General features: G+C 44.7%; 2 protein-coding genes and 3 long non-coding RNA genes across 5 annotated transcripts in view; all 5 read left to right on the top strand.

The window, feature by feature from the left end:
* The window catches only part of LOC309568186, a 59942-nt gene extending 57234 nt beyond the window's left edge, over positions 1–2708 (top strand). Inside the window, exon 3 of the long non-coding RNA XR_014226010.1 lies at positions 2632–2708. This is a non-coding gene — a long non-coding RNA (uncharacterized lncRNA). The remainder of the gene's footprint in view (positions 1–2631) is intronic.
* A 10007-nt stretch (positions 2709–12715) lies between these two features.
* On the top strand, positions 12716–19530 carry LOC309568263. The gene is made up of 3 exons (XR_014226018.1): positions 12716–12867; positions 13836–13939; positions 19447–19530. It is a non-coding gene; the product is annotated as an uncharacterized lncRNA (long non-coding RNA).
* Positions 19531–39294: 19764 nt separating this feature from the next.
* On the top strand, positions 39295–43760 carry LOC309568336 (uncharacterized protein; the record flags this gene model as incomplete). Its single annotated transcript, XM_082273999.1, has 3 exons — positions 39295–39467; positions 40681–40818; positions 43193–43760. The coding sequence occupies 3 exons, from the start codon at positions 39295–39297 to the stop codon at positions 43758–43760; spliced, it is 879 nt and encodes a 292-aa protein (XP_082130125.1).
* A 27783-nt stretch (positions 43761–71543) lies between these two features.
* Positions 71544–72089, top strand: part of LOC309567663 (protein BTG3-like) — a 32032-nt gene continuing 31486 nt past the window's right edge. Inside the window, exon 1 of the mRNA XM_082273086.1 lies at positions 71544–71616. The gene's annotated coding sequence lies outside the window, so the exon portion shown is untranslated. The remainder of the gene's footprint in view (positions 71617–72089) is intronic.
* The window catches only part of LOC309568597, a 1271-nt gene continuing 1042 nt past the window's right edge, over positions 71861–72089 (top strand). The window contains exons 1-2 of the long non-coding RNA XR_014226033.1: positions 71861–71906; positions 71954–72089. The exon at positions 71954–72089 is cut by the window's right edge and continues 6 nt beyond it. This is a non-coding gene — a long non-coding RNA (uncharacterized lncRNA). The remainder of the gene's footprint in view (positions 71907–71953) is intronic.

Genomic DNA, 72089 nt, shown 5'->3' on the forward strand with positions numbered 1-72089 from the left:
TTACAAAAGATGTAGGCGTTGCCCTTAGCAACTAATTAGATAGTGTTTACAAACAGCTGAAATCCTATTGGTTGCTATGGCTACGCTCAGTCTTTTTTCCCTGTAGGCGTTGCCCTTAGCAACCAATCAGATATTGTTTACTAAAAGCTGAAATCTGATTGGTTGCTATGTCTACGCTCAGGCTTTTTTCTCTGCACTGTTTACAAAACATGGAGGCGCTGCCCTTAGCAACTAATTAGATATTGTTTACAAACAGCTGAAATCCTATTGGTTGCTCTGGCTACGCTCATGCTTTTTTCTCTGTACTGTTTATAAAAGATGGAGGCGTTGCCCTTAGCAACCAATCAGATATTGTTCACTAACAGAAGAGCTGAAATCTGATTGGTTGCTATGGCTACACTCAGTCTTTTTTCCTTGTGGTTGTTTACAAAACATGGTGGCGTTGTCCATAGCAACCAGTCAGATATTGTTTACTAACATAAAGAGCTGAAATCTGATTGGTTACTATGGCTACACTCAGTCTTTTTTATTCCCTGTGCTATTTACGAAACATGGAGGCTTTGCCGTTAGCAACCAATTAGATATTGTTTACTAACAGCTGAAATCTGATTGGTTGCTATGGCTATGCTCAGTCTTTTTCCCTGTAGTTTTTACGAGACATGGAGGCGTTGCCCTTAGCAACCAATCAGATATTGTTCGCTAACAGAAGAGCTGAAATCTGATTGGTTCCTCTCAGTCTTTTTTTCCTGTGCTGTTTACGAAACATGGAGGCGTTGCCCTTAGCAACCAATTAGATATTGTTTACTAACAGCTGAAATCTGATTGGTTGCTATGGCTATGCTCAGTCTTTTTTCCCTGTAGTGTTTACAAAACATGCAGGCGTTGCCCTTAGCAACCAATCAGATATTGTTTACTAACATAAGAGTTGAAATCTGATTGGTTGCTATGGCTACGCTCACGCTTTTTTCCCTGTAGTGTTTATAAAATGTGAACCTTATGTAATTGGTTCTGTAATTGGCGCAAAGCATCAGAAGCATCCCCATCCACTACGCTTAGACGTGCGGTTTGGCCGCGCAGTGGATGGGGATTCTTCTGATGCTTCGCGCCGCGTCAAAAACTGTCTGATATGTTGCAATTAGTGGGCAGCTGAGCCTGCTGCGCCATTTACACAAACGGGTAAACACCGCAAATGCCTGCAACGCATGCAGTTATGGCGCATTTGTTCAGAAAAAAACGAGGTAAAACAAGTGGTGAGGTCACATCACCCCCCTCACTGCTTACCAATCGCCTCTGAAAAGTGATCCATACGTGGATCTCTCTTCAGAGGAGCGGCGGGTTTAAACACACATCTAAATCTAGCCTAAGAGCCAGAGCCTCTGCCAGGTTTTTATCTCTCTCTGTGTCCTCACTAGGGAGATTCACGGTTGTCACTGGGACAGGAAGTGATGGGAAATAGTCATAGGAACAGGATGTGAGGGGAAATCTTCCAATGGGGACACCTGTCCTGGTGACAACTTTACCCAAACTTAGGAGGGATCTCTTTTTACTTCCTGCTGTGTCACTGGGGCAGAATGTGATGGAAAATTCAAATGTTTGAGTTGTCACAAGAACAGGACGTGAGGGGAAATCTTCCAACGGGGACACCTGTTCGTGGGACAACTTTACCCCCGTTTTGGAGAGATTTCCCTTTACTTCCTGCTGTGTCTCAGAGACGGGAAATGAGGAGAAATCTCCCAAACAGGACAAAAAAAAGATAAAAGAAAAACGATTTGGGGTGGAATCCCCCTTTCTAATAATCCTGCAACTGTTGTCACCAAGACAGGAAGTGTTAGAAAATACAAGTACTTCCATTGGGGACACCTGTTCCGGTGACAACTGTACCCAAACTTAGGAGGGATCTCCTCTTACTTCCTGCTGTGTCACTGGGACAGAATGTGATGGAAAATTCAAATGTATGAGTTTTCACAAGAACAGGACGTGAGGGGAAATCTTCCAATGGGGACACCTGTTCTGGTTACAACTTTACCCCCGTTTTGGAGAGATTTCCCTTTACTTCCTGCTCTGTCTCAGCGACAGGAAATGAGGAGAAATCTCCCAAACAGGACACAAAAAAGATTAAAGAAAAATGTTTTTTTTGGGTGGAATCCCCCTTCTAATAATCCTGCAACTGTTGTCACTGAGACAGGAAGTGTTGGAAAATACAAATACTTCCATTGGGGACACCTGTTCTGGTGACAACTGTACCCAAAACTTAGCAGGATCTCCTCTCAGTTCCTGCTGTGCTAATTGGACAGAAAGGTGATGGAAAATTCAAATGTTTGAGTTGTCACAAGAACAGGACGTGAGGGGAAATCTTCCAACGGGGACACCTGTTCTGGTGACAACTTTACACCCCGTTTCGGAGAGATTTCCCTTTAATTCCCGCTGTGTCTCAGAGACAGGAAATGAGGTTAAATCTCCCAAACAGGACACAAAAAAAGATAAAAGAAAAACATTTTTGGGTGGAATCCCCCTTTCTAATAATCCTGCAACTGTTGTCACCGAGACAGGAAGTGTTGGGAAATCTAAATACTTCCATTGGGGACACCGGTTCTGTTGCATGACTAACGTCCGTCTTTCTTTCCACCGCAGCCTATGCGCAGCTAAGCAAGATAAAGACCTATCTACAAACATTCGATAAGGAAGTCAGACGGATCGATGTGCTGCGTAAGTTTCATCTCTCCAATCTTCTCATTATGTGGAATTCTGGGTAATGGAAGATTTATTAAGATCAGGAAAAGGATGATTTTTGTATTGGCTTCTTGTTGGCCAATCACATCTGTGCCTTGTGTTGCACTAAAACAAGCTAGTTTTGGCGTGGGTATGCGCCTTTTCCTGCGACTGTACGCACAGAGCGCCGTGCATTACGTACAACGGTGCGGATTCAGCCCATGGGCTTCTTCAGACCGCCACCTAGTGATGATGTGCAGTAGTGCACATCAGAATGCAGCTGTGTTACAACGCACCACAATGCACAATTATTGTGCATAAAGGTGCTGAGTAATGCAACACGCCCAGTGCGCTGCGCAGCTTTCTGCTGCGAATGTCCTCTCAAGGCATAAAGTTACAGATTCTTGTAGGTTCATAATATTAAAGTAGAATTATAGGCAAAACTTTTTATTTTTATTTTGGATAGAGTAAAAGCCATTCCCAACACAAAAACACAGTCCGGATGCATTTCTGCATGCACTTTTTTTTTGTGTTCTGGTGCATTTTTTTATGCATTTTCTATACGTTCCAGTGTGTTTTTCCCCTCTTTTCTTCCCCAGTGTCCTGTGTTTTTTTTTTTTTTTTTTTTTCCCTATAATGCATTCAGGTGCATTTTTTATGCATTTTCAATGCATTCCAGTGTGTTTTCCCCTCTTTTTTCCCCAAAGCTTCCTGTGGGTTTTTTTTTTTTTTTTGCTGTAATGCATTTTGGTGCATTTTTTATGCATTTTCAATGCGTTGCAGTGTGTTTTTCCCCTCTTTTTTGAAATCACTCCTGGTCTTCCCACACACTCCATCTCATGGGCAGAGACTTAAATTACTCCTGGTCTTCCCACACACTCCATCTCATGGGCAGAGACTTAAATTACTCCTGGTCCTCTCACACACTCCATCTAGTGGGGAGAGACTGAATTTACTCCTGGTCTTCTCACACACTCCATCTAGTGGGGAGAGACTGAATTTACTCCTGGTCTTCTCACACACTCCATCTCATTGGCAAAAGACTGAAATTACTCCTGGTCTTCTCACACACTCCATCTGGTGGGCAGAGACTGAAATTACTCCTGGTCCTCTCACACACTCCATCTAGTGGGGAGAGACTGAAATTACTCCTGGTCTTCTCACACACTCCATCTCATTGGCAAAAGACTGAAATTACTCCTGGTCTTCTCACACACTCCATCTGGTGGGCAGAGACTGATATTACTCTTGGTCTTCTCACACACTCCATCTGGTGGGCAGAGACTGATATTACTCTTGGTCTTCTCACACACTCCATCTGGTGGGCAGAGACTGAAATTACTCCTAGTTTCTCACACACTACATCTAGTGGTCAGAGCTCAGAATATTCCTTGCCTTTTCACATGCTGCATATTATTCAGAAACATTTACTGAATGTATTCCAAATTTTTCAGCAAAGTGAGCATTTTTAATTAGGCAAATTTTTTTTTTTTTTTTTTTTTACAATTCTGCGGGAAGTCACAAGGAGCAACAAATATACAGGCAAAGTGTCACCCCTTCCTGTAGTTTTCCTTCCTGGAAAATCTATACAAGGAAATATTGGGGAAAACACAATCCCCTCAGTTGACAGTGATAAAAAATAAACCTGACAAAGTTTTTGCCTTTAAACGTATTTTAAAGCCTAACTCCTGCCCCACAAATCAACCCCCCCCCCCCCTTAAAACCCCTATTGGCAGTTTTTATTGCTATTTGTATCTTAATAGTTATAATTTCAGAAGTCTTAAGGCTGGTCACGTGATGTACAGTACCATACACTATTAATGAAGTGTGCGGTTGTGATGTCCTCCAAGTGGGCGTGGCCATGACACCCTGTACCCACAGTGTGTGCTCAATCTTCTGGGTTGAGTGAGGGTTGATTTACTAAAACTGGAGAGTGCAAAATCTGGTGCAGCTGTGCATGGGAGCCAATCAGCTTCTAACTTCAGCTTGTTCTGTTAAGCTTTTGACAATATGCCCCCGTTCACATCGGAACAATTTGAGATGCGATTTGACATGTCAAATCGCTTCCAAAATTGGAGCCTATTGCCAGGAACGGCACCGTCCAAATCTGTGCAACGCTGAGTTTGCGGCCGATTCCCAAAGGTAGTTCCTGCACTACTTTTGGCGCCTTCAGGGGCGATTTCAATAGACATCTATGCAGGAACCCCCCCCCCCCCCCCGAAGTTGGACTGAAATGCCAGTCTGAATTTGTGTGAGTTCAATCCCGCATTAAAGCTGGATACACAAAATACAACTTTTGTTGTTAGATTTCCATTAGATTTACCTTCAACTATGTAGTGCAAGGACCTGCCTGATTGCATACAAATTGAAAGTGTTTAGGTTTGACCTCATATTATATGGTTTTGGTAAGTCTGAAGGAAAACATCTAAAGAAAATTGTATAGTGTGTATGGCCCATTAGTGTGAACCTAGGCTAAAACCTGGAAGCTGATTGGTTTCTATGCACAGCTGTACCAGGTTTTGCATTCTCCAGTTTTAGTAAATCAACCCCATTTTGTCTCAGAACCTGGAAGACTGAGGGCATCTTGTGGCAAAATACGGTACTACAGAGGACAGTTCTAATAGGAGGTAAGTAGTATTGCAGCCAAAGCTATTTTTTATTTTCACACTGTTAGGGTAGGGGGGTTGAAGTTGGGTTTTAAGCTGTGAACTGTATGCAGAAGACACGGTTTACTTGCCTTGTGCTTCAAAGTTTTGTTCAGATACATTAGTTATTGTCAATAACCTGGCATGCTGGGAACACTATCTTGCCTAATGTCTGAATAAAGACCATCTATTCCCAATCCCACCAACCAGTGGCGTACCAATAGGGGGGGGCGGGGGGGGGGCGGTCCGCCCCGGGTGCCACACATTAGGGGGGTGTCAGTGTGTCAGGGAAGATCAGGGTGACACCCGGGGCCGGCCGCCAGACTGCTTCCACCGCGGAGGAGGAGGAACTGTTTAAAGCAGAGAGGATGTGAGAGACTCACTGTCACTCCCGAGCCCTGAATACACAGCGATCAGCGCTAGTTTACTATGCTGGTTAATGAGAAGGCGATTGGTTGCTAGGACCGCCTATCAACCAATCACCTGCTCATTAACCAGCATAGTAACTTCTGCAGTTCCCGCCGAGGCGCCGATCTGTAAAGGGGTCCAGGGGTACAGGGGCTGTGTAATGTAAAGGGGTCCAGGGGTAAGGGGGCAGTGTAATGTAAAGGGGTCCAGGGGTACAGGGGCTGTGTAATGTACAGGGGCTGTGTAATGTAAAGGGGTCCAGAGGTAAGGGGGCTGTGTAATGTAAAGGGGTCCAGGGGTAAGGGGGCTGTGTAATGTAAAGGGGTCCAGGGGCTGTGTAATGTAAGGGGGCTGTGTAATGTAAAGGGGTCCAGGGGTACAGGGGCTGTGTAATGTAAAGGGGTCCAGGGGTACGGGGGCTGTGTAATGTAAAGGGGTCCAGGGGTAAGGGTTCTGTGTAATGTAAAAGGGGGGTCTCCATACATTTTACACATGAAACGTCAATGTTCGTTGCCTGGGGGGGGGGGGGGGGAGTGCCAGATATAGGATCCGCCCCGGGTGCCAAATGCTCTAGGTACGCCCCTGCCACCAACTGCGTTTCTCTGCGAGTGGGAAGGACAGTCCATCAGCATTTGATTCAGTGACAGAAAATTAAAGGGTAACTCCACTTTCATGGAAAAAATAAAAGCAAATAAAGAAAAAAATAATATAGCGTATACAATTGCGACACAAATCATATTGTAATTGAATGTTGTTAAAAATAACCTTTCCTTTTCAATCTGTAGCTGTTGTACTTTTCTGAAACTGCAATGCAATATGGCCGCCTGGAGCTGTTCTGTACACAGAATGTATACTGACCACACCCCAGAAACATCATTTCCTGCTTGTGTGATTGGCTCACCAATTTTCCCAGAAGTCTGCACTAAAATACAAGTCAGATTTCTGGCATCCCCTGCAACAAAAATTTCATTTTTGGTGAGATACTCCCAATAGGAACACGTCTAAAGGGATGAAGGCCCAGCAGTTTCCCTTATTAGAGCCCTGCAGCTGCCACAGCTGATAGATAATTATGAAACCACTCCCATTAGACCCACTCAGCACAGAGGAACAAACAATGATTTCTTCAGAATAACAAAAGGTAGGAATCTGCAACAAAGTTTGTTATAATCCTTGTAATGTACAGAGATCACCCAGAGGGGAGTGTTTTTTTCTCAACAAAAGTGGAGTTACGCTTTAAACTTTATCAGAGCTGGTTACAAGCCAACAAAGGATGCTTAAAAAAAAAAAAAAAAAAGAAGTATTAAAAAAAAATGTCAACAAATGTTTTGCAGTGGATCTCCAGTCATGGCGCGATCTGTTCGAAAAGAAGATGGCGGAATATGTGAGAGGCGTTCAGGCCATTGCATCACGTAAGAACAATGCGCTTATAGGGATCTTTTTTAAATGGCATTGCAGCTCATCGTATGATATTTGCACACAATATCAATGTGCTCTTTTAGGGCCAGTTCACAAAACATGCAGTCATGCAAAAAACAGTATCAACCTCACATGCATAGATGTGAGCCCAGCCTCAGGCTAGTTACTCACAGACAATGTAGCTATGATCCCTATGGCCATTATCGATCCCTATGGCCATTATCGATCCCTATGGCCATTATCGATCCCTATGGCCATTATCGATCCCTATGGAGATACATGGTGACACCTTTAGATCTGAACAGCAGGATATTTCACACAAGTGTATTGTGCCAACCATGAGAGCGGGGGGCATTGAGATTTGGCATTTCCGCTGGGGAGAGGGATCATTAGGGCATGTGAGGTGGTGTGCGGCTGATATCAATTCCAACGGGAGAAGATTTGAACACTACAGGTCCTTCTCAAAAAATGAGCATATTGTGATAAAGTTCATTATTTTCTGTAATGTACTGATAAACATTAGACTTTCATATATTTTAGATTCATTACACACAACTGAAGTAGTGAAGCCTTTTATTGTTTTAATATTGATGATTTTGGCATACAGCTCATGAAAACCCAAAATTCCTATCTCAAAAAATTAGCATATTTCATCCGACCAATAAAAGAAAAGTGTTTTTAATACAAAAAAAGTCAACCTTCAAATAATAATGTTCAGTTATGCACTCAATACTTGGCCGGGAATCCTTTTGCAGAAATGACTGCTTCAATGCGGCGTGGCATGGAGGCAATCAGCCTGTGGCACTGCTGAGGTGTTATGGAAGCCCAGGATGCTTCGATAGCGGCCTTGAGCTCATCCAGAGTGTTGGGTCTTGCGTCTCTCAGCTTCCTCTTCACAACATCCCACAGATTCTCTATGGGGTTCAGGTCAGGAGAGTTGGCAGGCCAATTGAGCACAGTAATACCATGGTCAGTAAACCATTTACCAGTGGTTTTGGCACTGTGGGCAGGTGCCAGGTCGTGCTGAAAAATGAAATCTTCATCTCCATAAAGCTTTTCAGCAGATGGAAGCATGAAGTGCTCCAAAATCTCCTGATAGCTAGCTGCATTGACCCTGCCCTTGATAAAACACAGTGGACCAACACCAGCAGCTGACATGGCACCCCAGACCATCACTGACTGTGGGTACTTGACACTGGACTTCAGGCATTTTGGCATTTCCCTCTCCCCAGTCTTCCTCCAGACTCTGGCACCTTGATTTCCGAATGACATGCAAAATTTGCTTTCATCCGAAAAAAGTACTTTGGACCACTGAGCAACAGTCCAGTGCTGCTTCTCTGTAGCCCAGGTCAGGCGCTTCTGCCGCTGTTTCTGGTTCAAAAGTGGCTTGACCTGGGGAATGCGGCACCTGTAGCCCATTTCCTGCACACGCCTGTACACGGTGGCTCTAGATGTTTCTACTCCAGACTCAGTCCACTGCTTCCGCAGGTCCCCCAAGGTCTGGAATCGGTCCTTCTCCACAATCTTCCTCAGGGTCCGGTCACCTCTTCTCGTTGTGCAGCGTTTTCTGCCACACTTTTTCCTTCCCACTGAGGTGCCTTGATACAGCACTCTGGGAACAGCCTATTCGTTCAGAAATGTCTTTCTGTGTCTTACCCTCTTGCTTGAGGGTGTCAATGATGGCCTTCTGGACAGCAGTCAGGTCGGCAGTCTTACCCATGATTGCGGTTTTGAGTAATGAACCAGGCTGGGAGTTTTTAAAAGCCTCAGGAATCTTTTGCAGGTGTTTAGAGTTAATTAGTTGATTCAGATGATTAGGTTAATCGCTCGTTTAGAGAACCTTTTCATGATATGCTAATTTTTTAGATAGGAATTTTGGTTTTTCATGAGCTGTATGCCAAAATCATCAATATTAAAACAATAAAAGGCTTGCACTACTTCAGTTGTGTGTAATGAATCTAAAATATATGAAAGTCTAATGTTTATCAGTACATTACAGAAAATAATGAACTTTATCACAAGATGCTAATTTTTTGAGAGGGACCTGTAGTTTTCACTAATGGACTGGTGGACTTTTTTTTTTTTTTTCACTTTATGGACCTTTTACTTTGAGAAGTTTGGCTGTTATAGATGAAAACTTATAATAGAGTTTAAGTCACAGTGCCACTTTGGAGTGAAAATTTATTTTACACTTTAAACATTCATAAATGTAGCTATGCGGTTCACTTGACAACAATGTTGGGATGTTTCATTTAACCACTTACCGGCCGCCCGCTGCATATATACTGTGGCAGGCTGTGCAAATCGGCATACCTGTACTGCGATCTGCGGGAGCGCTCCTGGGGGCGAGGGCGCACCACCGGCATGCTTCCACCCCCACTAGGCAGCAGGGATGCTGATCCATGGGGCCGGCGGCCGCAATTGCCGCCGGGCACCCGCGATCGCTTCCCGCTGAGAGAGAAGGACGGTCAGCTGTTGCAAACACATCTGGCCGTTGTTCTCTCTGAAATGATCACAGAGCGCCTGTGATCCTTCTATATAGGATCACAGGTCTCTGTGATAATTTCGCAAGCCCATCCCTCTCACAGTTAGCAAACACCACCTAGGCTCACAATTAACCCTTTGATCACCCCTAGGTTAACCCGTTCCCTGCCAGTGTCATTAGTACAGTAACAGTGCATATTTTTAGCACTGATTACTGTAGTAATGTCACTGGTACCCCCAAAAGTGTAAAAAATGTCAGTTAGGGGTCCGATCTGTCTGCAACAATGTCGCCGTCCCAATGAAAATCGCAGATCGCCGCCATTACTAGTAAAAAAAAAGACATAAATATTTCCCCTAGTTTGTAGACGCGATAACTTTTGCGCATACCAATCAAAATACGCTTATTGCAATTTTTTTTTTCTACCAAAAATATGTAGCACAATAATATGGAGTACAAATTGGCCTAAAATGATGAAAAAAATTGTTTTTTTAAATTTTGGGGAATGTTATATAGCAGAAAGTGAAAAATATTGTTTTGTTTTGTTTTTTTCAGAATTGCCGCTCATTTTTTGTTTATAGCGCAAAAAATAAAAATTGCAGAGGTGATCAAATACCACCAAAAGAAAGCTCTGTTTGTGGGGGAAAAAAAGGACATCAATTTTATTTGGGTACAGCGCCACACGATTTTCTGCTAAAGAAACGCAGTGCCGAATCACAAAATATAGCCTGGTCATTAAAGGGACAAATCCTTCCGGTCCAGAACTGGCTAACTGTGCTGTGCATTGATAGTGATGGGCCAGCAGAGGAATAAAAGATATAGTAAATATGGTCCAAACACCACAAAATGGGCATTCATGGCTATACATAGATTACAAACAAGCAATTGCTAGAATAATTTGGTATCATAGAGCATTCATGACCATAACTAGGAAAGAAATGGGCATTCATACAATATGCAGGTATCAAATAGACAATGTGGCAATGTGGGGGGCATAAAATGGGCAGTCATTACAATACATGGGCAATCATCATAAAACATGGGCAACACACAAGCAATCATTACAATACATTGGCAATAAACAGCCAACAGGTAAAGGGTGAAGATCCACTTTCCCATTTATTTATTTTTTTCTTTTCTTTTAGGTCATCAGCTTGCAGCCTGTCTGCCCCCTTGTGGTGAGTGAAAGAAGAACATTCAAACATCCCGGTGGACTATACCTGCACAACACCGCAGATTGCCCCTTATGATGCCAAATGCAGATCAGCTTCAACTGAAAGGGCTTATGCTGCTTTACACACAAATTTATAAAAAAAAAAAAAAAAAAAAGAATTGACTGATTTGGGTTCTAAAGTCCCCGTACTGTAATACATTTCATGCTGACTTAACGTGGTATGAAACCCAAAAATGTAATATATTGTAGCTTACCAATCATTAGATGTGGTGGCTGCTTTCGTTTTGTTTTTTAGGCTTTTTTCCCTTCCATTTTCACCTGGTGATCTGGCAAGTAACACCTCCTGTATTAGAGTGCCCCCACTCTGGATGAAGGATCACAGGGGGAACCTTTGGACAGCAGCATTGTCGGTCGGGGGGGGGGGGGGGGGTGGGAGGGGTGTTAGATGCCCTAACAGATTTACGTACACTAACAAATTAAAGCCAAACTCCGGCTTACACTTTATAAATCAGTAACAGCACACAATTTTATTATTGTAGATAAAGGGTTTACATAAATAAACTGCCTATTGTAAGCACCCCTGTAAATGGTTTGTCTCAACCTTCTAAAGGCTACATCTGCAGGACAGTTTGTTTTGTTGAAAAACAACAGACTTACTGGCTAGATCACTAGGTGCAAATAAAGAAAAGAAAGCCTAAAGAAGAAAACTAAGCAGCCATCACATCTAAGAATTGGCAAGCTGCAATATAATAATTGTTTGCTTTTGGGTTTAATACCTATTTAAGGTCATTATAAGCAGCTGAATGTGTCCCTGATTAAATTTTTCAGTTTAATATGTTTGACCAATTAGAAACCTGATCTGAAGTGAGAATTATCGCTATCTGAAAAAAAAAAACACATTTGAGACTGCCTAAACCAATAGACATCAACAGACACCAATAGACACCGACAGACACCAATAGACACCAACAGACACCAATAGATGCCAACGGAAGCCAACAGAAACCACTAGACACCAATAGACACCAACAGGCATCAACAGGCACCAACAGGCATCGACAGGCACCAATAGACACCAACAGACACCAAAAGACACCAACAGGCATCAACAGGCACCAACAGGCATCGACAGACACCAATAGGCACCAATAGGCACCAATAGACACCAACAGACACCAACAGGCACCAATAGACACCAATAGGCACCAACAGACACCAACAGGCACCAATAGACACCAATAGGCACCAACAGACACCAGCAGAAACCAACAAACACTGATAGACACCAACATACACCAGCAGAAACCAATAGATACTAAATAGACGCCAAAAGAAACCAATAGACACCAACAGACACCAATAGACACCAACAGACACCAATAGACAGCATCAGAAACCAATAAACACCAACAAACATCGATAGACACTAACAGACACCAACAGGCACCAATATACACCACTAGACACCAACAGAAACCAACAGACTCCAAGAGACACCAATATACGCCAACAGAAACCAATATACACCAACAGAAACCAACAGAAACCCATAGACACCAATAGATACCAATAGATACCAATATACACCAATGGAAATCAATAGACACCAACAGAAACCAATATACACCAACAGACACCAATAAACCCCAACAGAAACCGATAGACACCAACAGACACCAATAGACTCCAACAGAAACAGATATACACCAACAGAAACTAATAGACACCAACAGAAACCAATAGACACCAATAGACCCCAACAGAAACCGATAGACACCAATAGACACCAATATACACCAACAGACACCTACAGAAACCAATAGACACCTACAGAAACCAATAGACACCAATAGATACCTGGTCAGACAGTCAAGCTGCAAATTGCATGACTTCTAGTAGTTGCGGCAAATCATACAGAAAGAAAATCAATTTCTACCTTTTGCTTTTCCATGTAGGCCTTCAAAAACAAGCCCGGACATATACCTGCAAACGATGCGTAGAAGAGGACTGCGACATACCTGTGGCTTGTGAACGTAGGTGCCACTGGATCATTACCCATTTTTATAGAACTGAGAAGGGAACAGTAGCCATTATTATAAGATGTCCTAAGGAATACATAATTCCACCCTAGCCCAAGCAAGCCCCATTAAGACCTCATTCACACTTAGCGATTCGGAATTGCGGGCGGAATCGCTGTGAATCTGCCCTCAATTCCAAATCACCTGGCAATCGCTGCGAAACGCATGACGCGTGTGTGGGTATCATTCATTCCAAACGGCACCCCAAGCATTGTGCGATTTTTCCAAGATTGTCGTGCAACAGAATCATGCGGCAACGGCGGCAATAAGCACCTTTAAAAATCGTGTGAAGCTTATCCCCCACAAAGGAGCAGGAGCTTCTTTTGAGCGACAAACGCGCACAGAGGCAGCCCATTGAAGTGAACGGGCTGCTTTGTGTGCAAACCCACACTCAATAGATTAGCGGTGCTGCTCCAGTATATCCCAAATCTGGTGACTCACGCTGGGGGTGCAGGCTGGGGAAGAGCCTGTCCTGGTTTGCTGTATGCAACACAGAAAAGGGAAATAACCTCAAACGAGACACACCATCAGAGCGCCATATTCGCAGTAGTGAGAACAACTTCAGACCAGCTCCATCCAGACCATACTTCCAAACGCGTTTCGTCCCACCCATTGGGCTTAATCATGACTAAGCCCTGTGTGTGGCGTGAACTGCATCAGTGATGGAGAAGAGCTGAGGCTACTGTAACCATTGGGATCTGATGGTGTGCGGCATTTAAGGTTATTGCCCTTCTCTGTACAACACGCGGAATCGAGTGAAAATCACCCACACAAAATATTGAGTTCCCGCTACGCGAAGTGTGAATGGGGCCAAAAGGACGTAACCAGTACTATTGTATACCTCAGACAAACCAAAGTCTACTCTAGTACTCACCACCCACAATGAATGACATCACCATACGGTATTTCATTCTTCTTCTCAGTTGAAGACCTCCATGTAGAGGAGGACGGAAGGACAGAGATGTCTTGCAATGTGACTTTTCCTCTGCCGGAAACCTACACTGTTCTATGGAAGTTTGCAAGAAAAGTAAGTTATGGTTTTAAAGCAAGTCTGAGATGTAATAAAAGTTCTAAACTGCTACTTACATTCCATAGTAGGCACCTTTGGGAGTCTGTATGTCATTGAATATTTCCCATAGAAAAATACCACAATTGTTGGGGTGAACTGATATGCAAATAGCAGCCAGCTTCTGCATTCACCAGCTCTGGCCAATCCTTTATGATTAAGCCCTGTGGGTGGAGCGAAACACGTTCGAAAGTGGCCTGGGATAAGCCGAGCCTGACTGGAGTGTTGCGTCTTTCTGTTGTAGCATTACTTATTGGGCTTGGATGGGCTCTGTGTATGCCAGCACCAGGATTTCAGTGGAACACCAGAGCATCGCCATTGGCATTTGCAGCAGCACTATAAGCTACGTTATGGGGTCGCAAGCAACTGCATTAGCCATGTTCAGTTTCAAATGCCATTTCATGCACTCGCATACCTCCTTAGACCCAGCATGTCCAGATAGTATGGTCACCTGCTGACTTGGCACCATCCACAGGCAGCTTAACTCTTTAACTACTTGCCGATCAGCCGCCGTAGATATATGGCAGCAGATTCCCGCAAATCGATGTACCTGTACGGCGCTTCGCGGTAGCAATCGTGGGGCTGCACATGCGCCGCCCCCATTCGCCAACGGGGAAGCTGATCTGCGGGGTTGGCGGCCACTATGGCCGCAGGACACCCACGATCGCTCCTGGTGGCGACAGAACGGTGGTCTACTGTTGTAAACACAGCAGGCTGTTGTTCTGTCAGCAATCAACACAGGACTCCTGTGTTTCTCCGATTTAGGAGCACAGGTCTCTGTGTTGATTCCATAAGCCCATCCCCCCACAGTTACAAAAACACCCACCCCCCCACCCCCAGGCATAAATTTAAACCCTTTGATCACCCCTGTTGTTAACCCCTTCCCTGCCAGTGTCATTATTCCAGTAATAGTGCATATTTGTAGCACTGATTACTGTAATAATGTCACTGGTCCCCCCAAAAGTGTCAGTTAAGGGTCCTATCTGTCCGCTGCAATGTTGCAGTCCCACTAAAAATCGGAGATCGCCGCCATTACTAGTAAAAATAAATAAAAAGGACATAAGTCTTTCCCCTAGTAAATAATACTAGCTACTGAGGGAACATGGAAGAAGCAGGGAGGGTCCAGCTAGAACTAAACTAAGTAAAACTAAACAGGAGAGGAGCGCAGGAGAACATACCAAAGTCACATAAGGAAACAAAATGTAGTGGCCTAAAACCACCACTAGATGTCAGCATACTACTAACCAATGATAACCTCATGTCATATGAAAGTGGGGCAGAAAAAGCCAACAGTGTAGAGAACCCCCATATCATCCAGAGGGCATTAAAAAATAAATTTGAAAGCCCCTGCTTTGACACTAACTGAAAAAATCATTCATGGTCTTATGTATGTCTGTACTTAAAGCAAGAATGGCAGAGAAGAGCTGTGTGCATGTTTGAAATACATGTATGAGAATCATTTTACCTGCCAGAGATTTTCAATTCTGTTGGGCCAGTCTTGTAATCCTGGCAATGATTCCAGATTGCATTACTAGGTCAACAAGCTACGTTCTCTGCACTGCGGTTAAACAAGCAATCCAGGTCCCTGACCACCTATCTAACCTGCTGACTGGACAGTGTATATATATATACTGGACAGTGGACTGGACAACCCATTAAAAATAAAATAAAAAAAATATAATAAATAAATAAATAAATATATATATATATATATATATATATATATATATATATACAGTATATATGTGTGTGTGTGTGTATATATATAATATATATATATATATATATATATATATATATATATATATATGTGTGTGTGTGTGTGTGTGTGTGTGTGTGTATATATATATATATATATATATATATATATATATATATATACACATTTATTTATTATATATATATTTTTTATTGTGTTTTTAATGGCTTGTCCAGTCCACTGTCCAGTATATATATATATAAAAGTAAAACGTACTGTGGGGTGGGTCCCTGAATGGAAGGTGAATATTATTATATATATATATATATATATATATATATATATATATATATATATATACTGTACATATATATATATATATATATATATATATATATATATTATATATATATATATATATAAAATAAAATATAATATTCACCTTAAATCCAGGGATCTACCCCACAGTATGTTTTTCTGCCACAAGATGTCCTCAGTCTGACAGCCAGTCTCATTTAACTCCCTTCCTCTGAGCCCAGGTCAGCTTATATTCACCCCAACCTGTGACTGGACAGTGAAAGGAGAAGCAGCACAGTGATTAGCTCATCCCTCTGTTACTCTGCTCTCTCCTCCTATCAGCAGAATTCTTGTCAGCACATGAACTGGTTGGCTCCCTGTGATGCTTCTTCTTCCCACACTCTAGTCCTGCTGTACAAGAGTTCCATACCTGGTTAAATCTGGTACTTACACAATTTGTATGTTAAAGTGTACAATTAATGATGTATTCATGATTTCAGAGTTGGATTAATCTGTGTCTTTTCTATCTGCTGGTATGGCCAGCTTTCAATATTAAATTGGGGAAACCTAACTAGGCCATATGCTTTGTGTTCCCACAGTTTCGATTGACCAATTTGATATTTTTCAAATTGAAGCACCAATTAGATAATGACTTAGACTATGTAATCAGTCCTACTAGACCCCGCCACCGAGGAACGTACTTCTGTGAAATCCAGGACTATGATGGCGACACCCTTGTTGAGAAATTCTTTTTTGTGAATGGTAATAGCTGGAGCAAACTTCTCTTATAGTAATTACTGTACCTGTGTTCTCAGGACTTCTTCATGTACACTTCCATTGATAGCCAAAACTTTCTTTCTTGTTTTAGGATAGCGTAGGGGTTTTAAATATTAGAACTCCTGTCAGGTATTTATTGCTGTCTATGTCATGTTTGGGATATTCAGCCTCTCTGTTTGTTTAAAGGGTGCCGCAGAGTTTAGCTGTGAAAACTGCTAATCAGTTACTTGAGCATGCACATCTAAAGGGATCCCGGGGATCAGTTCTTTCATGTAATGCTCGGGAATTATTAAGATTGATGGCAGAGAAAGCTAATACCTGTGAGACGCAGGCAACAACAGTGTGGATGAGGAGGAGAGGGGATTGATTCTGACAGGGGTTCAGTTATTTAGAAGCATGATCCTAGTATCGTTTTCTAGGCAACTCCCTCCAACACAATAGGGATCAGAGCAGCTATTGGATCAGTTTTACAGGCGGTGGAAGGGCCCCACCCGCCACTGCCGCTGATCAGGGAGCTGTGTAAGGATGCAACAGGCGGCGTCTGCGTCCCCCAACACAATGAGAGGAACTAATGTTGTTCCCACCACTGTGTGACGTCAGAAACTGGAAGTGACAACAGTTTCGGTTTGATCAGATGCATTTGAGGCCAGAGGAGAGATCTGGAGTCTAACAGACCCCAGATCTCTCCAAAAAGAGAACCTGTCATGGCCCATGATATCACATGGAATGTTGTTCATCCCTTGTGAAAGCAATAAAGTTGATCCAAAAAAAAAAGAAAGAAAGTAACTAAATGTCTGTCTATGTCATGGTTGGGAGATTCACCTTCTCTGTTTGTCTAATGCAGGGATCCTCAAACTACGGCCCTCCAGCTGTTGCAGAACTACACATCCCATGAGGCATTGTAAAACTCTGACATTCACAGACATAACTAGGCATGATGGGCATTGTAGTTCCTGAACAACTGGAGGGCCATAGTTTGAAGACCCCTGGTCTAATGGGTGCTGCAGACTATAGCTGTGCAATCTGATAATCAGTTGCTTGAGCATGCACATCTAAAGGGACCCAGGGGATGTGTTTTTTCATGCTCAGAAAAAAAAAATTGATGACAGAGAAAATCAATAGCTGTCAAGCAACAACAGTATGGATCAGAAGCAGAGGGGATTGATTGGTGATTGAAGTTATTCAAACAGGAAATAAGGGTGACTCAAGATAGCTGCTGCAGGTTCAAGGGGTTATATCGTGGGGATGCAGGGATTTGGGAGTAATCGTTTTTTGACACAGGAGAAGACTTGTAGGGAAAAAAGTTAAGACTGAAGTTCAGCTTTAACAACTTCCCGACTGCCCGCCGCAGTTTTACAGAATTGTCGCTCTATTTTGGTTTATAGCGCAATAAAATAAAAACCGCAGAGGTGATCAAATACCACCAAAAGAAAGATCTATTTGTGGGAAAAAAAGGACATCAATTTTATTTGGGTACAGCGTTGCACGACCGCGCAATTGTCAGTTAAAGTAACGCAGTGCCGAATCACAAAAAATGGCCTGGTCATTAACCGGTTGCCGACCGCCACACGACTACATACTGCGGCGGTCAGCCCCGGGCCAGGCAGAGTGACGTAGGGGTACGTCACTCGCCTGTCACTGACTTGTGAGCCAATTGCGAGCGGGCACGCGCCCGCCCCGGCTCGTTCACTGACAAGTCAGTGCGTGTGACCGGCGGACCCGATCGTCCGCCGGTCACTCACGATTGCTCCGGTGAAGGGAGAAAGTCAGGCGGCTAATGTAAACAAGCCGCCTGTCATTCTCCCTGGTGTAAAAATGGAGATCAGACGGTTCTACTATGTAGAACCGTTGATCTTTGTTTTTACACCAATAGCCATGTCCCACTACAGTTAGAAGCACGCCCCTAGGACACACTTAACCCCTCCCTCTCCAATAAAGTTAACCCCTTCCCTGCCAGTGTCATTTTTACAGTAACAGTGCATATGTATAGCACTGATTACTGCAGTAATGTCACTGGTAACCCCAAAAGTGTCAAAAATGTCAGTCAAGGGTCCGATCAGTCCGCCGCAATGTCGCAGTACCGCAAAAGAAATCGCAGATCGCCGCCATTACGCGTTAAAAAAAACCCACCAAAAATGACAAAAATCTTTCCCTTTGTTAGTAAACCCAATAACTTTTGCGCAAACCAATCAAAATATGCTTATTGCCATTTTTTTTTACCAAACATATGTAGCATAAAACAAATTGGCCGAAAATGTTAAAAAATTTTGATTTTTACATTTTTTTGGGGGAATTTCATATAAAAAAATGTGAAAAATATTGTTATTTTTGCAAAATTGACGCTCTTTTTTTGTTTAGAGCGCATGATCAAAAAATCGCACAGATGATCAAATACCACCAAAAGAAAGCTCTGTTTGTGGGGAAAAAAGGACGTCAAATTCATTTAGGTACAGCGTCGCACGTCCGCGCAATTGTCAGTTAAATTCACGCATTTAAAAAATCGCAAAAAACCCCCTGGTCAGGAAGAGGGTAAAATCTTCCGGGGCTTAAGTGGTTAAGGGAGCAAATCCTTCCGGTCCAGAATTGATAAGTAATATCTAATTTGCAACGTTGTTTGTGTCTGGCCATACCGTTTATCGTAACAACTAATAGCCTACAAAGAGCGGAGTTCTTCTTTATTTCTCTGTTTTTCCAGTCTCCCGGAAGGATCGATTCCAAAGCAGATATCTAAAACGGCTTTTCAAAGAGATATTAGCGCGAACGGGAACCAATCGGAGTGTTTGGGGTCTGCAGGAGATGAGGAAAGAAGAAGATGATGGTTTTGATATCCCTGGATTCTTATTCTCCGGGAAGCCCCTGCGCACCACAGCTCTGATCTTCCTCACCATACCAATTTCCATGCTGGTCTTCGTGGTCACCTTTGCATGCATGTAAGAATCTGACCAACGTAAATCAACCACAACCGGCATTCCTAACCAAAACAATATGGCCGCTGTGTCTGCTGCCACCGTACTCCGGCTGTAGGATAAGCCATAGGAACATGACACCAATCATGTATAAACTGTTTTTTCTTGACCATTTTGCCCCAAAGGAACCTCTAAAGTAATTTTCAGGTCTTGAGGAACCCATAATAAAACCAACTTTATGGGGAGGCTATGGGGAAATCCCCTTAGAATGATGGACAATAGGAAGAATGCCCCTTACATTGGTGGTCAGTGGGAAGAATGTCCCTTACATTGGTGGTCAGTGGGAAGAATGTCCCTTACATTGGTGGTCAGTGGGAAGAATGCCCCTTACATTGGAGGTCAGTGAGAAGAATGCCCCTTACATTGGTGGTCAGTGGGAAGAATGCCCCTTACATTGGAGGTCAGTGGGAAGAATGCCCCTTACATTGGAGGTCAGTGAGAAGAATGCTCCTTACATTGGAGGTCAGTGGGAAGAATGCTCCTTACATTGGAGGTCAGTGGGAAGAATGCTCCTTACATTGGTGGTCAGTGGGAAGAATGCTCCTTACATTGGTGGTCGGTGGGAAGAATGCCCCTTACATTGACGGCCAGTGAGAAGAATGCTCCTTACATCGGTGGTCAGTGGGAAGAATGCTCCTTACATTGGTGGACAGTGGGAAGAATGCTCCTTACATTGATGATCAGTGGGAAGAATGTCCCTTACATTGGTGGTCAGTGGGAAGAATGCCCCTTACATTGATGATCAGTGGGAAGAATGTCCCTTACATTGGTGGTCAGTGGGAAGAATGCCCCTTACATTGGTGGTCAGTGGGAAGAATGCCCCTTACATTGGTGGTCAGTGAGATGAATGCTCCTTATATTGGTGGTCAGTGGGAAGAATGCTCCTTACATTGGTGGTCAGTGGGAAGAATGCTCCTTACATTGGTGGTCGGTGGGAAGAATGTCCCTTACATTGGTGGTCAGTGGGAAGAATGCTCCTTACATTGGTGGTCGGTGGGAAGAATGCCCCTTACATTGACGGTCAGTGAGAAGAATGCTCCTTACATTGGTGGTCAGAGGGATAATGACGCCCCTTGTCATGTTGCTGGCTTGGTCCTGGCATTACACAGGTACCATCAGATGGACTATAAATCAGCCACAGCTCCTGGAGCACCTAGGAAGCTATGGAGAATCCTGTCTGAGAACGGCTGGTAGATACACTAACCCTAACATATTATAGGATAGCTTTGCTTTTAGGAGTCTGCCATTGCTGACCTCTCCTTCCGTTAGTCACCTTGATGTCACATTTATCCTACAGCTTCAACATTTTTAAGTCATCCCTCAACAACTGATAAACTTGACAGCCAGGCAGCTAGCATTTTGAGAAGGCAGCCTTTTTTTTCCCAGCACAGGTATCCATTACCGGATATATAGGCAGACTTGTTATACTGGAGATACATCCTCTTACTGGTCGGTCATGCTAATTATTTACAGTTTTTAGCACCAACAATTTATACAGTGCTTTATATATACATTGTACATTCACATCAGTCCCCGCCCCTGAGGAGCTTACAATCAAAGGTCCCTAACTCACATACTGGGGACAATTTAGATAGCAGGCAATTAACCTACCAGCATGTCTTTGGAATGTGGGAGTACCCAGAAGAACATGTAAACCCCATACAGGTGGGGTTGTGGTTGGGATTCAAACCAAGAACCTTAGTACTGGAAGGCAGACATAGCTAAGCACCAGGCCGGGACAAGGGGTGGGCAGGAGAGGATGCTTCCCTGGGTGCAGTGTTTTTTTTTGCAGGGGGTGGGGCACAGTTTGTCATCTTTGCCCAAGGCGCTGCATCACCTTGTCCTGGCACAGCTAAGCACTAAGGCACTCTGCTCAATGGAAACTGTGGGCCAAATCAAAAGCAGGTTGCCCATGAATGCCTTACACATGGGATTTCTGCTCCTTCTCACAGCCTGTGAGGTATAGAGGAGCCCAGACCGGTGCTTTATGGAGGAAACCCATGCTGTTTTCTTTGGAGCTCTGGTAAGCTGGCCATACACTATACAATAGGACTGTACAATCGATATACAATCTCCTCCAGATCTACTAAAATGATTTAATAGAAGTCCTACCTTACCATAAAATCCATTCCAATTGTATCCAGTTGGGTTGGCTTTTGTCCTACATAGTCAGTGGTAGATATAAAGCAGATTGCAAGGTGTATGGCCAGCTTTAAAGAGGTGCTGACAGCATAGTGGATGGTATCCGATTCCTTCCCTTGTATTTCTTCAACTGGCCTTCTTCTATCTCTGCACAAATAAATGTTCATCATCATTTGGGATTCTGTCTTATATATTTTTTGAAAGTTTAATAAAGATCATATATATATATATATATATATATATATATATATAATAAAGATCAATAAAGAGAGAGACTTTGTTCTCTGAAAACCGAGCAGGCGAGGAATCCGAGTGCTGTTCCCATCAGAGTCACTACATACATACATAGTATATATTTTATCTTACAGAGACTGTGTCTGCGATGACAGCGATGAGGACGATACACTTCAATGAAGACCGAGACCAGAAAAGCTGAATATTCGTTTGCGTAAATTGTGTCCCGCTAAAAGGCGTCCAAGCAGTTTAGGAAGACATCAATTATACAAAATTAATATATATAATAGCATGTGTTTAAAGAAACGTGTTTGTGACCAAATAAATGTTGATAAAAACATGAAATTTAAAATTAATATTTTTTTTTATTATATTATTCATATTGACAAATAGGGTTTACTAACCATTATATATATATATATATATATATATATATATATATATATATATATATATATATATATGTGTGTTTATTTATTTATATCTTTTATATATATATATATATATATATATATATATATAAATTAATATATTTTTTTAAATATATTATTCATATTGACAAATAGGGTTTACTAACAAATATATATATATATATATATATATATATATACATGTTTATTTATTTATATCTTTTTTATACATATATATATATATATATATATATATATATATATATATATATATATATATATATATATATATATATATTTTTAATTATATTATTCATATTGACAAATAGGGTTTACTAACAAATATATATATATATATATATATATATATATATAAAAATATACTGTATATATACATATATACTATATATATATATATATATATATATATATTTATTTATATATTTTATATATATATATATATATATATATATATATATATATTAAATGGAAATGTTTCTTAAAATTAACAACTTCAATACAGGCCACTTTCACCCCCTTCCTGCCCAGGCCAATTTCCAGCTTTCAGCATTGTCACACTTTGAATGACAATTATGCTACACTGTACCCATATGAAATTTTTATCATTTCTTTCACACAAACAGAGCTTTCGTTTGGTGGTATTTAATCACCGCTGGGTTTTTTATTTCTTACAAAAAAAGAAAAAAAGACAGAAAATTTGGAAAAAAAAAGTTTTTCTTATATTTTGTGAGTACATTTTGAAAATAAGTAATTTTTCTCCTTTACTGATGTTCGCTGATGAGGCGGCACAGATGGGCACTGATAGGCTGCACTGATGGGCACTGATGAGGTGGCACTTATGAGGAGGTACTAATGTGCCGCACTGATGGGCACCGGTAGGCTGCACTGATGGGCACTGATGAGGTGGCACTTATGAGGAGGTACTAATATGCCGCACTGATGGGCACAGATAGGCTGCACTGATGGGCACTGATGAGGTGGCACTTATGGGCACTGATGAGGAGGTACTAATATGCCGCACTGATGGGCACTGATAGATAGCACTGATGAGCACTGAGAGGTGGCACTGATGGGCACTAATAGGTGGCACTGAATGGCGGCACAGATGAGCAGGTACAGATGGGCAATGACTGGCAGCACTATGGGCACTGTGGGCACTGATTGTGTGCACTGATGGACATTGGTTGGGGTGACTTATGGGCACTGTTTTTTTACTTTACTGTAATCAGTGCCCTGATTACCTGTCCTAGACTCCCCTTTGAGGAGGAGCCACTGATTGGCTCTCCTTGCCACACCCTCTGACAGTGTGAGATGAGGAGAGTCAATAAATGGCACTTCCTCATTTACATGTGACCAGCTGTGATTGGACACAGCCGATCACATGGGTAAAGAGCCACGTCATTGGCTCTTTACCAAGATGGGGGTCGTGCCGTGTCCTAGGAACACGGCGCAGCCACGATCCTGGGGTGCCGTCATATGTCGTCGTCCCAGAACGAGAGCCACACTGCTCTGCCGTCTTAAAAACAAATAAAATTTTATATGTACAGATTTATATACACTATATTACCAAAAGTATTGGGACGCCTGCCTTTACACGCTCATGAACTTTAATGGCATCCCAGTCTTAGTCTGTAGGGTTCAATATTGAGTTGGCCCACCCTTTGCAGCTATAACAGCTTCAACTCTTCTGGGAAGGCTGTCCACAAGGTTTAGAAGTGTCTATGGGAATGTTTGACCATTCTTCCAGAAGCACATTTGTGAGGTCAGGCACTGATGTTGGACGAGAAGGCCTGGCTTGCAGTCTCCGCTGCTCCAAAACAATAAGGTGATACCACCCTTCTAATGCGCTTGGAATCCAAGCCTCCCGACCACACTCCCCACGGGACTCACAACTGGCGTCTCAGATGGCTAAGGTCTTTCTGCCCAAAACGGACTGGGGTAGTCCAACGATACTAGAGGCAAAGAGAAACAAAGAAAGGGCGCACTGACCTAGCGCATTATCCTCATTAACAGGCTTTATTCATGTAACATATAAAAATGGCTACGCACAAACATCGGTGAAAAAAGATCATATCAAGCTCAGTGTCTCAAATGTCAGGAGTAGTCCATAAATTAGTCCATATCCGATGAGATGACGGCTGACGCGTTTCGAGGCTCAGCCTCTTCCTCAGAGCCACCCTGTGAGTAGCCATTTTTATATGTTACATGAATAAAGCCTGTTAATGAGGATAATGCGCTAGGTCGGTGCGCCCTTTCTTTGTTTCTCTTTGCAGTCTCCGCTCTAGGAACTTGGGGGAACTTGACTGGCCTGTACAGAGTCCTGACCTCAACCCGATAGAACACCTTTGGGATGAATTTGAGTGTAGACTGCGAGCCAGACCTTCTCGTACAACATCAGTGCCACATTATTGGCTTCTTACCAAGATATGCTGTGTCTTTTGCAGTGCAGCGAGAGTGCGACGACGTCATATGACATCATCCCAGAACAATAGAACCACCCTGCAGCCGTCATTTCCATATACAGCAGGCAGGAGGTGGTTAATAATAATATGATATTATTATTATTATTATTCATAACAATAAATATGTGTGTGTGTATGAAATATTTATTAGAATTAAAAGAAAAAAAAAAAGCAGAAACACTTTTTTTTTTTTTTAATCTTTTAAAAAAAATCTAAAAAAAAAAAAATACATGAAATGCACACTAGGGGGCAGCAACATAGTAAACGCAAGCAGATGAGCTCCGTGTGTGGTCAAAGTGCTTAATGACAACATGGGTGATCTAATTTGCTATTTTACAATCTGGCCACTTCCTAACAATGAACAACACATCAATTATACAAAATTTGCATACGCCCCCCCCCCCCCCCAAAAAAAAAAAAAAAAACATAAAAAACATTATATAAGTGTGGTTTATTATATCATATATATATATATATATATATATATATATATATATATCCCAAATTTAATGTTTTCGCCAACATTTATTACATCGGGTGCACTTTTTAAAAAAAAAAAAAATTTGGGGGGGGGGGGGGGTTGCTAACATTACGATTTTCTATAAGAAATCCAAACAACTTTACAAAATATATATATATATATATATATATATATATATATATACATATATATTATAATAATAATAATAATAATAAATACTTATTAAAAATATATAACCCACAACTTACTCAATTTGCTGTCTTGGTGAGGGTTCTTGGTCCTGGCTCCTTTCTGTTTACCACCTAAGGCTGCGCCTCATTATTTTATCATTCCCCATACTATTGTATTGTATCTTCTGCATTGATCACTGACTACATGAAGGTGTTCTAGGTAATACAAACTTAGTTAGTCAGGTTGAAAAAAAGTCACAAGTCCATCTTGCTCAACCAATAAAAAAAAAAAAAAAAAAAAAAAACATCAAAGAAAACCCAACCATGCAGTCCCATATACACAATCCTATACCCGCAGTTGATCGAGGGGGCGTTGAAAAACCTCAGCACGGTATGATCCAAATTGCTACAGCAAGGGAAAAAAATTCCTTCCTGATCCACCAAGAGGCAATCAGATATTCCCTTATTACTACTGAAAATGAATAAATATATTGAACAAGAGGTTTTGCCAATGTGTGTTTGTGTTTTAATTTTACTGTTGTACTCTGTAACTCTGTACTTTCAATAAAAAATTTGAGACTATATATATATATATACACACAGGGCTTTTTTTCTCAGAGAAAAGGTACAGGAACTATCACCTTCTGAGTCACCCTTCGTCTTTGCCCCCTACCCACCTCTGAGCAGGGTCCCTAGGTTTCACCCCTACCCACCTTCCAGTACTGCCCCTTTTAGAGAATACAGAACCAAGTATCATTTTGTGCTACTAAGTAACTTGTATGGAATTTGATAGACCCCATCCCAGCAACAGTAGACCCCCTTCAGCAACAATAGACCCTCCTGCAGCAATAGACCCCCCCCCCTCCCTCACAACAATAGTCCTTTCCTAGCAAAAATTGACCCCCCCACAACAAAATACCATCCTAGCAACAATAGACCACCAGCAGCAAACACAGATCTTCCAGTAGCTAGCATCAATAGACCCTCCCAACAGCCAGCAACAATAAACCTCTCCCAGCAACAATTTACCCCCTAGCAACATAAGACCCCCTCCACAAGCAACAATAGACATGCCTGGCAACAATAGACACCCACAAAAAATAGATCTCCACCAATGACAATAGATCCCCCAGCAGCCAACATTGATAGACCTTCAGGCACACCTCAGCACTCCTTGCCATTAAATAGATTGAGTGCTAGAGGTGCCGGAACTGCGTTCCCCCACGTTCCCGCTGAAAAAAAGCCCTGTATATATATATATATATATATATATATTGAACAAGAAAAACTTAACCTACAAAAAAAAAAGGTTGCCATAATTAAATCCAATTTACACAAAACATTTCTTTGTTTTCAATAATGCATAAAATGCACAGTAGGGGGCAGCAGCATAGCAGATAAAAGCAGATGAGTTGTGTGTGGTCAAATTGCTCAATGACATGTCCAACTTGATCCCTAGCCTGTAGAACGATTTAACCACTTCCTGACAATCGCCCCATCTGAGACAAATTGATTTGGACAACTTAATTGTAAGGGTAAAAGAGACCCAGGGCTGTAGGTAGTACATGGGAGATTCCAATTACTTGCCAGGAAATGTTTTGTAACCTTCAGTGCAGACACTTTAGCTCACAATGAAAACATAATAATCCTAAAACAAAGCAGATTAGTCGCTAGAAACAAGTTCATCTTCACCGAATACTGAGCTAGTGACCTGGAAAAAAGGATCACAGGTATTTAGCCAGTGACTCAGAAAAGTGTTGAATACAGGGGAGAAGTATGACAGACAGGCAACTAGCACTTTCAGAACCATTGAGAACAAAATAAATATTTCAGCAGACGTCAGTCTGTCAGTTATAAAAAGTCTGGGCGCCTGGTCACACCTTTCCATTCTGGTGTGTTGTGTTGACGTACGTTATGCCATGCGTTAAGTCTTTGTTTTAACGCATCCTATTCATTTTAAAGGGTTGCAAGTGTATGGAAGAGCCATGGGGCCATCATAAAACATTTTCTTTGAACTTTCAAAGTCTAACTTTAAGACCCCGTTCACACTGGGGCGACCTGTCAGGCGACCTGGTCGCCTGACAGGTCGCCGTAGGTCGCCTGCCATAGAGAAGCTGTGGACCCGTTCTAATAGGAGCGACACAAGTCGCTCCAACTTAGAAAAAGGGTCCGGAGCTTCTTTGGGGCGACCAGGAGCGACCTGCATTGACTTCAATGATATGAAGTCCGTGCCGGCCGCTGTGAGGTCGCCCCGGCAAGTAGCGTCGCCCCAGTGTGAACGGGGTCTAAAACTCAGAATTCTGACTTTTAATCTCAGAATTTTTTTAAATAAAGTTTAGCATGGTCCAAACTTGTAATCTCAGAATTCTGACTTTTAACCGGTTGCCGACCACCACACGACTATATACTGCGGCGGTCAGCCCGGCCAGGCAAAGTGACGTATATATACGTCACTTGCCTGTCACTTCCTTGTGAGCCAATAGCGGGCGAGCGCGCGCCCGCCGCGGCTCGTTCACAGGGAAGTCAGTGCGTGTGACCGGCGGACCCGATGTCCGCCAGTTACTCGCCGATCGTCGGTGCAGAGGGAGAAAGGCAGGCGGCTGATGTAAACAAGCCGCCTGTCATTCTCCCCTGTGTAGAAACAGTGATCATACGGTTCTACTATGTAGGATCGTTGATCACTGTTCCTACACTAGTAGCCACAGCCAATCACAGTAACCCCCCCCCCCCCTAGGGACACACTTAACCCCTTCTTCCCCAATAAAGTTAACCCCTTCCCTGCCAGTGTCATTTTGCAGTAACAGTGCATATGTATAGCACTGATTACTGCAGACTGCAGTAATGTCACTGGTAACCCCAAAAGTGTCAAAAATGTCAGTCAAGGGTCCGATCTGTCCGCCGCAATGTCGCAGTACCGCAAAAAAAAACGCAGATTGCCGCCATTACTCGTTAAAAAAAAAACACCAAAAATGACAAAAATCTTTCCCTTAGTTAGTAAACGCAATAACTTTTGCGCAAATCAATCAAAATACGCTTATTGTGATTTTTTTTTTACCAACCATAGGTAGCAGAAAACAAATTGGCCAAAAATGATAAAAAATTTTGATTTTTACATTTTTTGGGGGGAATTTCATATAAAAAATGTGAAAAATATTGTTATTTTTTTGTTTATAGCGCAAAAAGTAAAAATCGTACAGGTGATCAAATACCACCAAAAGAAAGCTCTGTTTGTGGGAAAAAAAGGACGTAAATTTCGTTTGGGTACGGTGTCGCACGACTGCGCAATTGTCAGTTAAATCGCAAAAAGTGGCCTGGACGTAAGACAGCAAAATCCTCCGGTGGTAAAGTGGTTAAACTCAGAATTTTGTTTAATAAATTTTAGCATGGTCCAAACTTGTAATCTCAGAATTCTGACTTTCAAACCCAGAATTCTGACTTTCATACTCAGAATTCTGTAAAAAAAAAAAATTAAGCTCAGAAATCTTTCAATTTTTTTTTTTTTTTTATGATGGCCCCAGGGCTCTTCCATACAAGTGCATCAGAATATACAAAAGAGAAAAAAACAAAAAAAAAAAAAAAACAGACAAGGACCATTTCCATCAAGGACGCCACCACAAGGCACAACGGTGCATTACAGTGCAGTGTGCTGCTACACGTGTGCCACTGCCCGTATTGTTTGGTGTGTTAAAGTATAACTATGGACAAAACTTTTTTATTATTATTTTAGATAGAGGAGGGGAGAATTATAACCCCAATAACCTTTTTTTTTTTTTCACCATCGGTGTTCCATTGCGGAGATTTCCTTTGACTTCCTGTCCCATACCCAAAACAGGAAGTGAGAGGAAATCCCTGCAAATTAGGGGAATTTCTTGGGGACCCCCCAGGTCCCCATTGGAAGATTTCCCCTCTATTACTTTTCTGGGGATAACCCAAAATGTGGGATTTTCTTTACTTTTGCTTTCAATGATAATGATAAACAGGACAAATAGAGAGAGAGAGGGGGTAAATCTCCCTAACAGAGGCACAGACAGCAATAAAAACCTGCCAAGCATTGAAGTCCCTCTTCATTCTATCCAAAACTATAAAAAAAAAGAAAGTTTTGCCTTTAGTTCTCCTTTATGGGCCCCGTATAGATGACAGAATTGGTGAACATCCTCCAAGAGATGAAAAGGGTCAACAACCCCCGTGTGGCCAGAATTAGAGGACTCTCAGGTGTTCTACAGCCTCTGCTTGTAATTAGTTAATTGGCATTCATCTGAAGTCTCCTTTTCCTTATATAACCTCTGTGAGTGGAGGAGGGGTAAATAATGTTCTTTTAGTGGTTGTTTTAGTAGAAGGTTGTTGGGCTTGAGCTGCAGAAAGGAGGTGAGTTGGTAATGCCTGGGCTTTACTTTTATGGTATTGGGTGTCCATAGCAAGGTAATGTTTGTAAGCTTCTTCCGTGGAAGGGTTTTGTAACGAAACTGAGGGCCATCCTACTACTTCAACCTTCTGATGATCAAAGTTTTTCATAATGTTTGTAAGGGTCAGTTGTCCCTGAATGTGGTTCCTTCCAATGGGTGATTGGGGCTCTTTTTTGAGGGCCACCCTGCTACGTCAACCTTCTGATCCAAGATAAATGGTGCTTAACAGTTGGGGGTCAGTCATTTCTGATCAGGGCTCCTCCAAAGGGTGCTTGGGGTTTCTTCTTACTTTTTTTTTTTTTTTTTTTTTTTTTTGAGCTGTGGATGACCTCCCATTTGATGGTGCCCTACATACTTCCAAGGCCACTTGGCTGATCCAGTAGGGTGATCTCCATTGCTTTAGCTTGTATTATCTGATGGTGCCCTACTTCCAAGGCCACTTGGCTGATCCAGTAGGGTGATCTCCATTGCTTTAGCTTGTATTATCTTGATGGTCCCAAAAGACATTGTAAAATGGTGCCCTACATACTTCCAAGGCCACTTGGCTGACCCAGTAGCGTGATCTCCATTGCTTTAGCTTGTATAATCTGATGGCCCAAAATACATTGTATCTGCACCGATCTACCGTTGTGTTGCTTCTGGTCAGGGCTTTTTTCAGCAGGAATGTGGGGGAATGCAGTTCTGGCACCTCCAAAACTGAATGTATGTAATGGCAAGGGGTGCTGGGGTATGCTGGAGGGTATTTTGATGCTTGCTGCTTGTGGATCTATTGTTGCTGGAGGAGATCTATTTTTGAGGGAGGTCTATTGTTCCTGGGTAGGTCTTCTGTTGCTTGTAGGTGATCTATTGTTGCTAGAGATGGATCTTATGTTGCTGGGGGGGTCATTAGTTGCTGGGAGAAATCAGTGCTTTAAGTGGCCCAAAAGAGGTGTCGGTACTCTATTATAGCCTATACATTTTTTTTGCCCCCCCCCTCACCCCACATCAGGGTCCCCACAGAGCACCCCCCTTCCCTGGGCTGTTACTCTGGAGCAGGGGGACTCACTGGTGGTGACTGGTTTGGCTCTGGAGTGGGAAATGTTCTTGGGGGCAATTGAGGGTGCAGATGTCCAAAATTAGGTGGCGGTATGCTCAAGAGCCATATTTAGAAGTGGCGGTACTGAGTACCAGTGCATACCCGCCCACTTAAAGCACTGGGAGGAATCTACTGTTGAGAGAGAAGGGTCTTTGTTGCTGGCTGGTGGAGGGTCTATTGTTGCTGGAGGAGATCTATTTTGCTTGGGGGTATATTGTTGCTAGGGAGGTCTATTGTTGCTGCCGGGATCTATTTTTGCTGGGGAAGTCTATTGTTCCTGGTGGTGGTTCTTATGTTGCAGGGGGTCAATTGTTGCTGGGAGGGATCTACTGTTGAGGGAGGATTCTAATGTTGTATGCTGGGGGGGGGTCTATTGATGCTAGCTGCTGGGAGTCCATTGTTGGGGTGGATCTATTCTCACAGGGGTGTCCATTGTTGCTAGATCTATTTTATTACCTTTCTTGTTATCATCATTAACAAATTCCATACAAAATACTTAGCACCACAAAATGATACTTGGTTCTTTATTCTCTAAAGAGTGGTACTGGGAGGTGGGTTAGGGGTGGAACCAAGAAATGTTTCTCGGAGGTGGGTAGGGGGCGGAGTCAATGGGTGACTCAGGGAAGAGTTCCTGCACCTATTCCCTGAGAAAAAAGCCCTGCTTCTGGTAGACCCCATAGCTTGTAAATGTGACTACTTCTCAGGGAATAGGTGCAGGAACTCTTCCCTGAGTCACCCCTTGACTCCGCCCCCCTACCCTTTGCTCTGCAGTGTGATGTGATACATTGTGTTCTATCTAGAATCTGATGTGGTCATGATCCTGGCGCTATGGAAGTGCAGTTTGCCTAATTAATGAACTGTACATTGGTCAGACAAGTTGGCTTTGTATTGGGTTAACCGAAAAAAACCCTAGGATTGTCTGATCTGTGTCTGTGATTGTTGCATCTGACTGGGGGGGTTGATTTGCTTAATTGCATTGTATGCCTACTGAATGTGTCAAGCAAATCTTTTGTCAAGACCATCTGACTAAATTAGGTGGGGTTCATTTAAATATCATATTGATGACTTAATTGCTTAATCAATGTACATTGTCCCCTGATCACTATAATAAAAGTCTCCTGTAGGGGGCAGAGTGTGATCTGCATGGTTCACTTTAATTCACTACAGATCTAATTACTGAATGTGAATCTCTGGTGTTTGACTTCTCCAAGAAATGGGGCTTAACAGATCTAAGTTGCTTACCTGCTATTAAGGCCAACTGCTGTTTAACATGTGTACAGCATATACTTTACTTACTTAATTATGCAATCTATCCAATTTTATAATGTAGCGTTTGCTGTCATCACATATGGCTCCATGCGCATTAGCGGTGTGTGGTGTTGGTCCCCCCCCCCCCCCCCCCCTCCTAGAAGCTTTTTGTTAGCCTTATGTGTCCATGTACACTTTCTGCTAGAAGCATTTTTCATGCTTCAGCACTTAGAAAAGCCTATTGTAGCATTTCTGGCAGGAAAAGCAAAAACGCTCAACAGGTTTGTGTTTTATTTTTTCGTGGGGAGGGGGGGGGGGAGAAGCAAATATTAAAATGTTACTACAAGTTGGCACAAATGCTATATCTGCTTTTTCTCCCCCCCCCCCCCCCCCCATTGCATTTTTTGAGCTTATAAAAAAAAAAAAATTGGCACAAATGCTATTTTTGCTTTGTCCCCCCCTCCCCCCCCCCTTGCATTTTTTTGAGCTTAAAAAAAAAAAACAAACTAAGGCTCCTTAACACTATCTGTCTGTTGGGCGGATTCCGTTTTTCTCAGCGGGGGATCGAGCCGCCGATCCCCGGCTGAGCAGGAGGATGACAGCTGTGTCTCTGCGCTGTGTGCGGAGACACAGCCGTCAGTTCCCCATGCATCTCTATGGGGGAAATCGGATGGGAACGGACCGTCGGTCCGTTCTCATCCGATCCGCTGGACGAATGGAAAATGGGGTTTCCATCCGTCCATATTTGACGGATCGGATGTCAGCGGACATGTCTCCGCTGACATCCGATTCCCCCATAGAGATGCATGGGGGGACCGTTCAGTTCCGCCAAAAAACGGACAGGCGGATCTGAACGGTCCGCCTGTGTGAAAGGGGCCTAAGAGTTCATGGAGCCCGAGGCTGGGTTCTACTGCATTGCTTGTCATTTGTACAAGAATCGCACCAAGTGGGAATTGAGCCATATATTATGTATAGCTCAAGTTGCACTGAACCCGCACACAAAGTGCAGGACTTTTTATTATATTTTATTTTTTAAATTTACTCTGGAATTGGGATAGGATAGCATGGGTGTCCAGACCCCTATGATGCGATTCTAGTTTGCACTGCGATTTGGGGGGTGTTTAACTTTATAGTGGTTCTGCCTGCGATTCTGATGCAGTGTGGGCACCCATACAGGGTTTGCTATGTTTCCCACACCGTATCAGTGTGAACCCAGCCTTGGGCTTCTTTCACACGGCCGCTCCGTATATCACCCCATCTGTTTGTGGGTGATATACGGACATAATGCATGTCAATGGGATTTCGGATGACCATCCGCTGACATCTGATTAGCATCCTTTCAGTTCTGTTCTTTTTGGAACAGAACCCTTTTTTTTTTTTTTTTTTTTTTTTTTTCCCGTTTAAAAAACGGAAAGGATGCAAATTTGTCTGTCAGCGGTGTCATCCCCTGACATCCGCAGTCCCCATAGACATACATTATGTCTGTATATCATCTGCAAACGGCTGGGATGATATGCAGACATGCGGACCAGATGACACAAATGTCATCCGTGTCCGTAAAAAAAAAAAAAAAGTGCCGGAGCGGATCAAATTACGCTCCGCTCCGTGTGAAAGGACCTTTAGGCTTCATATGAACAAGGGTACATGTTGGCTTTATTTTTTAAAGGGTAACCACTTTCATGGGGGGGGGGGGGGGGGTGGCAAAATAAATATGTATGTATACGCTGCTGCTGCAATATGGTGACCTGGTGTCTGTATACAGGACACATCCCAGAAACCTCATTTTCTGCTTATGATTGCCGCTTATGATTGCCTAACTAATTTTCCCAGAAGTCTGCCTTAAGATAAAAGTCAGATTCCTGGCATCCCCTGCAACAAAAATCTCACTTTTGTTGACACTCACAATAGGAACATGTCTAAAGGATGCAGGCCGCAGCTTTCCTCAGTGCTCTGCAGCTGCACTGCTGATTGATGATTATGAAACCACTCCATTTAGACCCACTCAGCACAGACAGAGGAACAAACGGGGATTTCTTCAGAACAATAGGCAGGAATATGAAACGGGTTGTAATCCTTCTAATGTACATAGATCACCCAGAGGGGGAATTGTGTGTGTGTGTGTGTGTGTGTGTGTGTGTGTGTGTTTTTTTTTCTCTCTCTCAATGTTGCAGGGGGGTAACTACCGGGGTTGCAATTGCAACCGGGCCCCATGTTCCAGGGGGCCTGTGCAGCTTCCCTGTACACCTGGATAGGAGGGAAGGTGGGCGGGGCAGCATGTAGAGAAATCACTGTCCTCCTCTTTCCTCCTGTAGCTGCTGGAGGAGATTGGTTCCTCTGTTTGCTGCCCCCGCCACTCTTCCTATCCAGTTCACTTGTGTTCTGCCGTCTCTGGGCCCCTGTGTGGTCCCCCCCACTGTGCTCCCTCCTCTCTCCTGCCACCTGCTGCAGGGGATGTGTCACGACAGAGAACCAGAAAGGGGTCGGTAAATATGTAATTTACCAGCTCCTTCCTTTTGTGAATGGACAGTCATAGTCAGTGATATTGTAAAAAAATAAAATGATAAAAAATACAATTAAAATACCAAAAAATAAAAACTACTGACACCAGTGGGTGAACTTCCAGGATCGCAAAGGTCACACTTGCAACCGAGCCCTGGCATTCCACCACCGTGGGGAGGCCCCAAGATGGCAGGAAGGGGGCCCACTGCAGAACTTGTGAAAGGGCCCCAGGATCAATGGGAAGAGCCCCAGGCTTGAAGGCAAGGGCCCCAAGCCAGGGTTTTCCCTTCATGGTTTCTTGCATGGGGGCCCTGAAGGTTCGTGTTGCAGGGGGGGCCACTGGCACCGGGCGCAACATTTAGGGGGGCGCATCCCACGCCCGCAATCGGCGGGATCAAAGTGTCCCTTTATTCTGAAGATTCCCGCCCGGCGCCCGCCCGCACTCCACCTCTTTGCTCAGTGGCTGCCGCTTTGTGCAAGACGAGCGGCGGACCATTGAAGGTGTCATGCGGCCAGGGGGCGGGGCTGGTCGTGGATGAAGATGCCATGTATGTGCAGCACCGCTTCCGGAGTCTCCCCCTGCTGTCCGGCCGGCCACCGACATGCTGTCTCTCCCCTCCTCGAGTCGCCAGTGTATTGGCACAGAACAAGGTAAGTGATGTCTTGCCTGCCCCCAGGGCCCAGGGAAGTGGGGGGGGGGGGTGTCAGTGTAGGGGGGTCAGCGTAGGTGTCAGTGTAGGGGAAGTGGACATGGGAGGGAGGGGGGGTGTCAGTGAAGGGGGTGTCAGTGTAGATGTCAGTGTATGGGGGTGGGTCAGTGTAGAGGAGGGGGTGTCAGTGTAGGGGGGTCAGCATAGGTGTCAGTGTAGGGGGGGTCAGTGTAGGTGTCAGTGTATGGGGGGGTCAGTATAGCTAATAGTGTAGGGGTCAGTGTAGTGGGGGTCAGTGTATGTGGAAATGTAGGGGGGAGTCAGTGTAGGGGTCAGTATAGGTGTCAGTGTAGCTGTCAGTGTATGGGGGGGGGGGGGTCAGTGTAGAGGAGGGTGTGTCAGTGTAGGGGGGTCAGCATGGGTGTCAGTGTAGGTGTCAGTGTATGGGGTATGGGGGGGATCAGTGTAGGGGGGGTCAGTGTATGTGGAAATGTAGGGGGGTCAGTGTATTTTGCAGTCAGTATAGGTGTCGGTGTATGTGGCGGTCAGTATAGGTGTCAGTGTAGGGGGGTCAGTATAGGTGTCAGTGTATGGGGGGGTCAGTATAGCTATTAGTGTAGGGGGTCAGTGTAGGGGTCAGTGCATTGGGGGTCAGTGTAGGTGGGAATGTAAGGGTGTCAGTGTAGCTGTCAGTGTATGGGGGGGGTCAGTGTAGGGGGTGTCAGTATAGGTGTTAGTGTAGGGGTCAGTGTATGGGGGGTCTGTATAGGTGTCAAGTGTAGGGGGTGTTAGTGTATGGGGGGGTCAGTGTATAGAAATGTAAGGGGGAGTCAGTGTAGGGGTCAGTGTATGGGGGTCAGTGTATGTGTCAGTGTAGTGGGGGTAAGTGAAGGGGGGTCAGTGTATGGGGGGGGTAGGTCTGTGTAGTGGTCTAGTAGGTTTGTGTAGGGGGCGCAAATTACTTGCCTTGCCCCGGGTGCTGACAACCCACGCTACGCCACTGTCGTGTTGCGCCTATGAAATGTTGAGTTGTGGTTTAAATTTGGCTCTTCCAGCTATCTGGATAAATGCCACCTTGAGCCGTAGCCCAGATAAGGTCCCATATGTAGCGGCTGTGAGAATTGTGGTTGTTGGCTATCAGATGGCAGATTGTTGGAGACACTTTCTTTCTTTCTGGACAATCTATCGGTATGGTACAGCTGTTGTGCTTGCCATGTATGTTTAAAAAAAAGTGTAAAAACCAAGACTTCAGAAATGGCTGTGAAGTTCTTTTGTGGTTACAGAACAGATATGGTTATGTAAAACTTCTTCTATTCTAGGTGAGCTGAGGCCTGTGTAGCTTCCTCTGCTTGGAGACTTCTGACAGCTGGGTCACCTCACCTGTAACCTCTTTATTGAAGCAAACACCGCTCAGAATTGAGGCTTCTGAACTATCATCCATACATTGTTTGCAAGATCCTTATTAACCAATGGGACAGTCAATGGCAAAGGTCAATTAATACCCGACAGAGGCTCTTAACTCTTCTCACTTAATATTTAGTGGGAGATTTAATAAAACTGGAGCACTCAGAATCTGGTGCAGCTGTGCATGGTAGCCAATCGGCTTCTAACTTCAGCTTCTTCAATTAAGCTTTGCCCCAAGGGCCCTTTTACACTGCTTTGTATCAAAATTGTGGGTATTTCTGTGTTGGCTGCACCTGTGAAAAATGAATGAGACTCAAAACGCACATAGTGGTGCAATTTTATTGTGATTTCCATTAATGTCAATGGGAAGCTGCATTTTTGGTGTTTTTCAAGATGCAGCATGCATGCCGCTTCAAAACGCACTGCACCTGTAATGCAGTGGTGCAAAAAGCCCCGTAGGATTTAAAGGAAACTTTAAGGTTAAAAGGCAGGAAACGGTGTGAAAGGGCCCTAAAACCTGGCAGCTGATTGGTGCAGCTGTGCACATAGAAACCAGTCTAAGGCCCCTTTCACACAGGCGGACCGTTCAGATCCGCCTGTCCCTTTTTTTTTTTTTTTTTTTTTTTTTTTTTTTTTTTTTTTGCGGATCTGAACGGTCCCGCCATGCATTCCTATGGGGCAGCGGAGACATGTCCGCTGACATCCGACCCGATCCGTCAAATCTGGACGGATGGAAACCCTATTTTCCATCCAGCGGATCGGATGAGAACGGACCGACAGTCCGTTCCCATCTGATTTCCCCCATAGAGATGCATGGGGAACTGACAGCTGTGTCTCCGCACACAGCGCAGAGACACAGCTGTCACCCTCCTGCTCAGCGGGGGATCGGCGGCTCGATTCCCCCGCTGAGAAAAACGGAATCGGACGGATAGTGTGAAAGGGGCCTAATGGGCCATACACACTAAAATTTCTGAAGACTTTTTTTTTTTTTTTTAAGATTAACCAAAACCATATAATATGAGCAGTGGCGGAGCCAGAGGGCTAACTGGGGTGACAAAATCCTTGCCACCCTATATGAGGTCAAACCTAAACAATTTGTATGCAATCTGGCCGGCCCTTGCACTACATAGAAAATGTAAATTTGAAGGAAAATCTTAGTGTGTATGGTCCTTTATAAATCTCCCCTTAGAGTACTTTATAGGCCAAAGTAACCCACATGACCAAAAAAGGCCACTGACACCCCAATGGGTTAATGCAGTGCCATCTTAAAATCATTATAGGCCCCGAGCAATGCAGTGCACTGGGGCCCCGCCTACACAATCACCCACGAGAATAAAAAATTCAAATTATCGATAAGGCAATATTTATTGGTACAGCAGTGCCAGGCTAATGACGGCTTTCAAGTTGGGCAGCTGGGTCTGGCAAACACACACGGGACGGGAGTCAGACTTGACTGTCCTGTGTGTGCCTGTGGAGGCAAACCAGGCATTCCTGCAGTTGTGGGCTCCCCTTTATGGCCCAAGTGACCTAATAGCATCGCAGGACTGACAGGCGCTTGCCACCCAAGTTTGATTGGGGGGGGGATACACACGGGAGTTGGGACTAACTCTTGGCTGGGCAGGTGGGGCCCCCTTGGCAAGTTGGGCCCCTGGGCAACTACCCACCATGCCCATTCGGTTAGACAACCCTGGGTACATGTTGCTCATGCATTAACGGAGAACAAGCCTGCTTTATATCGCACTGAGTAATTGCCTGGGTCTTGAAAGATGCATTATACCTGGGTATGGGAGAGTAGGTTACAGGTTATCCTATAAACACCCAAGCCCCTACCTAGTCTCAACGCAATGTAGTGTTGGGCTCCTGAGATATGAGAAATAATTGGCATGTCTGGGATAACATGGTACAGGTCCCAAACATAATGGTTATGAAGGGCTAATGGCAGTGGAGCCCACACCTTCAAAGTGATTGACTTCATGTTCTATGATGGGTTTATTTAAAAAGAAATGAGCCTGTGAGAAAATCGAACTTCCTTCTGGATAGAACCATTCAAGCCCTACTTGGTGACCATCATGGGGAATAATGAAACTTGTTGTGGGTTTTGGCTCCCAATTGATTACTTTACTTGTGTGGGTCACCTAAATGTTGTTTGAGCATCTCTCCAGTGCTGAACAGGACAAATCTAATAGACTGGAGGCTTCTGCCCCATTAAACTTTCAATAAAAACCTGACATGCCCTTCACCTTTGCTCTCTGCAAAAACACATTATAGCTGCCATTGGGCTGTATAATAAGCTGGGGGTTGGCATGGCTGCAACTACTCATTCTGGAACATTTTTCTTTAACAAATGTTAATCTTTTACAAAATTTAGACTCATCAAAATGCATCTGGAAATTGAAGCTGCTGTTAAATTCCTTATGAAGATCTTGAGCCTTAAGAATACTCTGATGGCTGAGCAGCTGGACACTCTTGGGAAGAACCTGGCATGTCTGCTGAGGGACCGGTATAGGGACCATTGGTACCCTGACAAGCCTGCCCAGGGCCAAGCTTATAGGTACGTTTTTTTAATTGTTGGACTTCTGCTCTTAGCTTCATTTAAACATGCTTTTACCAGTACAGGGTATTATAAAGCCTCACTAAGAATTGGTAGTGGCTAAAACCTTCTCTTGGATAAACTACTTGAACTTGTAGTGCCATATTAGGAGTAGAGGGTCTAGAAGCCCTGGTCTTAAAGACCCAGTGTCTGCTGAGCTGTTGCTGTCCAAAATGTTATATCCTTACAGATGACAGTTCTGTGTACCATGACTTTATTTAAAACTTCAGGTTTTGTACTTGTAGACATTCATTGCTGCCTAATGTTAAGCTTTCGGGCTGAGAGAATCTTGATGGTGTATAGGTGAGGTGCAATGCAAAACTTTGTTTTCAAGTAATGTAGCAACCTTGTAGGAAGCCTGCCCAGCCAGGTTCACTCATGGGATTCCAGCTCTGAGAGGGACAGAATGCAAGTTTGGCCATTTCATACCCAATTGGGGAAGATGTCCGGAATAGATGTAACCCTACACTTTCCTGAAAAGACAAGAACTCACTGCTCAAGGTGGTGTGATTGCCTGATGACTCACACCGGTGCATGCCCCGGCTCGCCTCCGTGAAAACTTGATAAAGGAATTGGCAGCACTCCAGGTTGAGTCAAAATCCAGATTTATTGACTGGACGTCCAAATATGACAATCGTGACAAGGTAGACGCGTTTCACACACTGACTGTGTGCTTAATCATTACAGAGTACCTTGTCACGATTGTCCTATTTGGATGTCCAGTCAATCTGGATTTTGACTCAACCTGGAGTGCTGCCAATTCCTTTTCCTTTACCTACACTTTCCTCCCCTGTTGGGAACCTTTCCCTGCTGCTAGTTCTGCCCCTACCAGGCAGGGCACCTTTCTCTAATCTGCCAACTCGCAAATGCGTACCAGACCTGGGAGCTGAGGCTTTAAATGGGCTCTGCGTGACCCAAGATGGTTGCCAGTCACATGGGGTAAAAGCATCCAACCAGATTGCTTCCCTAGTGACCCAGGAAACCACAGAAGAACAAAGTTCCTCATGACTTCCCTCTTCAGCTGCAGAGCCACAATGGTTGCGCACCACCTGCATTGGGAATGGCACCTGCCTAAAGGGGTTAATAATTCTTGTGGTGTATCTAGGTTCATAGTGTGTGGTTTAAAATTGCATGTCTAGAGGCATGTTATCTAACAACTGGATCTGATCTACAGGTGCATTCGCATTAATAAATGGCAATATGTGGATGAGTCCCTGCTTCAGGCTTGCACACGCTCTGGTATAGAATACTCAAGACTTCCCCTCCCAAGGGAAATTACCATCTGGATTGACCCATTTGAAGTCTGTGGAAGGTGAGCAGTCTCAATGGACTTATAGTATGTCTAAAATATGTTTTGGAGTTTGTAAAACCCATCATAAGATACAAGCAGGAGACTTGAAAAGTACAACTATCAAAAGTGAATGCCAAACAAGTGTAAACCCACTTAACTGCTTCTGAGCACCGAATTTCCCCGCTTGTCTTCATGCGCAGGTGAGAAGTGGGGGCAGGAGAGAATTGAGTATTTAATGCCTTTATTAGATGTGCTATATGCAAATGAGATGGGATTGGGGAGCACAGGGATTGCAGGGGACAGGGCAGTAACCCAGTTCTATTGGCTATGAGTTAAGTAGCTGTGCTGCAAAGCCACTTTGGTGTTAGCCCAACCTAAACCTGCAAAAATCCACAAGGGGGTGGCAGGGAAGGAAACTGATACCCACAGAGTAATCCTATAGATTATTCCATAGAATTATTTATTGAGAAGATTAAAATGACCCTAGAACCAACCATCTGGGGATAATTATCAAAAAGCATAGTATCGCATATTTAACACGACCGTGTTTTTTTTTTTTTTTTTTTTTTTTTTTTTTTTTCCCCTTTCCTGATGGCAGCTCAAGCAGACCGCTCACCATAGGGATTGATTTACTAAAGGCAAATACTGTGCATTGCACTTTTTTGTAAATGTGGTAAAGCTTAACTTTGTAAAGAACACCCAACTGGATGCAAGGAAAATACAAAATTTACTTGCACAATTGGGTGATGGAAATGAGCAGAGCTTTACTAAGCTCTTGGGGAAAATGAGTGCCACTGGACTTGCAAAGTGCAGTCAATTTGCGTTTTGGACTGCAAACGAATGCTCTATTCTTTTAGTGAAGGTGGCCTACAAGCTACATGTACATGTGACCTTGGTGTCATGCATTGTGAAAATGTGCAAGTCATTGAGACTGTAATCCAATTCTACTTTTTAAGGGCCCCCAAATTACCAGACATGCCCTAGGCCTCTAATGGCACTTTTCCACTGCAAGTACCAGCTTGGCTCTACTTGGTCCTGTTTGGTTTTCCACCGCATGGAACGGTGTTGGAACGGGTCAGTATGGTTTGCTTTTCCACTCAAGTGGGTGGGATAACGATTCTCTGACCAATCAGTGGCTAGTAGTGACAGTCAGCTGCATGCAAAGGATTGTGGGATATGGTACCAGTATGGTACCTCTTGGAACCACAATCAAGGTGGTACTATTTTTAGAGAGCCGTTCAGTTCCATGTAGTGGAAAAGCGCCGCCGTACCGAACCGTTCCTACACCGTACCAGCAGTGGAAAAGGACAAAAGCGAGCTGAACCGTTCGGTTCTATGCAGTGGAAAAGCCCCATAAGGTCTAGATTAACTCTAGCAGTAGCAGTCTCAAGAATTGGAATCTTAACCCTGTAGGAATGGTCATGGGTACTAAAGCGTAATTGGATCTCATGGAATGTCAAGGTAGAACAAGTAAATGGCAGCTTCCTGAAGCTCTCCTGGATGCTATCTCACCTGGCAGAAGCTTCTCCAAGCTCTCCTTGACACTTCCACAAAAGCAAACTCTTCGGAGTAGTTCCAGACTGAGATCGGTTTTCTGGTTTCTTAATTTGCTGTCTCATTGGGCTTAGATTGTGTTCAGGAAAATAAGCTTTTCATTTTGCAAAGGGTGGGGGGGGGGGGGGGGGAGACAAGGCTATATGTCGGTGATCTCCACCTGTGGTTGTGGGCCAGATGCCACCCTTTTGCTTGTCTTGATCCAACCCTTTGGGCATTCCATTCCTTATTGTTGATACAAGGCATTATTCCATTCCAATGAGGAAGCACCATTCTTGTCTAAAACAGCAGGGCACTACTCCTCTTACGGTCAATGATGGGCCCTAATTTTATTCACTGACGCCCAAGGATGGAGCACTATTGCGCCTCTCACTGACAAGTTTTTTTTCTTCCCAGCCCAGTTTGAAGGATAGTTAATTGGCCCTAAGTTTGGAGGCCCCTGCTATATACCAACAGTCTTAAGACAAAGTCCTAGGAGGGAAGGACCCTCCTAGAAAGTTGTGGCAAATATCTATTTTCTTCTTCTTTCACTGAAATAAAATGCAGTTACTCACTCAGATTTATGGAGTTAAAAATCCTCACACTGGGGATGCCCAATGGACATAAGCCTTCTGTCCTGAACTTAGGAGTAACCTAGCAAATGGATGGCAAAGCTCAAGCTGGCTACAGCAGAGCTACAAATGGAAGTCCCTTAAAGACACCCAGAAGGGCCCTTACACAATTGACTTTGGCATGTGAGCCAGTAGCTTTCATGTTTAAGTGGCTTGACTGATGTATGGCTTGAACTGCCCATTGGGATGTATGAGGAATGTTAACTAATGCTTTTGTTAACATTTTACAGGATTGGAGAGAACCGAGACTACTTCACAATAGCAACGATTAAACCAGTTTATGAAGAGCTAGTGCTTATCTCACCAGAACAGTTGACTGAAGAGCCAGTGCTTGTCTCACCAGAACCAGTAAATGATGAGCCAGTTGAACATGTGCCTGTCTGTCCAGAACAGGTAAATGAAGAGTCGGTGCCAGTTGGTTCAGAAGAGCCAGTGCTTTTCTCACCACAACAGGTGAATGAAGAGCCAGTGGAACTTGTGCCAGTCTCACCAGAACGGGTGAATGAAGAGCCAGTGGAACTTGTGCCTGTATTTCTAGAATGTGAAACATCGGACTATTCCTCAGATGGGCCTTCCTCTGAGTCGGAATTCATTTCTGAGACCTCTTCAGATGAAGAAACTGGAGAAGAGACTGAAATGGTTGAGAAATTGGTGATGCCAACCTGTACCTCTTCTGATGAAGCTATTGACTCTCCTTCAACTTCCAAAGCTGGGACCCCAGTATGTGAGCTGTTGGCTGCAGACCAGGAGACAGATGGTACAGATGCATGCGTTTCCCAAGAGACCACATGTGTGTGAGACTTCTCAAGTCAGGAAATATTCCCAAGAAACTGCATGCTCTTAAGTGTTTCAACACTAGCACTTCTACTCTGAATTTTTAATATTTTTTTTTTTTTTTTTTTTTTATCCTAGGCCATACTTAGTTTATTTTGTGACATGACCTTAAGAGCCGGTTCACACTGAGGCGATCAGACTTGCCGGGGCGACCTGTGAAGTCGCGGTGCGCACCGCGACCTCGGAGCGACATGCACGGACTTCATATCATTGAAGTCAATGCAGGTCGCCCCAAAGTAGTACAGGACCCTTTTTCTAAGTCAGAGCAACAGTCGCTCCTATTAGAACGGTCCTGTGCTAATCTATGGCAGGTGACCCACGGCGACTTGTCAGGCGACCAAGTCGCCCCAGTGTGAACCGGCTCTGAAAGTAGCAACATGTGGGTAAACTGCATGTATTGGTTTCTGTAGAGCCTGATGGTGTAGGTTAATTTGTTCAGGCCAAGCTTCATGTCCAGACTTGCACCAGCTATTGGCTAAGCTTGTTAAAACTCAGTTTGGCTCCATGCACCCAATATTTGCAGTCTGCTTGTACACTGGCTTGAGAAATCCATTGTAAGATACTTGCAGAGGCCTAAACACTCTGGTGACCTGGAACCAGCATGTAGGCATGCCAATATGTGGTCTGTCAATGGCATTGAAGCCATTTGATCAGTTTAACCACCTTTTCACTATTCTATGTATTTTTAAAGTCTTATGACCTGCGCAAGGGTAATCTAAAATTAGTGCTCATAGCTAGGGTGCTGTATTTGACCATGTTTCATAAGTCGAGGAAGAATATTTTGCTGGGGAACATCGCCAGAGGCAGCTGGCCTAGCTTTTTAAAAGGGGTTAATGGGTTCTGGACAAGGTCATGCATTGGGGCATAGCTGCCATCAATGGTGGGACAGTTTATCTGGCACTCCCGTAAACGCACATGGCAGGACCTGCAACCTTTCTGTCCCCCCTTCCTGATAACATGCCCAAAAGTTATGGGTGATGTAATGCTAATGTGAACTAAATGCTTTGATTATGCATGGGCAAAGCACAGGGGGGTCTTTAGCAATTGTGCCAGGTGCTGTCAACTGCAAGTCCTATTGAGCGGTCATTTTATTTTTATTTTAATTGGGTTTTTAGAACTTTTTATCTTTTTAGTACAAATAGTGGTTCTGGATTTAAATGCCCATGTTTGCCTTGAGGGATAGGGCAGGGCATTGTGAAGCCCAATGGTTTCAAAATGGGATTAAAGGGTGCAATTTTAAGAGGCTTTGTTGGTAACACCCTTCCAGTCCTAGGATGACCACTCTCCTGCCTTTGTCAGGACAGTAGAAACGAGATGGGACCACAGAATCCTGCCCTTCTACTGTCCATAATGGGGGCATGGTTAAATAGTCATCCCCGAACAATGTAACAAACCTCTGACCAACATTTGTGGGGTTTTTTTTTTTCCCCTCAATCAGATGTCCCACCGGGCATATAAAACAAAAAGCAAACAAGTAGGTGGGTTGCTAGTTGATGGAAGGGTAGCTTATTCTGCCCATATACCATCACTAGTTGAGGCATTTTAAATTTTCTATAGATTGCTCTAGTAGCATCTGCAGTAACTTGGCTCCCTTAGGTCCTTGGCCATTGCCAAGCCCATAATAGGTTTACATACTGCTGGATAGGTTAAACCTGTCAGGCCCTTGCTGGATGTCTGGAAAGGCTGGCTGATGTGCTGACCCAACTTTAACATGACCTTGAATTGTCCACCTAGTAACAAGTATTCAGGTCAGAAGTCCTTCTGGATTGGTGGGTATGAAAGCCAAGCAAGTGGTACTTCAATTACGTTCAGAAATGGTAGTCTCTATTCGTTTAAAAACTGAAATGGGTTTGGGGTCTAATGGTATGTATGAACAGGGTCTTGAGCATGGATTGTACCATTGAGGGAATTGATATTGCTAGTTTGCACGTAACACGTCCATTCCCATGGTAGAACCCCAGGAGAGTATTGTTGCAGGACAAAATGAAGTCTGAACTCCTGAATCGGATGTGTTTGGCGGTAAATGTAGCCTTGGAACACTTGTGGAGCCCACTTGGCACTCTGGTAGCCTGTACAAGAGTAATACCGTACTTGCCACAAAGTTGGCTTTGCCAGAGTCGGCAAGTGGAATACACTTATTAGCCGCAGACAGGGGTATTCTGTGTTTTTGTAATCTCCTCCTGTATAAACTGATGTGGACAGTGTTTATCATCTACTGCAGAATAAAAATTTTAAAAAGCCTGTTGGTGTCCTTGTGTATTAGCTGCTTTTGGTTGTTGGGGTCCCCCCCCCAAGCTTCATATGCTCTGTAGAGGAGCAGTGTTCAGCCTAGGTGCCAATGATAATTAGGCCTATTAAACCTCTCCCCAAAATGGGAGACTTGTTCTGTTGTCCACATGGCTGCAAACACTGAGGGTGCCCTACAAGAGGTTTAACAGATCCCTAAGACATCTGGCAGGATCAGCCATGTTTCACCCTATCCCAGGGGTGTAACTACAGGGGTTGCAATTGCAACCAGGCCCCATGCTCCAGGGGGCCTGTGCGGCTCCCCTGTACACCTGGATAGGAGGGGCAGCATGTAAAGAAATCACTGTCCTCCTCCTTTTTCGTGCTGCAGGAGGAGATTGGTTCCTCTTTATGCTGCCCCTGCCACTCCTATCCAGTTCTCTGGTGTTCTGCTGTCTCTGGGCCCCTGTGTGCTCCCTTCCCTCTCTTGCCAGCTCCTGCAGGGGATGTCACAATAGAGAACCAGGAAGGCGTCAGTAAATGTGTAATTTACCAGCTCCTTCCTTTTCTGAATGGACAGTCATAATTGATATTGTAAAATGATAAAAAATAATACAATTAAAATACCAAAAAATAAACTACTGAAACCAGTGGGTGAACTTCCAGGATTGTAAAGGTCACACTTGCGACCGGGCCCTGGCATTCCACCACCATGGAGAGGCCCCAAGATGGCAGGAAGGGGGCCCACTGCAGAACTTGTGAAAGGTTCCTGCTGTGGGACTGTAATAAAGGGCCCCGCAATGAGAGTAAAGGGCCCCAGGATCAGTGGGAAGAGCCCCAGCCTTGAAAGGAGGGGCCGGGGGGCCCTGAATGGTTTCTTGTACCGGGGCCCTGAAGGTTCTATTTATGCCTCTGCCCTATCCCTTTCCACAGTATATCTAACCAACTACTTGAGCAAATGGGATTCATTGGGTGTAATTTAAAGTGGTGAATCTGAACTTTAATCCAACAATTGCTGCAGGGGAATTCATTAGTATCTGTTACAACTGATTCACAAATGGTGAATGTTTGTGTTCAATGATTTCTAAAATTCTCCCTTCATCAACTTTCACTGATAACACTACTTTTTTTTTTTTTTTTTTTTTTTTTGGGTCAATCTTGAGGGAAATCCTATCTTTTCCATGGGTACTTTTTACAACTGGGAAGAATTGTCTGCCTCACCAACTGAGTCATTTAGTTTTGCAGAACAGAAATGAGGGGAATTCTAGTAAGTGATCACAAAGGCTGTACGGGAATTTAGGAGTTCACGTATTCCTGTTATCTTCAATCAGTATTTCTTGAACAACCGTGAAGAGTAGCGGCTCTTACTGTATAGCTGTAGATGGAACCCTAAGCTGTGCTGGGTCCTCCCCAACAACTCTGATAAATCAACACAGGTTCAGTTGTGAATTACACGTAATGTATATGTAGGAGAGCTCTAGTTGGTCTAAAGCAGGGTTCCCATTGATCTATTAAGCCCCGTTCACATTGCCGCGATCCGACTTGGGGGGGCGACCTCCGAGGTTGCGGTGCGAGCAGCGCGCCGTGACCTCGGAGCGGCCGCCACAAACTTCATAACATTGAAGTCGCCCCAAAGAAGCTCCGGACCCTTTTTCTAAGTCGGAGCGACTTGTGTTGCTCCTATTAGAACGGGTCCGCAGCTTCCCTATGGAAGGCGACCTGTGAGACGACCAAGTCGCCTCACAGGTCCCCTTAGTGTGAACGGGGACTTAAGCTATCTTTAAGGGGGGAATTCTTACCACTGACCAATACACTAATGTATCATTTTCCTTTCTAGGCAGGGGTTACCTGAGATTGGAAAGATTTATTTCAAGGGTTCTAAAGCGGGGGTCTCCAAACTATGGCCCTCCAGTTGTTCAGGAACTACAATTCCCATCATGCCAGTTTTACAATGCCTCGTGGAATGTAACAAGACAAAAAGATTTCCAAGCTCTCCTTGCCGACCAATCTGCGACCAACCGAATTGACCTGTCCAACAGTGTGTTAAAAGCAGGGGTTTAGTTACGCACATTTGCAAATACATGCGTAAGCCACAGAGCCCGTCAAGGCACCCCATTATCTGTGGTCCTAACTCTAAATTCTGAGAGTCTCCAGCAATGGAAGCACATGCATTTAATGGACAGGTGTAGGACAGATATACCTGAAGGGAGCCCACTCCTTAAAGGCACACTGAACACCCACCCCACAGCACAATGGCAGCAAAGATGTCAGTGCGTTGCCTGGTCAATATAATCTAGAACAAAAACTGGTTACTGTTCACACCTGTAACTGGTCTCTGCAGCAAGGAGCATTGGAAGGGCGATGCATATAACAAGACAAAAATATTCCAAGCTCTCCTTGCCGACCTTGTGGGATGTTTAGTTCTGCAAAAGCTGGAGGACTATAGTTTGGAGATCTTTGGTCTAAAAGGACTACGGTTCTTAAGCTGGGTATACCCTAGTACAGTGATGGAAAACCTTGGCACCCCAGATGTTTTGGAACTACATTTCCCATGATTCTTATGCACTCTGTAGTTTAGTTGCACATCATGGGAAATGTAGTTTTAAAACATCTGGGGTGCCAAGGTTTGCCATCACTGCCCTAGTAGAAGCTCAAAAGAATCCATATGAGAACTCTTAGAGCCTATTCAGCCTGACAAGTCATGGTCCATTGATTAGCACTGGACCCGTTCTAATTGGAGCGACACAAGTCGCTCCGACTTAGAAAAAGGGTCCTGTACTACTTTGGGGCGACTTGCATAGACTTCCAGTATGTGAAGTCTCTGCAAGTTGCGCCGAAGTTGTGGTGCATGCGACTTCACAGGTCGCCCCCCCCAAGTCATGTTGCGCTAGTCTGAATGGGCTCTTAACCTTCAAATGTTTGAAGATTGGTTTTTGGAATAAATTACCACTGAAAAGTCAATTTATTCCAAAAGTCTGTCTGTCAAAATGTATCTTCCTTTCGTATCGTTAAAATTGAAAACCAATCTGAGACCAACACCCACAAATGTTAACAATGCTAGGGTTATAGCCAGCTTTAGCTGGTTTATATCTAGGCCAAAGAGTTTCAGCCCACATTACACAAATGTAGTATCTGCAGTTCTATAAGAAAGGGATTGTGGGCAGAGAATTGCAGTAATACACATTTTGGGTGCCATGATCCTTCAATGGTACCCCAAATGTGATTCTGCCATGCCAACAGACATGTGAAGCTTGTCACTCAAACAGAAGCCGGGTAGCCCATGCAAGTGAATAAGCTTCCCTATGCAACATGTAGAATTACAATGTCAAATTGCATAGCAGGAACTCTTGTTCCTGCTATGCAATAAGGTAAATGGGACCTGAGTAGGTGGTTACTCAAAGCATAAAAAGCCTCATCCCATAATGCAAAGAGTAATTATGGGAAGAATTGATATTTGAATCTCCCCAGATAGACCAAGATGGCATCAGAAGTGAGCCACTGATGCATTTTGAGGTGTTGATTCTTCCGCAGGCAGCAATGGGTTATTTGAGCTTATTACTACTGTTGAACAAGATGGCTATATACACACAAGGTGTGCATTACTATAAGTGACGGATCTATGAATAAACTCATGGGGAGAAAACACCCTTTAATGGAGAAGGGTTGGAACTTCTGCCCTTTCTTGGAGGAGAAAAGGAGATTTTTTTTTTTAAATGCAGTGGTGCAAAAAAAAAAAAACCCCAGAAGGCCACATCTCCCCCCCCCCCCCCCACCTCAGGACAAGGCCTCCTACCCTTATCTTAGTGAGGAAAAACACACAGAAGTCAAAGCAATAAACGGTGGAGAAAAAAAATAGATAAGTGACTGTGCCCTGAGGCCTGGAAGACAAAAATTGCCCTGGACTTGGCTAACAGGCTCAGCTCTAAAAGTCGCAGTGCAGAAAAAGTTTTAGTGACTGTTCACCCAGTAGGGTTTTACACTCGGGTGTTACTAATGAGCACTCCTAGGGCAACCACTGCTAGGGGGCACGGATGCTCTGCCTTCCCAGCCCATGGCCAGACAAGCTAGAGCCAATCAAATCAGCAGGAAATGGGGTTTTCCTATGGATATTGCACTCGTCTTGTGCGCTGTTTCTGTTCCAGCCCATAGTAGCCTTCTGAGCCCGCATCACTCCAGCAATAGTACATAGCCAGCCACTCCCGCTCAGGTCCACCCAGAATGATAGCACCCCTACTGGACACTGATGAGAACAGATACTACTTTCTTAACCAAAAGGCCAAGAAGGGGAGATGGGTTTTGTCAAATTACCGCCTGGATCATTTCCCTAATGTGGACAAACCACATTATATTACCTTTTTTTTTTTTTTATAGCCACATTTGACCTAAGGCTACAATTGCATGTCCCTTCCCCTGGGTTGCTGTCTAGGGAATGGTTTCTATTGACATGGCCTTCCAAGAGGATGTTAAGCCGGCCATAGACAGAGCAAATAAATGTCTTTCCTGCTACACCTGACCTCACACATCGCCAATTTAAACTTTTCCTGTATGTCACCACAGCTGCCAAACAGACCATAGCGCAGGCCTGGAAAACTTCCTCCCTTTGTTTCCTGACCATGAAAAATAGTCACTCAAGCTATGATCCATGCTAAAACTGAAGCTATCCTGCTGGATAAACTTGTACCTTACAAAAAGCTCTGGAAACCATGGATTGACAACTGTCTTCCGATAGGCTTTGATGAATCTCTTGTACTAGCTTGACCTGTGGTTACCGACTCCCTGATGGCTTTGTCGATCTGAACCACATCAGTGGCCCGGGACTCCCTCCGGGCACCCTTCCTCTCCCGCATAACCCCCCCACTGTTTTGCCCTTCCTCTCCCCCCCCGTCCTTGCCCCTCTTACTCCCTTCTTTTTCTCCCCCCCCCCCCCCTTGTTGCCTCGAGTTGGCCGCTACCTAATTTGTTTCCCTATTGTGGCTGGACCACAAACTTTTGCTGCACTACGGCCTCCCTTTTTGCCCTACCCCCAGCCGCCCCTGTGCACTGTGTTTATCCCTTGTACCTGTATTCCGGGCGCCCAGCTTGCCCCTTTCCTATTCCTTAACCTGATTGTTATGCTACTACTTGCTGTTCATGATGTCATTTTGACGTGTATTCATCTGTTATGCACCACTGTTACCTATTGGTATTGTTTTGTACTACATTCCTTCTGCCTTAATAAAAAACGTTTGAACAGTAAATGTCTTTCCTGCAACCATGGGCCGCAGGACAGAAACTTGCTTGATTCGCCCATTGACAGCGAGAGGGATCCCTTCCACAAAGCTATTGTCTTTTCCTGGCAGGGGGTGCTGTCCCTGCCTGGAGAACAGTGATTATTGCTAGCATCAATACCAGCCACGCAGGGGTGTCCAAACTATGGCCCTCCAGCTGTTGCCGAACTACACTTCCCATGAGGCATTGTAAATCTCTGACATTCACAGACATAACTAGGCATGATGGAAATTGTAGTTCCTGAACAGCTGGAGGGCCATAGTTTGGACACCCCTGCGTAGTGGTTATCACATGTAAAATCTGGCCCATACATGGTTCGAATCTCGACTGGTCCCTGCTGAACCATCTATAGCCAAGTCTAACCGATTCAATTTTAGGCTGGGTTTCCACAAGTGTGAGTTTTTTCTTTATTTATATGGCTATGCTTCTTATTAACATGCCATGAACAAAGCATACAGGAGTCCGTCAATATTTGACAAGCCATTGTGAACACTATATTGGAATAAAGAACTTTCAAAGATCAATGCAGGTGGAAAAAAAAACATTTTTTGTCAACCTTTTTATTTTTGTTAGTATTTCTCGTTTACTGGCCCTGCTAGGAAGAGGTGAAGACTAAAGCTGGATACACACTATAACTTTTGTTGTCAGATTTACTTTCCTTTAGATTTACCTTTTCTATGTAGTGCAAGGGCCTGCCTGATTGCATACAAATTGAAAGCGTTTAGATTTGACCTCATATTATATGGTTTTGGTAAATCTAAAGAAAATTGTGTGTATGTATGGCCTGTAAGTAAGAATTAAAATGTTTTTTTTTTTTTTTTGGCGGTGGGGTGACGTTGGACCTCATTCTGTGAGTGACCTAATGCAGTGGTCCTCAACCCTGGCCTACAGGGCCCACTAACAGGCCAGATTTTAGGTATTACCTTGGGGAGATGCAGACTAGAGTACTGCAATCACTGAGCAGCAAATGATATCACCTGGGATGTATTTCAGTTATCTTGAAAATCTGGCCTGTTAGTGGGCCCTGTAGGCCAGGGTTGAGGACCACTGCCCTAATGGACCAAAACAAGACTTGCATGTGGTTACATACACTGACCAGCCTTAACATAATGACAGGTGCAGTAAGTAACACTAATCTCATGGTAATGGCACCTAGATGTGGGTAAGCTATATTAGGAAGCAAGTGAACATGTTCTCCCTGAAGTTAATATGTTGAAAGCAGAAAAAAGTGTAAAAAGATGAGCAATTTTGACAAGGGCCAGATTGCAATTGCTGGATGACTCGGTCATAAACTGCAGCTCTTGTGGAATGTTACCGATTTGCAGTGGTCAGGATCTACCAAGCATGGTCTAAGGAAGGAAAACTGGTGGCTGGGTCATGGGTGGCCAGGGCTCACTGATGTGCATGTAAGTGGGTCCCAAAGCATAATTCCCCACCATGTCTTTCACTAGGGACCAGAGTTGTATAAAGTACTCGAAACCCATACTTGAGTAAAAGTACAAGTGCTCGATCAAAAAGTGACTTGAGTAGAAGTGGAAGTGCTCGATCAAAAAGTGACTTGAGTAGAAGTACTAAAGTATTCAACATTTTTTGTACTTAAGTCTTGCAAGTAGTTTTTTTAAAAAAATTTGCTACTCAAGTACTGAAAGTAAAAGTACCAGTAGTTTTGAAAAAAAAATTGCTACTCAAGTACTGAAAGTAAAAGTACAAGTACTGTGTTATGTAGTTATTAAAGAAAGAAGTCAAAAGTTTGAACATCATATTGTTTTTTATTATTTCAAATGCAGCTTTTATTTATACATACAGTAGCTTTTATTTTCGTATGCGCTGATAATACACATGTTTTGAGCTTCATGAAAGCTGCCATCTACTGTTCTGGCAGTGGTAATTTTTATAATTGTAACGAGTAACTATGCAGCACAAAAAAAAAAATACTGGAGTAGAAGTATTGAAATCATTGAAAAAATGTAGTGAAGTAAAAGTGGAAGTAGGAGAAAAAAATTCTACTCCAGGAAAGTACAGATACCGCCTTTCCGTACTTAAGTACAGAGAAGTAGTTCTTAGTTACTATACATCTCTGCTAGGGACTGAATACAGCAGGGCTCACTGGCCATAACCATAGTCCACAGCCTTTATAGCCATTACCTCTTCCACACTCGCATGTATGGTGTAACTTACAACAAGATGCACCCAATGCACACTCACCATACTCCTAGTCTCCCTTGAAACAATGTTCCTCTGGCTGGGACACTCATTGCATGGGGCCTAGTGATTTTCTTGTGGTTCCAGGATAGGTTTGGTGAGTTGGAGTTTTTACTAACTGCTGCAGGGAAACCATTGACGTGATCCTCATAGAGGTCAAAGTCTAATGCTCAGAAGATCTCCATGCTGCTAGTTCAGGCATGTTGTTGAGCTCAAATGAAACGAAGTGTCAGCTATGGATAGGATAACCCAAGAAGCAGGCGTGTGAATTCTACAGAGGACTTCACTTACATAATTGAAATGCTTTTTATGCGTCCTTGGGAATAAACATAGCAATGTCCTGGTGTTGAACTTCAGCCTTCCTTGTAGTTGTATCGGCTCCTCTTCTGCACTTGAAATGCTTACTTCTCGAAATGGGCATTGTAAGATGCAACAAGTCAGAACCTGCCTCATTTCTTGAGTGGAGGACGGCCAGCATCACCTAGAACTTTCCTTTCCAGCTTGACTGTCCCTGGGCCCACCCCATTCATTTATTGGATTATAGTTCTTTCAGTTATGGAGGCTCAGCATCACATGTGGGCAGGGCAGCCATCAGAAATTTTGGGGCCCCTTACAAAGCTTTAGGCCTGGGCCCCTCCAGGCCTGACCACCAACATTTCGCGGGGCGCACCCTCTGGCCCGTCCCACCGAATTCACCCACTGGCCATCCCACCGAGCCCTTTAGTGCACCCACTTCTGTTTTAACACTCTTACAACCTAATATATAAAAATGAATCCAAGCCAGCAAAGAGACATCCCCATTGATTCAGCAAAGAGACATCCCAATCCAGCAAAGAGATGACCCCGTATATTTAGCAAAGAGACATCTCAATCCAGTAAAGAGATGGCCTCATATTTTCAGCAAAGAGACATCCCAATCCAGTAATGAGACAGCCTCATATATTAGTACCATTTAAAAACCCCTATTGCCCTCACATGCTCCAATTCCTCCTTTTCTGGTCTATCAATTTCTAGGAAGGCTTCTTCCTTTCTATACCTTTAGGAGGACAGGTCTTGTCACCTGGACCTGCTCCTCCTTGTCTTTGGGTTCTTTCCCAATTATTTACAAGCCTCATATATTCAGCAAAGGGACATTACAATCCAACATAGAGACGCTCTCATATATTCAGCAAAGAGACATCCCAATCCAGCAAAGAGATGGCCCTAAATATTCGGCAAAGACACATCCCAATCCAGTAAAGAGACATCCCAATCCAACAAGGAGACAGCCTCATATTTCTAGAAAAAAGACAGCACAATCCAGCAAAGAGACATCCCTTCAGCTCCATCAGCTTACTCTGCAGCCGCCCTGCTTTAGCAATTGCTAGTTACTACAGCGGCAACAACTCGGTCTCGTTGTTTGGGGCCTGGGTGGTTGGCCCCCTCGGAACGCCTGGGCCCCCTACATGTGTATGGGCTGTCCCCCCCTGATGGCTGCCCTGCATGTGGGCATTACCTAATGTGGTCTGTAGGCAAATACAGTCTGCCTAGGAATGCCATCCATACATCAGGCATTTTGATATTTGCATAACTCCTCCCAAAGGCTATGCACTGTTTGCATCAGGACCGAGACCTCTTGAGAGGAGAACTGAGGCACGGTGCTGTGATGTTTTGAGGAAGCCATGTACAGCACCCTTCCAGCCCCTCCCACAACCTGCATTGCATAGAGAAGGACAGAGACCCAGTGAAGATGTCACTTGGACTAAATTAACGAATAGAATGGAAACAGATTTAAAAAACATTTGTATGTTGATGGGGAGGGGGCAGGTAAGGCAAAATATAAGCAAATTAAGATTTAAATGCTTCGATTGGCTGAGGGCTACAAGCAGCTCAAATTTTAGACTCATTTAAGATTATGTTGATGTTTGTAAAGCATAACTATATCCCAGCTCAACTGCTCTATCCAGAATTCAAAGGCTGGAGATGGGTGTTCTGGCTGGGATGTTCAATTCCCAATGCAAACAGTCCATAGCAAAAATAGCTGGTAACTTGGTGTACTCCTTAGGATAAATCTTTATTGGCTACCTAAAAAATGGCTTAGTATACAAGCTGCTAACATGTTTTGGCTAATGCAGTAGTCCTGATGAAGGCTGTATTAGCCGAAATGCGTTAGCAGCTTGTGCCATGTGTCATTTTATATGTAGCCAATAAAGACTTATCCTAAAGAGTACACCGAGTAGCCAGTTATATTAGATATGGACTATATTTCTGTCTGTGCCCTCAATTATGGATTTTGTGCATTGGTGTGCAGTCATGTTGGAACAGGAAGGGGCCATCCCCAAACTGTTCCCACAAAGTTGGGAGCATGAAATTGTCCAAAATGTCTTGGTATGCTGACACATTAAGAGTTCCCTTCACTGGAAATAAGGGGCAAAAGCACAACCCCTAAAAACAACCCCACACCATAATCCCCCCTCCACCAAATGATTTGCACCAGTGTAAAAAGCAAGGTCCATAAAGACATGGATGAGCGAGTTTGGGGTGGAGGAACTTTACTGGCCTGCACAAAGTCCTGACCTCAACCCCTCTTGGCCTACTCCACCTCCAGTCCCTGTCCCTCAACAGTGCAAACGTGGTTAGGAGAGTGCAGGGGTGCTGGATGGTGGTGGGGTAATGGGGTTGAGGGAGGGTTGTCTATGTCCCATGCCTCACCCTCAGTTGAGGAGGATTCAGCTGATGAGGGGTGGGAGAGGATAATGAAGAAAAAAAAGAAGAGGAAGACAAGTAAAGCGGTCATTTCTTCCTCAGAACTGGACCCAGAAGTGGCTGGTGATTCTGCCAGAAATCCCATCAGTTGTTTGTAGAAAATGTCTTCCTTATTGCTTCACCGCCACCAGTCCTCTTTGGGCCGACAGTCATGTTATTCTGGCCAAGGAGGACTGGTGGCACTGAAGCAATAAGGTAGCTGGGAAAGTTAAGTAGAACTTCACAAACACAAAAAAAAAAAATGGTGTGAGTTCTACTTTAAGGCCTTTCCGCCTGCAGCTACATCAGTGGTGGCCCGTCCATTGGGGGTGCAGGGGTGCCGCCCCCCCTATCCATGCGTCCGGCTCCCCAATCTACATGCAGGGCGCCGGACGCATGGATTCCAATGGGTTTTTTTTTTTTTGAAGCACGTGATTAGAGCCAGAGGCTCTAATAGGCTTCAAAAAAAGGGTGGGCTCGGGGCGCAGAACACTGCGCCCTGAGCCCACCCAGTTGTATGACAATAACGAATGAATATTCACTATTATCACACTGATGCTCCTCCCAGCCCATCAGGAAGTGGGCCCCGAGACCCATTTTCTGATTGGCCGAAAGGAGAGGCCATGCTTTTGGCCAAGGAGGAGGAGGGAGGAGACGCAGGTGAACCAGCCACCGGAGAGAGCCACCGCTGCCTGGGGAAACCGCCGCCTGGGGAGGCCCGCCTCCCCCCCCCCACCCGCCCATGGAGCACCAGCTGCCACTGAGCTACATCTACACCAAAAGGTCCATAAAGACATGGATGAGCCAAGTTTGGGGTGGAGGAACATGACTGGCCTTACCTCAACTCAAGAGAACACCTTTGGGATGAATTCAGAGACTGCAAGCCAGGCCTGCTCATCCAACATCAGTGCCTGACCTCACAAATGCACTTCTGGAAGAATGGTCAAACATTCCCATAGACACACTCCTAAACCTTGTGGACAGCCTTCCCAGAAGAGTTGAAGCTGTTATAGCTGCAAAGGGTGGGCCAACTCAATATTGAACCCTACGGACTAAGACTGGGATTCCATTAAAGTTCATGAGCGTGTAAAGGCAGGCGAATACTTTTGACAATATACCAGTGGCAGCTGGTGCTCAAAATTTTTCGGGGGGCGCAAAAAGAAAAATTTGCGGCAAAAAACGCGGTAGAAAATTGCGTTACTTTGACCAACTTGGGAACCATCTTATACCAGGCCGCTGTGTGCCATTTACAATTAATAAATATATAGTGCCAGGCTAGCAGCCAATCCCAACGCATTTCGTCATACAGTGACGTCGTCAGGGGTCAAATAAAGTGGGGAGTTTTGGGGCGCATTGCTCTGCGCCCCGATGACCCCCATAAGGCCGCCAATCGGCGCCTCTCCCTGGCGCACGTGGGGTGCAAAACCCCACTCCCCCCATAGACCATAGTAGGTCCGGCGCCCCTAGTGGGCTGAAAATGGTACTATTGCCACTGCGATATACTGTATTTCATGTCTGATTTTTACAACCACTTTAAGCTTTGGTGTTGGAGTCCCTGTCCAGGGCCAAACCTGTGCTCCTACAGGACCTTTCAAAGCTCTACATTAATGACGTGCCTTGAGGTTGCTTCTGTATGTTTACCAGCAGCGTCAGCTGCGTTACCGTATCACACTCTGATAAACTGCCATGGCCATTCAGATAAGTGGAGACTGGAGAGGGTAAAGAATTCCTATACTATGTTCACGTGGAGGAGATATGAAAAAACATAGGATAGGTAATCTCTGCTTTATTATATAAGCAACACCAAATGGCCTTGTGCTTTTATTTTCAGTGGACCTGTGCAGAAACATTAATTCCCTTTAATTTTAAGACTAGGGAAATCCATTTACAGCCTTTTGCTGGCCCAACTGCTAAGGCACATTAATAAAGCACAGCGGTGTGCTACATCAGCGGTTTTCCATCTTCTTTTCAGTCGTGGCAACCTTTTAAAAGTATGCAAAATCCCGAGGAACCCTGTTCTAAAATGTGAAAAATGTAAATGTTATTTATTGCTTATAGGACAGTTCTGTTCATGGAGTGCGACTATAATGCAACTTGAGTGACAGAGAGTGTAAAGAGGCGCATCAAAGTCACACTGCATGAACAGAACTGTCATGCTTTCCTATTAGCCAGAAAAAAAACGCATGGAAAACACAACACTTGCATTTTTGGTGCATGCTAAAAAAACGCAATCTGCTGTGGGAAAAAGTCCCTGACCCTTTCCAAAAAATGCACCGGCTCAAAGATGTGAAAGCGGAGTTCAACCCAAAAGTGGAAGCTCCACTTTACTGCTTCCTCCCCCTCCCGGTTGCCACATTTGGCAAAAACAGGTACCTGCTCCTAATTCCATGTAAGGGTGTCGCGGTGACCTACGTCATTTGCGGCCCCTCCTCCTTCCCTCCGCTGCCTTCTGGGAGACACACACAGGTCCCAGACATAGGCGTGCGCAGGGGGTGTGCCAGGTGTGCCTGGGCACACCCTAATCACTACGCTGCAGGATGGAGAGTGGGAAAAGGGGCTAGTAAATATGTAATTAATGGTGCCTTACTTTTCCAAATGAACATTGTCAACACAACTAGGTTTACTATGCTTCAGTTAGTGAATGAACAGGAAGCCACTCAGCACAGAGCACTTCCTATTCATTCACAGTCCAGTGCAGCTGAGGCTGCAGAGAAAGGCGTGTGTGTTTGAGCTTTGGGGTGCACACCCTAATGCATCAGGCTGCGCACACTTATGGTCCCAGAAGACAGCGGGATCATTCAGAGAGGGCAGCATGACCCGCCAATGGGCAGTAGGGAAACAGGCTGTGAAGCCCCTAGGCTTCACTTCCTGTCTCCCCTAGTATGGATTCCGGCGCCTGGGTGCCAACATCGCGGGCACCCTGGAAAGGTAAGTGCCCTTATATTAAAAAGACTTTTAATTCCCCCCCCCCCCACCCCCAGGCTGGAACTCCATTTGAACTAGATCCATTAGAAACCATGTTAAATGGACTGCTGTAGTGCATTTCTGCAAAACGCACTGCAAAACGCATAGGTGGGAACCAAGGGTAAGGGGGGCTGGGGGGGTTGAATTGCACCCAGAAGGTTTTTTTACCTTAATGCATAGGATGCATTGCGGTTAAAAAAAAAACAAAAAAAAACCTTAAGCCTTTAGAACCACTTTAACCACCCACCGACCGCCGCAAGTACATATACTGCGGCGGTCAGCCCCTCACAGGCAAAGTGACGTATCGGTACGTCACTAGCCTGTGAGGCTCTGGGGAGCGAGCGTGCGCCGCCGGAGGCGCGCTCCCGCGTAGTCACGGACCCCCCCCCACGCGTGTGACCGGCGGACCCGATGTCCGCCGGTCACTCTGCGATCGTCGCTGCAGCGGGAGAAAGTCAGGTGGCTAGTGTAAACAAGCCGCCTGTCATTCTCCCCTGTGTAGAAACAGTGATCACACGGTTCTACTATGAAGGACCGTTGATCACTGTTTCTGCAGCTCAAGCCACAGCCAATCACAGTTAGAATCACGCCCCTAGGGACACACACAGCCCCTCCCTCTCAAATAAAGTTAACCCCTTCACTACCAGTGTCATTTTACAGTAACAGTGCATATGTATAGCACTGATTACTGTAGTAATGTCACTGGTAACCCCAAAAGCGTCAAAAATGTCAGTAAAGGGTCCGATCTGTCCGCCGCAATGTTGCATTACCGCAGAAAAAATTGCAGATCGCCTCCATTACGCGTTAAAAAAAAACAACAAAAATGACAAAAAATCTTTCCCTTTGTTAGTAAACGCGATAACTTTTGCGCAAACCAATCAAAATACGCTTTTTGCGATTTTTTTTTTACCAAACATATGTAGCATAAAACAAATTGACCGAAAATGTTAAAAAATTTTGATTTTTACATTTTTTTTGGGGAATTTCATATAAAAAAATGTGAAAAATATTGTTATTTTTGCAAAATTGATGCTCTTTTTTTGTTTATAGCGCATGATTAAAAAATCGCACGGGTGATCAAATACCACCAAAAGAAAGCTCTGTTTGTGGGAAAAAAAAGGATGTCAAATTCGTTTAGGTACAGCATCGCACGGCCGCGCAATTGTCCGTTAAAGTCACACAGTGCCGAATTGCAAAATACCCCCTGGTCAGGAAGGGGGTAAAATCTTCCGGGGCTTAAGTGGTTAAGTTCACATAAGGAGCCACCATCACACCAGAGGTCCCACATCACCTCTGAGACTCCCCCTTCACATCAAAGGTCCCCCTCATCCCATCAGACATTCCCCATCAATGAGTGTTCTCATCACATCAGAGCCCCCCAATCAGAGCCCTACTTTTAGGTTAAAGCAGGTTAACGAAAGGTAGGGTGTGGAGCAGATCTGGAGGAGGTGGACTTCCATCTTCTCCTGCAAGGTTGGGGGTGGCCTTGCGTGCCGTCTGCCCTGAATCAGCATCACGAGTTGCCATCAGAGGCGTAACTGGAACCTTTAGGGCCCCGGTGCAAGAAACCATGAAGGGCCCCCGGACCCCTGGCCGGGGCCCTTCCCTTCAAGCCTGGGGCTCTTCCCCTGGGGTGACCAAGGGAGCACACAGGGGCCCAGAGACAGCAGAACACAAGTGAACTGGATAGGAGGAGTGGCGGGGGCAGCATACAGAGGAACCAATCTCCTCTATTTTCCTCGTGCAGCTACAGGAGGAGAAAGGAGGACAGTGATTTCTCTACATGCTGCCCCCGCCGCCCCTCCTATCCAGGTGTACAGGGGAGCCGCACAGGCCCCCTGGAGCATGGGGCCCGGTTGCAATTGCAACCCCTGTAGTTACGCCCCTGGTTGCCATTGTGTAGGTAGACTGGCCGCCAAAAAACATAGCAGAGACTAATAATGCTGTGTATGCTGCCATAGAGCATCATTGGGTTTGTACGGTGCTGGTGGGTGGCTCACCGCTTTATGGTAACTCATGAACCTGATCCAGGAAAAACTGGGTGCCATGCTCCTGGCAACCTGGGGGAACCCAAATGGCACCCCGATTGGTAATCACTGTGCTATACAAATGTTCTTATTGATTAGCTTGCCTTCGGACTCTGGAGCATGCAAAGCTCTATTCATTTTCATGAAAGTCATAGGACACCGCTCCGCTGAGCAAACTGGGGTGCCACTTTTAAAAAAAAAGCAAATCAATATTCTTGTTGTAGCCGGTTTGAAAATTAGGCAATGTTTGTTTTCCTATCGGTGTAGTATTATTGACCTGGAAAGAGAAGATGTCAATGTATTGGAAATTCAAACACAACCCTTCCTAAATTTGAGACAGAAGGTGATAAATGCTCACATGACGGTAAACCAAGGCTGAAGGGAATATTTAAAGCTTATCTGCAGGTGCTGCAGTCACGGCTGATTGAGAAATGCCGCTTCCTGTCTCCGATCACCCATGCCGTCTTCTCCGTGGTCATGCAGATCAATGTGGTTAAAATATAACTTCTGCTATGATTCTCTGTGCCCAGCAAAAACAAAAAGCTCTACTAAGCACTATTTGTATCTAAAATTGGCCACGTAGCATGAACTTAGTTTTATTTCAGCACAGCAGCTATTTCTGTGGCCAAAACATAACTGGGGTTGTCTATGGCTATAGCTACATGGGTGACTTTCAGTAGCTCAAATCAATTTTGTTTAACCACTTAAGCCCCGGAAGATTTTACCCCCTTCCTGACCAGGGCCTATTTTGCGATTCGGCGCTGCGTGACTTTAATGGAAAATTGCGCGGCCGTGCGACGCTGTACCTAAACGAATTTGACGTCCTTTTTTTCCCACAAACAGAGCTTTCTTTTGGTGGTATTTGATCTCCTGTGCGATTTTTTGATCATGCGCTATAAACAAAAAAAGAGCGTCAATTTTGCAAAAATAACAATATTTTTCACATTTTTTTATATGAAATTCCCCGCCAAAAAAAATGTAAAAATCAAATTGGCTATTGGCTCACAAGGAAGTGACAGGCTAGTGACGTATATATACGTCACTTTGCCTGGCCGGGGCTGACCGCCGCCGTATATAGTCGTGCGGCGGTCGGCAACCGGTTAACCATCCTCTACTCCATCCAAGAATAAAAATTTTTTGGCTGAAGCTATTTTGAAACTGAGATACTGAACTGAGATACTTCATTTTGTATCACTCCGCCTACACTTGGCTGATGGTGCAATCATATTGTAATACGTATGGCCAGCTTATCACTTATAAGTCTCTTGCTAGCAAAGCAGAGCTCTGTATGACTCACAGACTGTTTATGTGAAGTACATGTGCAGCCAGTGTTGCTCAACATCGACGTAGCCTATGGTGAGGTCACACGACGCTCACATCCTGATTGCTGGAACAGGACGGCCCGAGGCGGAGAGAGAGTCCCAAAACACTCACGCCTCCCCTGTGAGATCATGAGACCAAGAAGAACATAAACACGTTTACTTTCATAACACGCCTGTGGCCTTTACTGTTCTCCTAAATTCCTCACGGCTTGCGGCTAGCGGGAAAGTATTTTTATTGCTGGGGACTTCTAGTAAGATTGTAAACTCACCTCTGAAAACCAACAAACCTAAAACCAAACCTCAGCCTGTTACCGAGATATTGTAATAAAATTCAGATAGTTACAGTAACTCTTCTTAGAATACATTTTTAATAAGATATTCCCAAAACTGTAGGTTGTAGAGAAGGTTTTGGAGCCCCATGGACACCAGGACTCTTCTAAACACTTCTCTCCCAGCAGGAAAAAAGTAGCTTGAAAAATGCGCTAAAAGTGGTTCGCAGGTTCCATTCACACCTGGGCGATTTGAATCGTGGGCAGAATCACCGCCATTCTACCCATGATGCCAACTGGAGCTCCTCTTTAAGGCTTTACATTTACACCTGGGCATTTTGAATCATGGGCGTAATCACCGCCATTCTACCCATGACGCCAACTGGAGCTCCTCTTTAAGGCTTTACTTTCACACCTGGGGGATTTGAACTGTGGGCGTAATCACCGCCATTCTACCCATGACGCCAACTGGAGCTCCTTTTTAAGGCTTTACATTCACACCTTGGCGATTTAAATAGTGGGTGGAATCACCGCCATTCTACCATGATGCCAACTGGAGCTCTTTTTTAACCACTTAAGCCCCAGAAGATTTTACCCCCTTCCTGACCAGGGGGTATTTTGCGATTCGGCACTGCGTGATATTAACGGACAATTGCGCGGTCGTGCGACGCTGTACCTAAATGAGTTTGACGTCCTTTTTTTCCCCACAAAAGGAGCTTTCTTTTGGTGGTATTTGATCACCTGTGCGATTTTTTGGTCATACGCTATAAACAAAAAAAGAGCGTCAATTTTGCAAAAATAACAATATTTTTCACATTTTTTTATATGAAATTCCCCCCCAAAAAAATGTAAAAATCAAATTTTTTAAGATTTTTGGCCAATTTGTTTTCTGCTACATATGTTTGGTAAAAAAAAAATCGCAAAAAGCGTATTTTGATTGGTTTGCGCAAAAGTTATCGCATTTACTAACAAAGGGAAAGATTTTTGTCATTTTTGTTGTGTTTTTTTTAACGAGTAATGGCGGCGATCTGCGATTTTTTTTTTTGTGGGACTGCGACATTGCAGCGGACAGATCGGACCCTTGACTGACATTTTTGACACTTTTGGGGGTACCAGTGACATTACTGCAGTAATCAGTGCTATAAATATGCACTGTTACTGTAAAAATGACACAGGCAGGGAAGGGGTTAATTTTATTGGAGAGGGAGGGGTTAATGTATGCCTGGTGCTTACTAACATGTGTGGGGGGAGGTGACTGAGTGACACAGGGACAGATCGCATGTTGAGCTACGCTGAACCCTTAAATCTGACCCTGTCTGTCACTTAGGAGATCCGCCCGCTCTGTTTACACAAGCGGGCGGATCTCCACACTCGATTCCCCGACGATCGGGGAAGAGCAGCGGCGATCGCCGCCACTCCTCCCCTGGCTCGAATCCCGCTGTGACTGAAAACAGCGGGAGCGAGCCTCCGGCGGCGCGCGAGCGCCGCCTACAGGGGGAGGAGTCCAGTACTACGTCGCTGGACGATAACGGGCCACATTGCCGCAGTAATGTGAGCAGACCTAAAGCGGTTAAGGTTTTACATTTACACCTGGGCATTTTGAATAGTGGGTCGAATCACCGCCATTCTACCCATGATGCCAACTGGAGCTCCTTTTTAAGGCTTTACATTCACCCCTGGGCGATTTGAATCGTGGGCGGAATCAACACGATTCTAGCTATAATTCCAACTGCCTGCGATTCCAAATTTCGGTAAATCTCATGATGTGTGTATGATGCCATAATTTCCTAATGGCACCCCAATCATGCCACAATTTTGCTGCGATTTTTGTGCTGCAATTGTGGCAAATTGCAACACGCGATGCTGTCGCTCAAAAAAAAAGCTCCTGCTCCTTTTTGAGTGACAGAGGCGCGCATTGCGATTGCAGTGCGCTTTATTGCACGACAATCACTGCAAAATCGCGGCGTGATTGTGTTGTCATTAAGGAAGTAATGGCATTGCACACGAGTCCTGCGATTTGCCACAATTTGGAGTTGCTGGCCATTGTTGGGCCTTGATTCCAACTGCCTGCGATTCCAAATTGCGGCAAATTGCATGATGCATGTACGATGCCATAACTTCCTAATTGCACTCCAATCATGCCACAATTTTGTTGCGATTGTCGTGCTGCAATCGTGGCAAATTGCAACATGCGATGCTGTCGCTCAAAAAAAAGCTCCTGCTCCTTTTTGAGTGACAAGAGGCTCGCATTGCGATTGAAGTGCGGTTTATTGCATGACAATCACTGCAAAATCGCAGCGTGATTGTGTTGTCATTAAGAAGTGATAGCATCGCACACGAGTCCTGCGATTTGCCACAATTTGGAGTCGCGGGCCATTGTTCCCCATTGTTGGTGTCATTGGGAGGAATTGTTCCCAATTGTTGGTGTCAATGGGAGGAATTGTTCCCCATTGTTTGGGTCATTGGTAGGAATTGTTCCCCATTGTTGGTGTCATTGGGATGAATTGTGCCCCATTGTTGGTGGTATTGGGATGAATTGTGCCCTATTGTTGGTGTCATTGGGAGGAATTGTGCCCTATTGTTGGTGTCATTGGAAGGAATTGTGCCCTATTGTTGGTGGCATTGGGATGAATTGTGCCCTATTGTTGGTGGCATTGGGATGAATTGTGCCCTATTGTTGGTGGCATTGGGATGAATTGTGCCCTATTGCTGGTGTCATTGGGAGGAATTGTGCCCTATTGTTGGTGGCATTGGGATGAATCATGCCCTATTGTTGGTGGCATTGGATGTGCCCCATCCCCTTAGTCTGCCTGTAAAGTGGCGCATCTGTACCATGTATAAAACCTGCTGCAGCAAAACTGACATTTATAAAGAAAAAAAATGACATTGAAATTGCTGGCAATACAAACATGTTTAAAAAAGATGTTACCCGCTAGGATTGTTTTTACAAGAAAGACGTCCGTCGGCTCCAGGGCTGGCCCAAGACTTTGTGCTGCCTGGGTCCAAGAATGAAATGCTGCACTCCCCCCCCCAAAAAAAAAAGTCACACCCAACAAAAGGCCCCCATATCCATTATTTTATATAAATATAACATATAGAAAAAAATTATGTATGCTGTTATCTTCTTCCATAACTCACCAAACGCCCGCTGTCTGTCCTCAGTCCTCCTGTCACTCCTGTGTCTGCTGCGCCCAGTGGTGTATTTAGGTTTTGTGCTGCCCTAGGCCTGACTAAGTTTGTGCACTCCCTAATTTAAATATGACCCACCCCTTCCTGTAAAGGCCACACCCCTTCCTGTTTATGATCCGCCCTGTAATCCGTACACCACCGACCACAACCACAGTCTATCTGTGCCCATCAGCATAGCCTCATCAGTTCCCATAAGTTCAGCCTCATCAGTGCCCATCAGTGCTGCCTCATTACTGCCCATCAGTGAAGCCTCATTAGTACAGCATATCAGTGTGGCCTCATCAGTGGCCCTCAGTACAGTTCCATCAGTGGCCACCAGTGTAGCCTATCAGAGCCCATTAGTGCAGCCTATCATACCGGCAGGTAAAAGTGTGGCTGCTTTATGGGGGTGCCAGACTGATTTGCCTCCTGGACCCTGTCCTTTTGCCCAATTCCCCCCCTATAATACTGGCACTAAACTAAAAGTGTAGCACAAACCAGGGGGTACCCTTTTCATGCGGGAGTCGGCAGGAGGCTGTTTTTTGCATGCGGTGTGCAGCTTTTTTGCTGACCCCCTGCAAAGTGCCGCCCTAGGCCTGGGCCTTGTCGGCCTAGGCCAAGATATAGCACTGGCTGCACCCACCACCCTAGAAGATCCAGCCTGCCCTGCTTGAGATGGAGTGCGCTGATGTCTGAGGTCATTGCGCACACCACAATCACGTGATGAACGTTCCCCCGAGGAGACGATCAGCCTACTCATACTCATCAGTTTGCACTATGGGCGGCAGTATAAGATGGGGAAATGCCGCCCGTAACCCGCCTCAAACTGTTGACACGCAAAACTGCTGTAAAAAAAAATCTTGGGAGTCAATTTTCTGCCCCTCTCCAAGTTCTGCCTGGGTCCAATGGACCCAGGGGGACCCATGGTAGGACCAAAAACGGTATCGGGGGGATGCCTACAGCTGTGGGCATCATCCTGGTATAACCACTTAAAGTCCAGTGACGTACAGGTAGGCTGCTGGTCAGCAACTGGACAATCTGATTGTTTGAGTATCTTCATTTTTGATATCCCGAAAATACTACGTTGGCCATAAGCTTAAGACTAGACCAGCGATCATAGGTGATCATATGAAATTATCCTTCCGTCAAAAATGATTGTTCCACACCAAAAAAAAAAAGGTGGATTTGGTCAAGTTTGATTGTATTTTTTTCCAGGAATTTTTCTCTTCCGAAGAAGACAATTGTTGTGTGCGACCAACTTTTTGAAAAGTCTTCAGATTGGAGTTTTCTTGAGTATCTTGTGGTGCCAGTCACACTTCAGGAGGACAATGAAGGTGGCAATTGGTGGACTTTACAGAAAGATGTTAATGACGGTCTCCTCTGATCTCCTCTGGGTCCAATCTTCCTTCGCATTTCAACAAACAAGCGGGTGTAGCCGATATTCATCTCCCTCCATTGTCCCAACCTGACAATAAACAAAGCCTTTCACCTAATTGTTTAACTGACCCCTGGATTATCCTGCTCTGATCTACATACACGGGAATCCCAGCATTTCTAAAAATCGGGAATGGCCGGAATTGTGCAACTCTATCTCTAAAGATGGAAATACACTAGCAGATTTTCAAACGAACGTTTGTACGAACATTCCTACTAACTCTCACCATTGGAGGGCGTGACGAACGTCATACAAAATACTCTAAAAATGTTTGCTTTTAACGATCGATTTTGGGGTGAATAGATTTTGCTGAATGAAGTTCACGTTACTGTTAGCCTAGGTTTACACTTGTCCGCGCACGCGTCACATGTGTCTTTGCGCACACGCGTCGCAGGTACTACAGCCCATTAACTTGGCACCATGTAATTTGACAAAGCATGAAAAAGCGCCACATGTGGGGGTGCCGTTAACTCCTTGGCGCCGAGCAAACACAACCCTGCGAGCGGCCGCATATTTGCGCGCTACAGTGCTGTGCTGAGAGCGCGCGCCCTGTGTGCTCCCTCCACAGTTACTGGCGACTAACTAAAGGCTCCCATTCGCATCTTGCAATTGGGAGCTTTCCAATCATGTGACCACTCTGACAGCCAATCACGGCAGTCACATGACGCTAAGCCCCGCCGCCACCTCCCAGCATTCTAAACCCTTTAAAGAGTCGGCTCTAAGGGGTTAAGAATTAATTGCTGACTCACACAAGTTGAACCTACGCTTAGGGCTCGTTCTCACATGTGCCCCTCTGAAAAGCGATTTACAGGGGATCACTTTTCAGAGGCATTTGACAAGGGGTGAGGAAGTGATATGTTAATATGTAAGCACAAGTTTGCAGAGTGGTTGTGGGGTGGCTCCATTGACTTAAATAGGTTGCATTCAGTGCCGGTGTAACGTGAGAATTACCTACCCCGTGAGAATAACCTACCCTCGTCACTTCCGGCCAGGAACAGCAGAGCAGCGCAGCAGTGCGCATGCTCACAGCCCCGGATACCTAATGAAAGAGCTGAGGATCAGACTAGTGCGCATGCGCAGTAGTAGGAAATTATCACGGTGTCCGTGAAAAAAACCCACGCCACGCTTACATTAAAACAAGTGTGCTGCAATATAAGTAATCTCCGCCCCTGTCCCTGTCACTCCCCTGATCTTGGCTAGTAAATATAAAAGCGGCTCTAGGCTCCGTGAGTTATGTTCTCATACACCCGCCGCCGCTTTTATATTTACTAGCCGAGATGAGGGAAGTGACAGAGACAGGACTTGAGATCACTCGTATTGCAGCACAGCTGTTTTAATGTAAACGCTGCATTACATACAGTGCCGTGCAACCGGAAGTGACGAGGGTAGGTTTTTCTCACGGAACACCGGTACCACCCGCCGAATGCTACATTCCATTCACTTGGCGTCACCTGGTGTGGTAAAACATGGTGTCACCAGCAATCGAGGAAAGGAATAGTGCCCCATCTTTGGTGTCAGTGGGAGAAATGGTGCCCCATCATTTGTATCAGTGGGAGGAATAGTGCCCCATCATTGGTATCAGTGGGAGGATGGGTGCCCCATCAATGGTTGGTTTCAGTGGGAGGTTTAGTACCTCATCATTGGTGTCAGTGGGAGAATTGGTGCCCCATCATTGGTGTCAGAGGAAGGAATAGTGCCTCATCATTGGTGTCAGTGGGAGGGATGGTGCCCCATTGCTGGTATCAGTGGGAGGAATAGTGCCCCATCATTGGTGTCAGTGAGAGGAATAGTGCCCCATCATTGGTGTCAGTGAGAGGAATAGTGCCCCATCATTGGTGTCAGTGAGATGAATAGTGCCCCATCATTGGTGTCAGTGGAAGAAATGGTGCCCCATCATTGGTATCAGTAGGAGTGATTGTACCCCATCAACGGTGTCAGTGGGAGAAATGGTGCCCCATCATTTGTATCAGTGGGAGGAATAGTGCCCCATCGTTGGTATCAGTAAGACTGATCTTGCCTCATCATTGGTGTCAGTGGGAGAATTGGTGCCCCATCACTGATGTCAGTGGGGGGGGGGGGTGCCCCATTGTTGGTATCAGTGGGAGGAATAGTGCCCCATCATTGGTGTTAGTGGAAGAAATGGTGCCCGATCATTGGTATCAGTAGGAGGAATAATGCCCCATCATTGTTGTCAGTGGGGAGGAATGGTGCCCCATCATTGGTATCAGTGGGAGGAATAGTACCCCATCATTGGTGTCAGTGGGAGGAATAGTGCCCATCATTGGTTTCAGTGGGAGGAATAGTGCCCAATCATTGGTATCAGTGGGAGGAATAGTGCCCAATCATTGGTGTCAGTGGGAGGAATAGTGCCCAATCATTGTTGTCAGTGGGAGGAATGGTGATCCATCATTGTTGTCAGTGGAAGGAATCATGCCCCATCATTGGTATCAGTAGGGGTGATCATGCCCCATCAATAGTATCAGTGGAAGGAATAGTGCCCCATCATTGTTGTCAGTGGGAGGAATGGTGCCCCATCATTGGTATCAGTGGGAGGAATAGTGCTCTCCTCTATCCTGACTTTTAGAGTAGGTTCACATGTGTATGGGTGGGGGTCCCATGCAAAATCTCACCTGTTCCTGACCCGTAGAGAAATCCGCTGCACTCGAAAAATGAAATCTGCATAGCCGGCTGCCCACAGTTAGAATGATAGGGGAATGAATAGGGGAAATTTTAAGTATAGAAGATTTGTGCTACAAGGGGGGAATTTTTTTTTGGAGGGGGGGGGGGCAAGAGGGAGGGGGGATTTAAGCAGGGGGGACGATTTGTATTGGGAGGAGGGGAATGTATGCTTAGGGGGTAAGAATGCAGATTAGCGCTTATTGTTTTTCTGGGGGAATTTTTGCTGCCACATAATGCTCATATACCTGGGGGGGGGGGCGCAATTTGGCATGTTCGCCCCCCCCCTGGGCTCTAGATGACCTTGTCCCGGCACTGGGCGGCATAGAGGCGCCCTATCGCTTCCCAGCTGCCTGCTAACCGCCTTATAAAAGGCAATCTGCCATGGATCGCTTCTCGCTCAGAAGGGCGGCAAGAGCTGCCACCTGGGCAAACAAGTCCTAGGGGCCTTGGAACAAAGTTAGTTGACTCAACCAGGGCCGCTGATAGGGGGGGACCACCAGCCCTCTTGTAGGGGGCCCGAGCACACAGGGGGCCCACACAGAGAGGGGGATTAGTGATGGACAACAAGTACAGAAATCTTCCTCCAGCACCTGAATCTGATCTGTCCCTCTCACTGCTATCAGCTTTTATCTGTTGAGAAAGAGACAGTCGTCCCTCACTAATCCCCTTCCCTGTGTGGGCCCCCCTCCCAGCACTGGCTCTAATGTTATCGCTGCTCAGGAGTTTATTTGTAACTTTATTTCTCTCTCTCTCTAATCCTGGAGTTCCTCTCTGTCTCTTTGATCACCGAGCTCCAACTGCCCAGCCTGTATATTTTTCTCATCTCATCTTCTTTTTTATTTAACATCTTTTTTTTTTTTTTAGATTTAGCAGGAATTATGGGAGTTATGTTATATTTGTGTCTGATAATAGTGATTTTGTTGTCATTTTAGCTAAATATATCTTTAATATTTTATTGGGGGGGCCCTGCCAGGTAGTCAGTATGGGGCCCCGCGATTTCTAACAGCAGCCCTGGACTCAACGATGCCAAGATCGAATGTTCTGCTGAACGATTTTTCAGTTCGAATGTTCGCAGGAAAAAAAAAAAAGTGCCCATATCTCATCAACCTCATCCCATTCAGAGCTTTATTTTCTCAGCTCCAGAACACATAGTGGGGGGGTCCCAGTGGGGGGTCTCTGCCCACCTGTGGATAGTTCCTCTGGCTGTAGAGTGAAAAGCTCCTTTAAGGCTTTTTATAAACATTATAAGCAAAACGGTTGGGAGGGAGGAGCTATTCAACAGAGCTGACAATTTAATTAACACCTTTACAGAAGTTGCCCCACCATGGGTACCATTCATTCCCCCCTCTGCGATCTCTCCCATTGCTCACTGACAGCTGCTCTTCTCCCCAGGATGTCCCTATATGGAGTGTGACGTCACTGCGGGGATTCCCACCCACTGACTGTGACTCATAAGCTGTGCTGGGAAGTCCGGGCTCACCATGCTGAGCGGCAGAGACACAAAGAACACGCGGGCAGAGGAGGACATCCAGGCGGGTAAGAGGGCACTGAGCCCGGGAGGAGAACACATAGGAGATCACACATCTCCACTCACCTACCTACAACATTCTATCCATTTACATTGTATCTCAGAGTCCTGGGAAAGTTGGATTTCCTATTTCTAGTTGAGGAAGTTGGGTGATACATTGTATTTTATATTTTATTTCACTTCTTTTCTATGGGTGGAAGAACTTTGGGTTGGTTTGGTTGATGCCACCATAATTAGATCCTAGGACTGCTGTCAGGATAAGTCCACCTGTGACCCTTTAGTTGTGGTGGGACTACAAGTCCCAGCATCTCTGTTTATGTTATTTTGCCTTTGGTGGGACTACAGGTCCCAGCATCTCCGGTCATCGTGTGATTTTCTGTGCCTTCGAAGGATGATATGAGCCCTTTTTATGGTGGTGATCATCCTCAAAGTCATCAACAGCGGAGACTGGGAGCATGTGACTTGAGATGAGGACATAAAG

Source organism: Pelophylax lessonae (assembly GCF_965119305.1).
Source record: "Pelophylax lessonae genome assembly, chromosome: 12".
Taxonomy (NCBI): Eukaryota; Metazoa; Chordata; class Amphibia; order Anura; family Ranidae; genus Pelophylax; species Pelophylax lessonae.